General features: G+C 38.6%; 2 long non-coding RNA genes and 1 other non-coding gene across 23 annotated transcripts; all 3 read right to left on the bottom strand.

Moving 5' to 3' along the window:
* Positions 1–2,440: 2,440 nt before the first annotated feature.
* Positions 2,441–6,599, bottom strand: LOC140177041 (uncharacterized). 5 transcript variants are annotated; one of them, XR_011868548.1, is made up of 9 exons: positions 5,710–6,599; positions 5,166–5,308; positions 4,888–5,034; positions 4,561–4,767; positions 4,390–4,480; positions 3,628–3,706; positions 3,278–3,335; positions 3,062–3,147; positions 2,441–2,713 (listed from the first exon to the last, which is right to left on the bottom strand). It is a non-coding gene; the product is annotated as an uncharacterized lncRNA (long non-coding RNA). The 5 variants fall into 5 exon arrangements; XR_011868550.1 differs by having other exon boundaries at positions 3,052–3,147; positions 4,888–5,006; positions 5,710–6,564; XR_011868549.1 differs by having other exon boundaries at positions 4,888–5,006; positions 5,710–6,564.
* An 8,396-nt stretch (positions 6,600–14,995) lies between these two features.
* On the bottom strand, positions 14,996–15,103 carry LOC112731125 (small nucleolar RNA R71). Its single transcript, XR_003166916.1, has one exon. It is a non-coding gene; the product is annotated as a small nucleolar RNA R71 (small nucleolar RNA).
* Positions 15,104–15,676: 573 nt separating this feature from the next.
* LOC140177040 (uncharacterized) lies at positions 15,677–20,740 on the bottom strand. 17 transcript variants are annotated; one of them, XR_011868543.1, is made up of 9 exons: positions 20,109–20,740; positions 19,866–20,022; positions 19,135–19,259; positions 18,237–18,519; positions 18,066–18,126; positions 17,781–17,912; positions 16,480–16,702; positions 16,128–16,184; positions 15,677–16,046 (listed from the first exon to the last, which is right to left on the bottom strand). It is a non-coding gene; the product is annotated as an uncharacterized lncRNA (long non-coding RNA). The 17 variants fall into 17 exon arrangements; XR_011868546.1 differs by having other exon boundaries at positions 17,781–17,909; positions 18,302–18,519; XR_011868532.1 differs by having other exon boundaries at positions 19,135–19,394; positions 20,109–20,738.
* Between the last annotated feature and the right edge of the window lie 29,845 nt (positions 20,741–50,585).

Below are 50,585 nucleotides of genomic sequence, written 5' to 3'. Positions count from 1 at the left end.
ATCTTATCCATTCTCTTTAATTTCTGCCATTTAATTTTATGAGCAATTTCCCCATTCCCATTTAAGATTCTACAATTTACTTTCTGCTATTTACATTCAGCTCTTTATTTCTAGCATTTACTGTTTCCGCTATTTACTTTCCCGCCATTTAATTTTCTGTAATTCTCAACTCCAATTCTGATTCGCTCAACTAGAACATTCCTTTAATTAGAGTTGCTTGATCAATCAATCTCTGTGGGATTCGACCTCACTCTATTGTGAGTTTTTACTTGACGACGAATTCGGTACACTTGCCGAAGGAAATTTGTTGCGAGACAAGTTTTTCGTGTATCCCCATGTCTTCTTTCCACTCCCTTTATATGTTTATGAAAATGGCCCTCATGTCAATGGAGTAGTGATGAGCGGATAATTTATACCCTTTTTATTATTTTTCATATTTTTTTTTTTTTTTTTTATTTATTTTTATTTTTTATTATTATATTTCTAGACTTTACTATAGTTTTTTATTTTTCTTGATTTCTATTTTTGAGTAAATTTTAGACCTAGCAATGCTATTTACTGATCAGATTATGGAATTCTGGCCTACAGATAAATAGTATTTTTGAGCTAAGATGCAATTAGTCTTAAATTTCTGAAATAGAATCTAGGACTTTCAAATAAATAGCCTACTTTCAGATTACTGGTAGCATAAAATTTCTCGGAAACCCAGAATTTAAAGCTCTTTTCCAGAATAGTACACGTGAAAGACTAAATCTTCAAGCGCTACAAACCAATGACAATGATTTTGACTAGTGACTAGCTGTGTTCTTAATAGTAATATAGAACCATACTTTTCCGAGTATTCTGCACTTCTTATCGATGTATTACTCATTTACTGTAAATGAGTAGACTAAGATTAGTACATATAAAAGTATGAGCTTATTTCTTTGGCAACGCTATCCAAAATCTATCCGTAGTCAATACCCAGCTAGCCTCATGAGTAATCCTACTGTATTCTACACCAGAATAAGTTGGAACTCCAAGTTGATTTATTAGCAATGATGATTATGCAATCAGTTACTTTGTGAACGCATAACATATTATTCAAGTAAATAAAGTAGAGTGGAGATAAATCTCACAGAAATTTGGCAATCATGAGCAGTCTTAAATTAATGTGCATTAAAGAGAATCATAAATGATTGGTAAGTTGCAAAATTGCAATGAATGGAAAAGTTAAATGCTGTACAGAATGGAAATAGATGAGAATTTGACATTAAGTTGGATGAATCTGCTTAGGATCAATGATTATAGCTGATCAAAATTACACCCCATATAAATGATATGAATCGTTCTTTTGGCAAGCGCACCAAATTATGTCAATAATAACACATAATGGGATGATCAAGAATTGCAATCGAAGTAAAATGAAATAAGGAAAAAATGTGAATGCAAAATTAAATACATAAATGAAATGACTAGAATATAAAAAAAGAATAAAGGCATAAATATGAATGGCAGAATGTAAATAGAAATAAATACTGAATTAAATAATAGAATGCTGAATTAAATTAAGCGTAAATGATTGATAAATCACCTTGGTGACTTAATCTCTCAGATCTTGATCAATAGTCAATTCCTTGGTCTAATTTCTCAAGAAGAGAGATAGGCTTGGTCCCTAATTATACCACACACCATTATAGGTCCAAGTAGAGGGAGGATTATATGTCACATATCCAAACACCAAAACCCATATTCTACTCAAGTGTGAGAAGGGATTTCAGGCATGGTTTCATGTTTCCTTTCCCAAGGTTCCCATAAAACCCAATTGTATTCAATCTCTTTCCCAAGATAATTGAATGATAAGCATTAAGAACGAAATTCCCTCTACACTACAAGAAAATACGTCTATTGCCACGCTTTTAAAGCGTGGCGAAAAGTTGAAAAAAGCGTGGCGATAGCTTTTCGCCACGCTTTTTGAGCTACCGCCACGCTTTTGAAAGGGTGGCATATGAAGGGGTGGCGGTTGATCTATCGCCACGCTTTTGGTGACCTATCGCCACGCTTTTTCTTTTGCCACGCTTTTTACAACTAGCCACCCGTTAAAGCGTGGCCGTATGTGGGAGATAGGGCCACGCTTTTAAAGCGTGGCCATATGGGAGATACAGCCACGCTTTTGAAGCGTGGCGATAGGTAGAGATACGGCCACGCTTTTGAAGCGTAGCAATAGCAAGAGATACGGCCACGCTTTTAAAACGTGGCGATAGGGAGAGATACGGCCACGCTTTTAAAGCGTGGCCATAGCAAGATATACAGCCACGCTTTAAAAGCGTGGCAAAAACCTTGTTAAATTAAAAAAAAAATTATTTTCCTTACTTGATCTTCATTGCTACACTATAAATTTTCAATCCTTTTTTATTACCAAACCTACAAATATATTATGCAATTTTTATTACAAGACAAATCAAACAATAGTTAGTGACATATATAATTTACTATAATTGTTTTATACATTAAAAAACTAATACTCAAATACAAAATAAATCTTGAGTTCAAAATCCAAAACTAAAAACTGAAGAAAAATACAGAAATAATACAAGTTAAAACTGCTCATAATATATCAAATTACACTAATAGAGATGATCATCAACTTAAATACTTAGTAAAAGATCATAATCAACCTAAAACTGCTCCACTTTGTGTATTAAGCATTCAAGTTATCCATTCCAATACTAGCCTGCAGCAAAATATCAAGAACAAATTGAACCAACAAAAACGATATATATAAAAATATTATAAGAAATAATCTAATTTATGCATGTATTAACAATTCTAAATTAAACCAGGTTCACATTCTACTATAAAAATTCATCAGCATTATTCTAATAGGAATAAAACAAAATGTATTGAAGCAAGTTCAGCTACTTGAGGTCCAAAATTTCACAACTTCCTTTAGCTAAAAACAAAGCAGAAAATATATTGAAGACTTTGAAAATAGAATTGCTGCATTTATAATCTAAAGACTCAAACCCATAAAAGAATTGCTGCATTTATAATCTAAAGAGAGGAAATTACAATATTGGACCTATTTGATATTCGACCTATTTGAATTCTTTTGGAATGTATCTTCTAGCTTTCTTTGCCTTCACAAGATGGAGTTAATACAAGGCACTGATAAACAAAGAAACAGAACAGTTAATGAAAGAAACAATTCCCATTTCCCACAAATTAAAGTTGAACATACATAAACAACACTTAGAGAAAGATTCATTGTTACAATTTTGCAGACTTAATGAATTACCTTCCTCTAAATACCCATGGATGAGATATGACAAGTGTTTGTCCTTGTCAACTAGGAACTGTGACAACAAGAGAAAAAGGCTTCAAAAGATTACACCAACACCATACTTTCAATTTCATGGTAATAAACTTAAAGACCTACAAGCTACAATGCCACTGAAATTATTTGTAGTAGTAGTGTTGAATACCATGTTAAAAACCAAACGCTACCAATCTAAACTTCTCAACCTACCCATTTCCCACCAAAATTATTCTGAAATAATAATCAAAATAATTCACCATACACTCTAATTTCCAACAGAAAATGTTTAAAGATAATGCTTAATGGTGGGTGCTTCAGCGTGAACTTACGAGCTACATTTCTTCAATCTGTAATCAAAATAATTCTTCATTATGTCATTCACATTAGGGGTGCGAGGAAGTTTACAAGCTGCAAAAAAAGAAAACCAATAAGAATAAAATACTGGTCCAATAATTTCAAAATGACAAAAAGGTTTCTACTGTTTGAAGAAAAATTGTATTGAGTAACAATTATATCAACTTGCTTGTAAAGGAATTAAATTCATGTTGGTTATATAAAACCGATAAGAATAAAACTAATGTATATAAAATAATAGCACTACCTTGCCCAGATGGGTGATAAATTCACATGGGAGCAAATTAAATTCATGTTGGTTATATAAAATTCCTAATTATTGTTATAAAAGAAGAGTTCAATTAAGAAGCTATTTTTATAGCCAATTTCAGCTAATATGCTTACTTTTTCAATGTACAATAAAAAGGGCATTAATGTCTTTTTGTTTATAATTATGTATTAGTGTCATATCCTTTGTTCTAATAAGCACAACCTTAATATCTCTTTATCTTCTATTATGAAACATTGTACTCATCAAAGAGGCAAAGACAACAATATAAAGATGTGTTTGGTAAATGAAGAGCTTGAAGGAGAAGGGACGGGAAAAAAAAGAGTTAGTGAATAAAGTAGAATTGAAACCCAATCCTTTTTCACTCAAAAAGGCAAACTTGTAATCACAGCCTTAAAACAATTTAATGGTGGTTTTCCTTGTTTGTCCAGTAAACTAAACTCAAAGCTGAGAAAGAAAAAACTCAAACCTGAATGACATGGTTTTTGAAGCTGACATTCTCTTTCTCCTTGCGGGTTTTGTACTCAATGTAGAGAATGCTTATCAAATAAGCAGTCCAACTACAACAAAGAGAATAATCCCAGTTAGTTAGTTAGTTTCAACAATTATGAAATGAATTGAAACTGTTTTGTGTATATACCTGATTTGAGGCACAGTTGAACCAAGCATCATAAGCAGAACCACCATGCCAGAGAAGACTTTTCAAGGAGGAATGTGAACCTGAACCACCACCTTCTTTTTCCAACTCTTCTCTCTCTTCTCTTTCAATTGTTTCATTCAGGCTTGACATCATGGTTTCTTCACCTCCTTGCTTCTGTCTTGACATTGTTTTTATGGTGATAAAGATCTGAAGAAGAAGAAGAAGAGATCACATTAAACAGTGTTAAAATCAAGACATGTACCAAACTCCATGATCAAAACACAAAAAGGAGATACGGAACCGTGTATGATAAACAGTAAAAGCTACCTAATCTTAGTCAATAATGTTGCTTTGTGATGAAAGGAAAGGTTTTTTCTTTTCTTTTTCTCCTCTCTTGCTGCTGATTGACAGAGAAAATCATAGGCTTTTTTCCCACTCTGATCCTACTGCCAAATAGAATGAAGGCCTTAAATCCTAAAAATTATAAAATTAAATTAATTTTATAACAATAATTAGGCTTGATAAAAATACCCATGTTGGTCTTCAAATTAAATTAATTAACATACCTTCCTAAAACTACATGGGAGCAAAATGAATAACCATACCTTCTATCTCAGTGAAGGGTCAGGTAATTCGAGTACTTTTGAACACTGCTTCCTAATTTGATTTCTCTTTTCAATATCAGCATTCCCTTCCTAATAAAAAACCATCGGACAAGGGGAATGGCAAAGAAGGAACCAGCATAAATCTGAAAATATTATCAATTCATCATTCAATCTATTGTGACAGCAAACCTAAACCAGTGCTAATAGACATTAAAATAACACCCTCATCCTCAAGAAAATATCTATTAGGAGTGAAAGAAGGACATAAAGAAGCTGTCAAACGCTCAAACATCTTTTATCAATAATTTCACATTTTCAATGCTTCCAACGACACCAATTTGCAGAGTCCAGAACTAAGTCTATTTTTTTTTTCTTTTTGGGTCATGTTACCCTCAAATTTTAAGTCTCAGATAATATTTCTCTAAGCAACAGCATCAAATCATGGAATTAAATACTAAATTTACAGCAAGACATTACCATCAAATTCTCAAAATTAGCATCATCAAGAATTCTTCTATAAATTCAAAAAGAAAAAAAATCATACCTGAAGAAGCGGAAAGATGTCTGCCACAAATTTAATGAAGCAAGGACGAAGGCGCAAAGCAGGGGCGAAGCCTACACGAACGAGCAAAGTTCAGAAGCATTACCAGAACCAGCGCCGAGAAGAAGAAGAGTGGCTGAGCAGGGGCTTATGACCTTCCTCACCAAAAGAGCATCAGCGCTGAGGAGAAGAAGATGAGCAGCGACGAGAAGAAAGGAGCAGGGGAAGAGATATAGATCCAAGAAGTGGGTTCTGCAGCGCAAAAGTAAGCCACTTCCACTTCCACAGAACCACTCCTTGGATGTCACCACCTTCATCTCATCACACGCCCACCATGCCAGGATCGCCTTCTTTGACGCCACCACCGGCAACCACATCACCTTCCACTAACTCTGGCGAGCCGTCGACGCCGTCGCCCCCTCCCTCTACGACCTCGGCATCCGCAAGGGCACCGTCGTCCTCCTCCTCTCCCCAAACAACATCTACTTCCCCGTCGTCTGCCTCGTCGTCATGTCCCTTGGCGCCATCATCACCACCACCAACCCTCTCAACACCGCCGCCGAAATCCACAAGCAAATCAACGAATCGAAGCCTCGCATCGCCACCATCCCTCCCCTGGCCTCGAAAATCACAGCCACCTCCCCCTCGCTCCCGATCATCCTCATGGAGGCCGACACCAGCAGCAGCTTCCTTTCAGCCGTCACCACCCTCAGCCGTCAGTGCAGGGGTTGTGAGTGACGGAGGCATTGATGGGGGTGAGAGAGTCTCAAAGCGTGTTTAGGTGTTATTAGGCTGAAGGGGTTGTTAGGTTTGAGACTCTCTCGCAGGTTAGGGTTATTAGTTTTTTTTTTCCAAAACAAAAAAAAAACCTTTTGGCCACGCTTTTAAAGCGTGCCAAAAGAGTACTAGGATATGGCCACGTTTTAAAAGCGTGGCCATAATGAAACCCTGTTGCCACGCTTTTGAAACGTCTCTCTTTTTCTCTATGGCCACGCTTTTGAAGCGTGGCAGAAAAAAATGTGGCTGTTTCTCTAATAAATGGCCACCTTTTCAAAAGCGTGGCCGTTGACCCTTTTCGCCACGTTTTTGAAGCGTGGCCAGAAAAAATGTGGCCAAATCTCTATTCAATCGCCACCCTCACAAAAGCGTGGCCATTGACCACTTTTGGCCACGCTTTTAAAGCGTGGCAAAAAAAAAGCGTGGCCATAGGCCATTTTTCTTGTAGTGCTAGCAAATTAAAGAGAAGATGAAGAGAAGAAGAATTTCACTATTATCAATCCATCAAGTACAACAGAGCTCCCTCTTTCAATGAGAGGGAAGTTAGCTACTCATAGCTCAAAAAGTACTCAAAAGTGAAGTGTAAAAGTGGATCTAAAACTGACTGCTTAACCCCCTCTTCAGTACTCCTTGGGGGTATTTATACTACTCCTAGTAAAATAAAAGAATTACAAAAGTGAAAAAGGAAAATTACATTTTGGAGGGAAAAGAAAACACTCAATAAGCGTGACTTCCCAGCTGGCGTGTGGCTGGCGCTTTACTGGCGTGTCACGTGCCCTTCATTTTTAGCTTGGTGTGCCACGCCCAATCCTTCAAGTGTCACACTCATCTCTCTATCAACCTTGGCGTGCCACACCTTCGAACTCAAGTGGCGCGCCTCTTGCCTTTTTCCACCTTTCTTTGCCTCTGGAAACTTGAACTGGCGTGCCACGCCCAGGGTCTAGCGTGCCATGCCCTTGCTCTATGCTTGGCTAAGCTTCTTTGGAAAGTTGCACTAGCGTGGCACACCCAAGGTCTGGCGTGCCACACCCCTTTTGTGAGTGAGTGGTTCCTCTGTTTGGCGTGCCACGCCACGAACTCAAGTGGCACGCCCCAATGCTTCTTTGCTCTCTGAATGACACTGGCGTGCCACGCCTGGGGTTCAAGTGGCACGCCCAAGTGAAGAAAAGTGAGTGGCATGCCACGCCTTCGATATCAAGTGGCACGCCCTATGTAATTGGCCTCCTTCATCTTCTCTGGAAACTTATACCAGCGTGCCACGCCCATGATCTTGTCTTAGTTCCAGTAGTTGGCGTGCCACGCCTCAGCCTTCAAGTGGCACGCCATAGTGAAATGCTAAGGTTGGCGTGCCATGCCTTCGATACCAAGTGGCACGCCCAGTCCTTTTTGCATTGGCGTGCCACGCCTGGTTGCTCAAGTGGCACGCCCAAGTGAGAATGAGGAGTTGGCGTGCCACGCCTTCATCTTCAAGTGGCACGCCCAGTCTTCAATTGCCTTCAGCCCCTTCTCTGGATTGTTGTACCAGCGTGCCACGCCATGTTGTTCAAGTGGCACACCCATGGATTTGTGAACTCTTCAAGCTTGGCGTGCCACGCCTGGGTTCTCAAGTGGCACGCCCAAGTGGCTTCTTGGAGCTGGCGTGCCACGCCTTCGACACCAAGTGGCATGCCATAGTGGAGGTTCTTCTTGGAATGGTGAGTTGGCATGCCACTCCCCTTTGCTCAAGTGGCACGCCCATAGTAGTTGGTGGGTCAGGCGTGCCACGCCCAATTTGGCGTGCCACGCCCCTTTTGTGTCCTCCATTTGTAGTTCTCTGGAAAAATGTATTAGCGTGCCACGCCTAGTCCCTGGCATGCCACGCCCTCATGCATGCTTGGACTTCTTCTCTGGACTTTAGTACTGGCGTGCCACGCCTAGTTCCTGGCGTACCATGCCAGTGCATTTTTGTGTCGTTTGCTCCCAAGTGGCACGCCAATTTCACACGCCCAGCTTCTTGTTTGTCTTCTACTCATTTTTGATGCCTTTTTCACCTGAAATTCAGCACAACTCATCTCAAAGTAGTGTACCATAATATTCATCAAATAATGCATCAATTGTACTGATCAAATGAGATTTATGCTCTTTTATAGTCTTCTTTATGCAAGAAAGAAGGGTAGATGATGCAAGTCATCACAACACCAAACTTAAGCTTTGCTTGTCCCAAGCAAATCAATGTGAGTAAGCCTTTATAACTTGAGGCCTTGGCTTTGAGTAATTTCAATACAACTAAGAGTAAGACTAAGTAATCAACACATGTATGAATGTTTTAATGTCATGGAAAACTCTTGGATCCTTGAGGGTTCTTTCAGGTATAGGCTTTAGGGGTCCTTTCTATTGATTGTCACCTTGAAGTAGTAAGGATTGTTTTGCTTTCTTGACCACGACTCTAAATGTTTTGTCTCAAGACAACCCTTTAATTAGGCTTTTAATTAGCACTCCCGAACCAGTTGGTTTTAGGGTACTAGGTGTTGAGACACCCCTAAGAATTTACTTCCCCAGGTCTCTTCTTGACACATCTTCACCACAAGCATCTACTAAGATCTTTAGTTCTTTTTGAGCCTTTTAATGTTTCTTTTTTTCTATCCGAGTAGTTGATGCTCAGAGCCTTGGGCCTTTATTGCTTACTACCTCTTGGTTCTATGGATATTCAAGGAACACCCTTTAACCTTCCCTTGTTATACCTTCTAGGACTAGTTCCTCTCCATGACTCAATTTCTTTTTTATTTCATCCAAGGTTCTACACTTAGTTTCTTATTTCTTAGTTTGTTTCATATTCTCTATTGGCCTTGGTCTCTCTTGATGTTTTTGCACAACTCATAGTAACTCTTAAGGAGACAAGCTCTACTTTTATTTATGTTGAAATAAAGACTTGAAATACATGGCATTTTCTTTCTTGTAAAAAAAACTCATAAAGACTTCAAACAGGAATTAAAACTAAGCATAAAAAATAAACTATCCTAGCATGATTATTTATTCAAAAAGTAAATAAAGCAAAAGCTTAAACAAGATTTCAGAATTTAGAAAATGTCAACCATGGAACTCAACAACCTTGAGCAGCTTCATCTTTTGTTCATTGGCCCCTTCCCCTTGTCCTTCTTCTTGGAGGGGAGGAGCCACCTTCATCTGGCTTGGAGGAACCTTCTTGTGCTTTGGCATCCTTGGGCTTCCAAAATCCTGCCCTCCTCATATAATTCCTTTCATCTTCCTTATGTTTGGCTAGGATTTCCTCTTGTGTTGCACTTAGCTCTTCCATTCCTTGCATGAAGGTTGGGTATCCTGGCTTTAGAGCGACCACGGCGTTACACAAGTGATTCAGCTTTGCTTGTGTATTGATGTCATACTGCCTCCTGGATATGGTTCTGGCATCATAGAGATGTCTAAATTTGGCCAAGTTCCTCTGTTGCCATTTGCGTTGCTCTACTATTTTGTCCAGTGCACTTCGCACCTCTCCCAAGTCAAATTGTTCTTGCTGTTCCTTCCTCATATGCTCCCAGTTCCCTTGGAGTTGTTGAATGTTTTGGTTAACTTGGCTCCATTATTGTTGATGAGTTTCTTTGAGTTGATTGACATCTTCCCTCAGGTGGTGTAGGTCTCCCTTCATTTGGTGTACATCTCCTTGCAATTGTTATGATGCCAGGGCATTTTGGCCAGTTTCACTGACCTTTTTTTTACTGTTTTTAGGGTAATTTCATGCATTTCCTTAGGAAATAAGCTAGTTTTGGGTAGATATTCACTTACATCTTGATTCAAGCATACATTGTGCACTTTACATGATTTCATGAGGATTTTTCATGAATTTAAGGACAAATTGAATGTTGCATTTCCCATGATTTGGACTAGAACTTTGATGCACTTTATTGCTTGATTTTAGGACAAAGGAAGCAAAGAAGAACCACATTAGTGGCTACGTTTGTTACACTAACGTTAACACTAACGTGGAATGGGAGTAACTTGCAAAGTTAATAAGAAAAGTAATTGCCAATAACGCTCTCGAAGCCATCATTGCCCATGTTAAGAGTCACGTTAACTAAGTTAACGTGAACTCTAACGTGGAAGAAAGGAAATGGAGCCAACGTTAGTGACACTTAACATTATCACTAACGTTGGACCAAGCTCATAAGTGGCCACGTTAGTTGCCACGTTAACTTAGTTAACGTGGCCTCTAACGTTAAGAAGTAAAGGGGAAGCCAACGTTAGTGACATTCAACTTTGTCACTAACGTTGGCCAAGTCACAATAAGCCACGTTAACTTCCACGTTAACCTAGTTAACGTGGAAGCTAACGTGAGGAGACAAAGTGGTCGACAACGTTAGTGACACCAAACATTGTCACTAACGTTGGAAGGAACCCACACAAGCCCCAACAAGCCACGTTAACTCCCATGTTAACTTAGTTAACGTGAAGAAGAAGGGAGGTGATCGCCAACGTTAGTGACACCCAACATTGTCACTAACGTTGGAATTAGCCCACATAAGCCACTATGAGCCACGTTAACTCCCACTTTAACTTAGTTAACGTGGAAGCTAACGTGGATAAGGGAATGATGAGCCAACGTTAGTGACACTCAACTTTGTCACTAACGTTGGAGATGGCTAGCATGGCAACGTTAGAAGCCACGCTAACCTAGTTAACGTGGACTCTAACGTGAGAAATAGGGGCACATTGGAACATTAGTGACAATGGTAAGTGTCACTAACATTCTCGAAGGTTGGCAAGCCTACGTTAAAAGAGCCACGTTAACTAAGTTATTGTGGACTCTAACGTAGGGAAGGGGGAGACTTCTCAACGTTACTGGGAAAGGTAAGTCCCAATAACGTGTGCGAAGAGCAAAGAGGCAACGTTAGTGGCAACGTTTGTGCCACTAACGTTGACGTTAACGTGGCTCTTACTTTGGTGAGGAACGTTAGTGAAAAAGGTGATTGTCACTAACGTTCTAGAACCCATATTTTCACTGAACGTTAACACCACTAACGCCCTTAGCTAAAGTCTCTGCCCACTTCACATTTTCTCTCTGCAAGTAAAGCCAAGCCCAATGAAGAAGAGAACTGCTTCAAACTCAAGATCCAAAGGCCCATACCCAAGACTTGAAGAGCCAACTAGAAGAACAGAAGAGTAGTATATATAGGAGTAACTTTGAATTAAAATGGGAGTTGGAAAATATAGGGAGCCTCTGGGCATAGAATTACTCTCTGTATTTTACTTTCTCTGCACTTCTAGAATATTCCTCTAACTAAAGTTGCTTGATCAATCAATCCCTGTGGGATTCGACCTCACTCTATTGTGAGTTTTTACTTGACGACAAATTCGGTACACTTGCCGAAGGAAATTTGTTGCTAGACAAGTTTTCCGTGCAACATGTTCCCAGTTGAATCCCTCTGGAAATTGCTGATATTGGTATTGTGGTGGTGGTTGAAGTGCCAAGAATTGAGGTTGCTCTTCTGCCTCTTCCTCTTCTTGTTGTTGTTGTTGTGGTTCATGGGCATGAGCTTTTCGTTCTCTGGCCCTGTTGAGTGGGTGAACAGCTACCACCTTGGCCATCTTTTTGGCAGTTATGAACTTGTCTTACTTCACAAGCACCTCATCAATGATCTTTTCAACTCCAGCCTCATCACATAGCCTTTGTATAATGCTGGGGAATGCCAACCTTGTGTTGTCACTGGTGCTTTTCAGTACTTTGTTGATGTTGTTGTCAATCATCTCCCCCACGTTGATATTCTCTCCTTTCATGATGTTGTAGATGAGCACAGCTCTCTCCTTGGTCACCTCTGAAGTGTTGGATGTGGGAATTAGGGACCTCCTCACAAATTCTAGCCACCCTCTAGCTTCGGGGCTCAAATCTCTTCTCCTCGATTGATTTGGTATCCCATCCTTATCATTTATCCAACGCACATGCATCATACAAATTTCATTCAGGATCTCCTCAAACCCAGGGTCTTGTTGCTTCATTCTTTCTTCATAGCTCCAAGTGGAGCATGTCCTCTTCACCATTAGCATTCTTTCTATGCTAGAGGGGCTGTAGTCGATGGACTTCCCCCTTACATAGCAAATGTAGCCATATTGTTGCCCTGGTTGAGGTACTGCGTTAGCATAGAATTCCCTCACCAAGCTCTCTACCACTTTCCTTGGTGGGTTGCATAGAAGTGACCAACCCCTGTTGTTGATCTCAATATTGATTTCAATATGCTCATTCCTCCCTAGTTGAAAGCCAACTTCTGGAATGATCTTCCTCTCACTCACCCAACCATAGAATTGATTTTGGTTGAATGCAGATAGGAACTTGTAGTCATTGAAAGAGCTTGAGGATCCAGAGGTTGGTTCCTTGATTTTTCTTTTCTTTGAGGCTAAGCTTTTTGGTGGTGCCATTAGGTTGAGAGAGTGTGTATGGGATTGTGAAAAAAATGTGTGGGGGTTGCAAGAAAGAGCAAACAAAACAATGTTTTGCTCCAACACCAAACTTAGGACTTGATTGTCCCAATCAAGAAAAAAGAAGAAAGAAATAAGGGAAAAAGATGGTAAAAGATGGTAAGAGAAAGGAAGGTGACGGTGTATGCTCTTCGTGTGTGATTTGGGGTTGTGGAAGTAGGAGAGGAGATGGGGAGGTGAGGCTTTAATAATGGGTGAATGGTGTGGTACGAAGGGTGAAAATTGAAAAGGGTTAAATGTTTTCCCACTTGGGGAGTGGCGCCTAGCGTGGGAAGAGGTGCCAACTCTTTTCTCACATGTCTTCTGCGTTTGTTGAGTTCCAAAGTGCAAGTACACTTTGACTTCCTTGCTTTGTGAGTTGTTTACCATATGGGCCCCATCTTTTCTCCTGAAATTGAAACTGAACCCATTAGTAATGACAAAAGAACCCATTCACATTCTTTCTCATCAAGAGTGATTTCGATTGCAACTGATCGGTGTCCCTTGAGACACCAGACTTAATTCTTTGGTATCTTAATAAATTAGTTTCATTATTGTGTATTTAATGTGTTCATAAGAATGGAGTAATCATCAATCTTTTCGTTTTCTTTTGATTCCAATTCCTCTGAACTCATTAAACCACGTTCATGTTCTTACCCAGAGCATTAAGTGTTTTCAAATTAGGTGACTTGGGCTGCTAGGTGATCCTTGGTGGTGGCCACACCAAACTTAGCAGTTTAGCTACTTCTCAGCCCATTCACTCATCATGATTTATGCCTTCATCAAGTTGTAGTTCAAAAATAGAAAGAAATAAAAGAGTGTAAAGAAAATCTAGCTACCAAAGCTAATATCAAACTTTCTAACCTACAATTATAAACTAATCCTAATTTGATACTGTAACCTCAAAGTGAGACTGAAAATTAAACTATCTAGAGCAATAGATTTTAAACTACTCTAAGAAAGGTAATTAAATCAAAAAGGATAAAGTGTTGGGGTGCCTCCCAACTAGCGCTTCTTTATTGTCATTAGCTTGACATTCCTTCATCTTCAGCTGAGCTTGTAGCTCACTCTCTGCTCCTCTAAGGAGCCTCCCAAGTAGTGCTTGAGTCTATGGCCATTGACAATAAAAGTTCTCTGAGTCTTGTCCTCCATGAGCTCCACATGACCATAAGGAAACACCTTGAGTATGGTGAAAGGTCCTGACCATCGAGACTTAAGTTTCCCAGGGAAGAACTTGAGTCTTGAGTTGTAGAGTAACACCTTCTGTCCTTCAGTGAACTCCCTTCTTGCTATCTTTTGGTCATGCCACCTTTTTGTGTTCTCTTTATAGCTTTTTGCATTCTCATATGCTTGATTTCTAAACTCCTCCAGCTCATTGAGTTGCATTAATCTCTTTTCTCCAGCAACTTGTTCATCATAGTTTAACATTTTTAGAGCCCAAAATGCTCTATGCTCAAGTTCAAATGGTAAGTGACAAGCCTTGCCATATACCAATTGGTATGGAGACATCCCAATGAGAGTCTTATAGGCTGTTTTGTAGGCCCATAGTGCATCATCCAGTTTCGTAGACCAATCCTTTCTTGAGCTTCCAACAGTTTTTTCAAGAGAAGCTAAAGCACAAAACTCTGGAGAAGACCTAACAGAAATTTTCGAAAAAGAAGTAGTTATGGCAGCCGAAAATAACAATAATGGTGGAGATGCAAGGAAGATGCTTGGTGACTTTACTGCACCCTCTTCTGACTTCCATGGAAGAAGCATCTCAATTTCTGCAATTGGAGCAAACAACTTTGAGCTTAAGCCTCAATTAGTTTCTCTAATGCAACAGAATTGCAAGTTTCATGGACTTCCATTGGAAGATCCTCATTAGTTCTTAGCTGAATTCTTGCAAATCTCTGACACTGTTAAGACCAATGGGGTTAATCCTGAGGTCTACAGACTTATACTTTTCCCATTTGCTGTAAAAGACAGAGCTAGGATATGGTTGGACTCACAACTTAAAGAAAGCCTGAACTCTTGGAAAAAGTTGGTCAATGCTTTCTTGGCCAAATTCTTTCCACCTCAAAAGTTGAGCAAGCTTAGAGTGGAAGTCCAAACCTTCTGACAGAAGGAAGGTGAATCCCTCTATGAAGCTTGGGAAAGATACAAGCAATTGATCAGAAGGTGTCCTTCTGACATGCTTTCAGAATGGAGCATCCTATGTCACTACAAGAAAACCAGGATTTTGCTACGCTTTTAAAGCGTGGCGAAAAGTTGAAAAAAGCGTAGCGATAGCTTTTCGCCACGCTTTTTGAGCTACCGGCACGCTTTTGAAAGGGTCACAACTGCTAGCGTGCCGGTTGCTCTATCGCCACGCTTTTGGTGACCTATGGCCACGCTTTTTTTGTCACCACGCTTTTATCTATTGCCACGCTTTTAAGCGTGGTCGTATGTGAAAGATATCGGTACGCTTTTAAAGCGTGCCAATAGCTGGAGATACGGCTACGCTTTTAAAGCGTGCCAACAACGAGAGATATCGCTACGCTTTTAAAGCGTGCCAGTAGCAAGAGATATGGCTACGCTTTTAAAGCGTGCCAATAGCAAGAGATATGGCTACGCTTTTAAAGCGTAGCTATTGATAACTGTTGTACAATATGGCTATGCTTTTAAAGCGTAGCTATAACTTTGTTCAAGTTCTATTGTTCTTTTTCTAATCTTTGTAATAAAATCTTATAAAATTCATAGATAATTGTAAAAGTTATACAATGACCATTAATTTTAAATCAACTAATCCAATCTTTATAAACTTGTCACCAAATATAGTGTGATTGATCACATGACATGCTCTAACAAAATACCAAAAATCAAAATCATTACAACAACTATTACATTATCTACTTCCTTTACATATTTTTACATAAGAGAAAAAATTTTAGAATCAGTAGGAAGTTACAAAAGAGACCACTAGTTTTTACTGAAACAAAAAAACACTACTAGTACCCAAGCTAACGAAGATTCTAAGCAAGCTACCATCCTTGAATTACATATTACTAATCCAGGAGCCATCATTTCAATCCACCTGGATCATATACCAAACGCAATGCCATGCAGCTCTTGAGAAAACAGGAGCCATCATTTCAATCCACCTGAAGAAAATAGATAATCTTCCTTCAAGTCTAGGAAAGTAAAGAGAAAGCTAATTGAATTACTTATTACCGAAACTTTACATGGTACAAGGAGGAGCAGTGCTGCTTAAATCACAACCTCCAATTTTGTATGTCCTTCTGCAAGCACAACAACTAAAAGTATGTAAGAACATGATTGTGAGTATATGCATCTTCAAAAGATTTTCGTTAAGCTATGCTTTTCTTCTATTTAATTTTCTCTATTTACACTAGAATAGTTATCTATAACTTATTTCAATTAACTCTAGAATTCGTTCATATCTTCTCACTTACTGCACTCAAGAGTAGTTCTCTCTCCACAAATCATATCTTAAGGAGAATAATACACAAATGTATGAAGCTGCCAACACTTATTTTAATTTTAAATTTAAGAAAATGAAAGACATGTACTTACAGTGAGAACTAGACCAATTGTCAAGTCTTCTAGCTTTTCTCTCTCAGCAAGACCTTTCAATTTGGATACCAAGGAAGTCGAAACCCAGTTCTAAGCACAGTAAGTAACTGAAAAATCTCCAGAGCTGGTTGTAAAATCTCCACAGCAAGACCTTTCAGAAAGTTGAGGATCAAGTGCTGGTTGTGAAATCTCCAGCCCTTCACTTTTAATGATAGATATATAACTGAAAAATCATTTGAGAATCATTAAGATTTTGTAACATTATAGGAGTGCCCATTAAAAAATAAATAAAACAGAAGTAATCTCCACCAATTTTGTTTTTAATTAAACAATCTAAGAGCATCAAACTATATTTTTTCTAATTTTCAGAAATCAGAGATGGTTTTCAACATTCTTATCTGGGTGGAACTCTTAAACTCCAAGGTCCTCACGCCAAAGGAAAATTTTCTCATCCTAAAACAAAAATCTGGGTGTAAGGAAACATAATACACATCTAAGACAATAAATAACAATTCCTAAAATAGAATCCACAAATTAGGTGGCTAAATTTTCTAAAGTGCATTATTCACTAGGCCTTGTGAACCTTTTCCACATATGCCTGCAACCAAAAGCACAGGAATTGTAAGACAATCTAGAAAGGCTAATTGTAAGCAATTACTCATTTTTCATCAATTCTGGGACAACCCAACTTTGACAAGAGAGAATATCTAAAAGCACAATAGCAGATGTAGATTAAGAAACTAACACAAATATCCATAGCAGAACACAATATTAACCAAAAGGCTGCACTTTCATCAAAGATTATAGTCAAACTTAAGGGCAGAATTAATTGGGTTGCAACAAGCTGATGGAATTCTTAAACTCCAAGTTTCTAGTCATGTTTACCTCCTTTTGATAAAGTATAAGCAAGTCAGGCATACTGTAAAGAAATGAAAAGTAACTAAGACTATTATATCATGATACATGTTTCATGCCATTGAAGTGTCAATTAAAAAGATTATGTAAGCTATATCAATAACTTCAAACACAAACAATAAAGAATAAAAATGCATCTATAAGGAGAGGACAAACTTTTAAAAGATATCTATCCAAATCCTCCCATATCAGTATATGGTGGTAATCTTGCCCAACTCAAACAGAGCAGGGTATCTCCAAAATGATTTCAATTTTAATTCTGGACACTTGCCTAAGTATCTTGGCCTCATATATGAGCACATTTATTAAAGAGCTTAATTTTAATGTCCTGTAAAAATTTTATATTATCATATTCACTCAGTTATTCATGACTGACTGAAACTTACAACTTGTCTCCGCTGATGATGCTTCTTCCTTACGGCAGGAATATCCCATAGAGGTCACGTTTCAAAGCTCGAAGTACTGGACACTATACCAGCAGGTAATGCCTCGCTTCCCCTAGGCCTGCACTGGTTCTACTAAACAGGATAAACAAATATAAGCACCAAAGTTTTGAACATCTAGAATAATAGAACAATGAATATGACTCATCCAGGAAAAAAACAATCAATCAGTAAAATATTATATATAACTTAGTGGATTAAGAATGAAGGCACGGTAAGAGAATGAACCTTGCTGTGTTCTGTTTAGACCAACTAGACAAAACTTCCTCACTTTCAACTTAATATAAGGCTACATAAACAGCTCAACTAGTCATATTATAAAGCCAAATCAAAGATTAATACTAAAGCAAACAAAATAGTACAAATTGAAGTAATCATGAACTAATTTGAAATACTAACAGTGCTAGAACTCCAACACAATCTTAGGGAACAAGCTCGGCGATAAGCTCCGGAAGAGGGGTCACCTGATGATGCATGTCATTATTTGGCTTGTACTTCTTTCCTTTCTTGGATTTGTTGGAAAGAAATCGAGGCGAGAAGCATGCCGGTTGGATGCAGTCTGGCTGTATTAAACAAGTCGGTTCGGCGCAAGAAGGCTGAATGCAGTATCCTGAGGTCTTCGTAGATGATCCCAAGCAAAAGTAAATACTCTAAAGCAAGGAGAACTTCTGCCACATAAAACCTGCATTCAAAGATTCATCAACTTATAAATAGAGTGATCATTAAAGATATAACTAGAAACCAATACACCAGCAAAATTAATCTATTTGTCATTAGTTCGATACATGTTTCAATAATGAGAAATTAACATATCAAGCAAGCTGTCAGAGAGGCCAATTAATTGGTATATGAGTTCTTCATTTTTTATCATTTGTCAACAAAAAGAATTTGTTTGTACTATTATCCATTCATGTATTGCCACAATAACATGATCTGGAAACTGTAAAACTTTCACGAAAAGCAACAATCGATTAAAACTGAACTCTAATGGAATCAGAATGTAACAATTCTGGGAAAACAGAAAGCATAGAGATAGAGTAATCAACTAACCATAAAGGCAATAAGTAAAATAAAGAGGAACATATCCATGAGTTTTTTCAACAATAAGGCCATAAGAAAACAAATCAACTTGGTTAGTTATAAAACTAGCAAACCATGTTTCGCTACAAATAGGGACTGGAGTGATTAGAGGTACATCAAAAACCCCAACTGTGGAACAATTGAGTTCATAAATCTAATACAGAATCAGCTAATATCGGGTTTGCTAGTGACTTATCAACACTAGTACCACACTCACTAATTTCAGTATAGGTGAAACTTTGTTTAGCTTCCCAGTATAGGCCCATGAACATAATTCCGAGATGGTCTTAAGGGAGGCCGCGTAGGACGAGGAGTCCCGGATGTAGAAGGAGGATCATGCTGCTGTGCAACAGAAACTGAATTCTGAACCTCTGATAAAGATTTTACTACTCCATTTGCAGGTGACTCCATGAAGAAATTATGAACACAAAAGCTTGAAATTGAAATTTCAACTCAGCTCAGTGAATTAATCAATATCTGATCATCCAAAAAGCCCTTTAATTACAGAATCTCATGCACACCATTAAAACGTAAATCAATGATTATGCTGATGGAAATAACAGACATTATTAATATGCAAACACGGAATGAAATTTGAACAAGCAAAAAACAAAAAGAAAGCATGGCATAATCTTCAAGAATAACACATTCAGTGGAAAAATCACTCCAAATGGAACTTTACATCATAAAGCACAATCAACTCAACAACTTCATCAAGCAGAAAGAAAAACACAAAGGGGTTCCAGAGACAGTAAAAGGTTCAAGGTTTTTTTACATGTTTCCCAAGAACCCACTCATCATTCAGAACCAACAACACTTATATGAACAAAAACACAACTTTATCAGACAAATGTGAGAATATGATATCGCATTGAAATTTTCGAGGCCCAGAAAATTCCAAAAAAGTGGAAGAGAAACGAGTAGAGAGATGGTGATGAAGAGGCAAACCAGCGCAGTGTCACCGTCGTCATCCCGGCGAGAAAACGCGCCGTCAAAAATTCACGCCAAAACCATCGGCTGCATGTCTGGCATTCTCCACCTCATCTCCCGCTCCAATAGCCGCCGCCAACGCCGCTTTCTCACCTTCGGTCCGTTTCACATTCTCCTGTAAAACACCAAAATCCTTTTCATTCTTTGCTAAATTTTCGATCGTTCACATAACTAATCGTTTCTTTTTCTTTTTTAATTCACCTCATTATCAGGTAACAAGAAGAATCCTAAGAATAATTCTTCTTCCGCCTTTTCCTCTATCGCCGCCGGAGAAATATCAAAAGAGGAGAAGACTTCCGAAGTTGCTGCCAGCCAGAAATCGATATCGCCGTGCGAGGTGCCAAGAAGCTCGACGTTACCCGCGGAGATTCGCCAGTCTCGTACGACAAAGCCTCAATTGCCGACCGCAGAGAGTCGCTCGGCGGCTTTGGTGGCGAGGTTGATGGGACTGGACGAAGCACCGGAAGCTGCGTCGGCGGAATCGGTGGTAGAGAAGAGACAACAGCTTCTCGGAGCGCTACAACGATGTGATGAGGACTTGAAGGCGCTGAAGAAGATTATCGAGGTGGTTCAGTTGACGGATCCACTGCCATGGTGGGAGTTTCGGAAGAGAGAGTGACGACGGAGGCATTGCGAGGGCTGGGGTTCTTCATGGAGGGCTGCGGTTCTTCGAAGCTTTTAGGGTTCTGGGTTCTTTGAAGGAGAAAGGGGGTTCTTTAATTTCATATATTGTTATTTGAAGAGAATTATTTATGAAACAATGGGTCAATTGCTAACTTCTGGTTCTGGGTTCTTTGAAGAGAAAAAGGGGGTTCTTTCATTTCGAATAATGTAGGAGAGAACGCAGCGTTTTGATTTATAAAGGAACGCAGCGTTTTACTTTTGGAAAGACTTTTTGGCCACGCTTTTGAAGCGTGCCAAAAGAGTTGTAGGAAACGGCCACGCTTTTAAAATGTCACTAAAACAAAACTTTGTCGCTGCACTTTAAAAGCGTGCCTGTTTCTCCCTATGGCTACGTTTTTTAAGCGTGGCAAAAAAAAGCGTAGCCAAATCTCGAATCAATTGCTACCCTCATAAAAGCGTGGCCATAGACTCTTTTCGCCACGCTTTTTAAGCGTAGCAAAAAAAATGTAGCCAAATCTCTAATCAATCGCCACCCTCATAAAAGCGTGGCCATTGACTACTTTAGGCCACGCTTTTAAAGCGTGGCAAGAAAAAAGCGTGGCCATAGGCCTTTTTTCTTGTAGTGTGTATATTCTATGATGGTCTGTTTAAATTGTCCAAGATGTCATTGGATCACTCTGCTAGTGTATCTCTTCATCTGAAAAAGACGCTTGCAGAAGCCCAGGAACTCATTGAGATGGTTGCAAATAACCCGTTCATGTATACTTCTGAAAAAATTTTGTGAATAATGGGATGACTCAGAAGAAAAGAGTTCTTGTGATTGATACTCTGAATGCCATATTGGCTCAAAATAAAATATTGACTCAGTAAGTCAATATAATCTCTCAGAGTCTGACTGGAATGCAAGCTACATCCTGCAGTACTAAAGAAGCCTCTTCTGAAGAAGAAGCCTGATAAACCCATATTTTATGATATATTTTGTGCTTAGTTTGAGTGATTTATTCATTCCTTCACCCACTTATTCATATTAATTGCATGGTTTTACTTCTCCTTCCTTATTATGTGATGTATGTGAAAAAACATGTTTCCTATGCTTTAAAATTAATTATTTTAATTACCTTTATTTCCATTCGATGCCGTGATTAGTGTTCTGAGTAGTTTCAGATCCTCTAAGGCAGGAATGACTTAAAGGATGGAAGGAAAACATACAAAAATGGAAGGAAAGTGCAAAACGGAGTTCTGAAGAAACTGGCATCCACGCGATCGCATGGACGACGCGATCGCGTGCCAAGCGCGAATCAACAGCGACGCGGCCGCATGACTAACGCGACTGCGTGCCTTAATCAAAACGCATATGACGCGGTCACATGACTGAAGCGACCGCGTGGCAAGGAAAAGCTCCAAATGACGCGACCGCGTGACCCACGCGGACGCGTGACAGAGGCCACGCACCAGAAAATGCAGAAAACGCTCATAGCGAATTCTGAAACCCTTTTTGGCCCAAATCCAAGTTCAGAAGGCATAGACCAGAGGTTATGAAGTGAGGGAATGCATCCATTCAGAGAGAGCTCACCAATTTTTACTTTCCATGATTTAGATTTAGTTTTGGGAGAGGTTCTCTCCTCTCTCTTTAGGATTAGGATTTAGATTTAGGATTTTTATTCACTTTCAGGATTATCTCTTTTGATCAGGTTCAATATTCCTTTTATTTACTTTTGCAACCTACTTTATGAATCCTTTCATGTTACAGATTACTCTTTTATTAATGTTATTTGAGGTATTTCAGTTTAATATTGATTTCTCTTATCTATGCTATTGTTGCTTTTACTCTGAAGACATTTTTATTCCAAGTAGATTTATTTTTCTCCTTTTGGTCTTAGTTAAGAAATCAGTAACTCAGGAATTATCAAACTCAAATGTGATTCGAAGATCAAACCAATTAATCCCTTGACCTTCCTTTATCTTAGTAAAGGTTAACAAAGTGGAATTAAGATTCAACCATCATCATCGTTGAATAGGATAGCTAGGATAGGACCTCTAATTTCTCATACCTTGCCAAAAGTTTATTTACAGTTATTTATCTATTTTTAATTGCCATTTAATTTACTCGTCATTAAATTACTTGTTCCTCATTCTTGAAACCCCAATTTTACAATCCTCATAACCAATAATAAGAACATACTTCCCTACAGTTCCTTGAGAAGACGACCCGAGGTTTGAATACTTCGGTTATCAATTTTTAAGGGGTTTGTTACTTGTGACAACCAAAACGTTTGTAAGAAAGGTTGATTGCTTGGTTTAGTAACTATACTCACAACGAGAGTTTACCATAACCTCTAAACCATCAATCTTCAGTTCTTCAAAATGGCGCCGTTGCCGGGAACTGCTAACGTGTGCTTTATTATTGGTTATTGTAAATATTTTCCTTTTACTTGTTTATTTATTTTTGTTTTTCCTTTTTAATTTTATTTGATATTATGAATTCTCACCCCTCTCGCTTTGAGTTTGGGTCTAACTTTGTTGAAGGAAATAGAAGTTACAGCAGGAATATGCATCAAGGTCAAACCAATCAAGGATGGATGGAGCCAAGAGGATCTAATCAACCTTTCAGGCAACAACACCCTCCAAGATATCATGGACAGCGACCATTCTACAATGCATGCCCAGCTGAAAGATATGGTGGACAACCTTGTAACTACCAACAAGTCCCACCCCGTGCCTATAGACCATCCTCTCAACATAACCTCGAACCACCACACTCACAAGCTTCTCTTCACCATTCGCCACCGTATGATCCTTTCCTACCCCAGTTCCAATCCAATCACCCCCAAGCACCACCACTTTCCTATGTTTCATGTCCAAATCCATCACCCCGAGAATCAGAGATTCGCCTCAAGGCAACAGTAAATAAACTTCAAACAACCATTCGACAACTGGAGCAAGCAGTAATTCAATTAGCTTCTAGACGCGCGAACATTCAAGGACCAACCACAGCCCCATGTGGACAATCTAATGAAGAGCGTAGCATGAAGGAAATACTAGAGACTCCAGTGGACAAGATAGAGCATGAATTCGTACTAGAACAAGTAGAAGAAGCTGTCATTGTACAAGAAGACGAGATGGTTGAAGATCTAGGATACACTGAACCTCCATGGGAATCCAGAGTTGAGGAGACCTCCGTCAAGGACGTTACAGTTGATGCTAAGGAGGATAGAGCACAATCCCCAAGGCAAGTCGTTTATGAAGAACTAGACGGAATAACCCAGGACACAAATTCCCTTGATGATGATAGTCACAAGTCAAACTCTCTTAGTAATGAACTTGCATCCGCAAGTGAATTCTCTGAGATCGAAGAATCTTCCCCAAACGAATACGAAGATGATCCAGAGGTGGATTTCTCTCAACCTCCGATCTATGACTCGAGTGATGAGGAAGACATAGAAGACTTTGACCAGGATACAGATGCATTTGAAGAATCTTGCGAAGAAGTGGAGGAATTCACAGAAGAGCACAAGGGAGTAGAACTTACAGAACCACCAGAAACACCTACCCCAAGGCCATTACCACCTAATACAAGCTTCAAGTGGGTACAATCCTTAACCTTTAACTTTACTTATTCACTTGAATATGGTTTACTTGAAACAGATGGCCAGCTTAGAGCCCTCTGCGGCTTTAAGAGTAAGAGGGAAATGGCTCGTACTCAGAGTTGGTGTACAAGGTTCAATAAGGTTCCACGCTTCAAATCGAAGTGCACGGATTGGTATCATGCTCAATTGAATGGATCTCGAAAAACGTTTGGTCACTATGGTGGGAATCTACTTTCTAAACCGCCCGGATGGAAAAATATAGATAAAGACAGAGGCGGATTTAAAAACAAGGCTTGGGATCATGGATTCTATTCTGACATTCGTCACCCCGGGAGCCTGAGACTCTGTTTGAAGCTGCTCAGAAGCTTTACATGCCTAGTTTGGGACCCCGGAGGCTATTGGCATTCCAAGCATTGGTGGAGATTTTTGGATGAATTTAAGCATAAGCCGCCATAGCAGGAAGCTCTTCCAATGTCCAACTTAAGGACTTTAACTAAAAGTGCTAGGTGGGAGACAACCCACCATGGTATGATCATTCCTTTTGCAATTTTAATTTTATTTAGTTTTGCTTGTTTTTAAATTTTATTTTTATTTTATTGAACCTGGAATCATGCATAGCATTCACATTAAGCATTGCATTCTGCATACTGCATTATGCATTCTACAAAAAAAAAAAAGAGTGGTGCGCGATGCGACCGCATGATCCATGCGATCGCATCGATGGCAAAATATACTTCCAATGCGACCGCGTCCTCCACGTTGCCGCGTGACCTGGAAATCAGCATAAGGATCCAACGTCCAGAAAGTTGGCCTGGAATCGTGCGGCCATTGTGTGTCTAGCACAAAATGGCCCACGCGATCGCATGCCCCATGCGATCGCGTCACTTGCACACAATCAATCCCACGCAATCGCGTGAGTGACGCGATCGCGTCGCATGAATTGCACAAATCCCAAAAGAAGACAGAGAGTTGGGCTGGAACGACGCTGGATTCGTGCGTTTAGCACAAATTCCAGCGATGCGATCGCATGCCCCAGGCGATCGCGTCCTACCCCCTTTTATCCCTTCCATGCGATCGCGCGACCCACGCGATCGCGTCACCCCCCATTTCGCACCAGCCACGCGACCGCGTGCCCCACGCGGCCGCGTGGATTCAAATTTATAACCCCCCAGGTCACGCGAAACCCTATTAGCGCGCCCCCCTGAACCCCCTCCCCTCCCTTATCTCTTCTCCAATCCAACCACCACCACCCAGTCACCACCATCGCCACCCCCAGACGCCGCCGACCTCCCAGACGCCGCCGCCACCTTTCCCCCCTTCCTCCCTCCCCTTCTTTCTCCTTCTTTCTTCCTCTTCCACCCCTCTCAGCCACTGCTCCTCTGCGCACCACCACCCACCGCCGCCACCCGTCCCAGCCGCGCCCCCCATCCACTAGCACCACCACCCCTTCCCCTATCCCCCTATCCCCCATTACCCTTTTTTCCCCTTGCCCCGAACAGCCGCGCCGCCGTCCCCACCACCGCCAGCTACCGCACCAAACGCCATCACCACCACCGCCAGCCACCTTTCTGCCCAATCTCATTCTACGGCCTTCCAGGTTCTGCAAAACGTCACCCTTTTATCTTTTCGTAGTTAGTTCATACTTTTCTGTTTATGTTCCTGTCTAGGCTAGTTAGATATGCATGCTGTAGTGGATTTTAGGTTGTTAGGTAGCCTAGGATGTGGTTAGTGGATTTAGGTCTGTTTATTTACGCTGTTCATGTTTATTGCTTTATGTTTTCGCAATCCTGCTGCTGCTGTAATGTTAGTTCATATGTTGTACTCTCCTGTATATTGCTGCTCTTTACATTGATTTTTCATGATTATATTCCTTATATGTAACTGCAAGCTTTAATTTTAATTCATATGAACTATTTAATTGCTGTTTATTTTCCGGGACAGTCCAATTTTTAGCCGGAATGCTGCCCAAATTTCTGTAAAATATTTTCCTTCATGTCTTAGTTTTGGCATTTTCAACTGTGCTTTCCTTATATTTCACCAAACCAATTCATGAATGCGTAGGCATGCATTCTTATTTTCTTTGATCTCCTGGTTCTAAATTGCAATTTTGATGTTTGATTCTATTTTTTGTTATTTCTATATCTATCTGAATCATCATCCACTTGTTTTCCTTGTTTGGTTTTGAGTTACTTATCGCTTCTAATTGTGAATGCTTGTTACTTAAAAAAAAAAAAACTTATCCTTATGCCACTTACCTTAACCCATTTTTCACTAACTCGCTAATTCTAATTTTCTGACACTCTTTTTCAATTCTAACCAAACTCACCTTTTAAAAATCTCTTTTCTGGTTTTTCACTTTCTTTTAACTTTCTAACCATGGCATACTGATAATTTTTCCTACTTAACATGCCTTCTATTACATTTTGGATTGTGAATTCTTCCTTTCAAACTTTTCACTCCTATACAATCCTTAATGCACTTTCACTTAACTCATTTACCTCATTCTAATTCTCCTTTGCCACTTTGTGTTTCTTTTGACTATTTGCCTATTTGTTTTCCTATTTTTATTATATCCTGTTTTTCTGTTTTTCAGGATGTCAGATTCCCAGAGAAAGGGAAAAGGAAAGGCTACCACTGGCAAACGTAAAAGAGGAGAATCATCTTTGTCTATCATAGATCTCATGCATGATGCCTCCTGGCGGGAGAAAAACTTCACCCTGCAGGAGAAGGCCGACCAGCTACTTCCCATCACTGATCCGATTAAATTTGCAAACCGATACTGTGAGCTTAAGTATCCGGTGTTTGCAACCTCCAGGAACCTATACCTGGAGAGAACTTTGAAGATCCCAGAAGAACTCCAGCAGTACACCTCTGATCAAATGAAACAAAGAGGTTGGTTCTTCCTGGAGAGACCTCTGACTAAGGTCAATGCATCTTGGGTTAGGGAATTCTACTGCAACTACTTCAAAACTTCCCTAGATGCAGTGAACCTCAGAGGAAAGCAGATTCTGGTTACTGAGGAGGCGATAGAAGATGTTCTGAAACTTCTGCCTAAGACTGATCAGACAGATGGTTATCAGAAAGCTGAGGAGGATATGCACTATATGCGATTTGACTGGGATGCAGTAAAGGCGAGGATCACCCTTGACCCGACAGTTCCTTGGATCATGGGTCAGAACACCACCATGCCCAAGGGGATCAAGCGGATTTACCTAAACGATGAGGCTCGGCTATGGCATCAGATATTCAGCAACTACATTATGCCGAGTACTCACGAGACTGAGATATGAGCCGCTATGATCACTCTCCTTTGGTGTGTGATGGAGGGTAAAGACCTGTACCTGCCACGCTTTATCCGGCACTATATGGCCAGGGTCCACGTCCGAGGCACTCTTCCCTTTCCCTATCTGGTTACACAGCTGGGCCGTCGAGCTGCCGTACCATGGGAGGATGCTGATGAGAGGCCACCTGCTGCAGAGTGCAAGAAGATTATCCTGCACAGCAGGAACTTTCTGGCCTTGGGCTACAGACCTCCATTCCTGACTGCCACTGCTGAGACAGCCACACCTTCTGCCGGCCCCTCTTCCTCTACAGCTACACCTTCCACCACCACTGCACCTCCACCTGCCCCATAGCCCATCTATCATCTAGTGCACCGCCTGTTTCGACGGCTTGACCAGATGGAGCATCACAACAAGCGACGCTATGAGCACCTGAAGCTGATAATACGCTCTGGTGACATCCCCTCCGAGCTTGACACAACATCCGAGGCATCTGAGGAGGAGGCGGATGATCCTGAGGCTGAGACCCATCCCCAGGGAGAGACAGAGCAGGCAGGCACAGAGCAGGCTGCACCACAGGCAGAGGTTCCACATCAGATTCAGGCTGCAGATCCTGAGATCCCTATCCAGATAGCACCTCCTCTGCAGCAGCTGTAATAACCCTGATTTTTGAGTACGCGAGATCTTTTCTAAAGGCACGGATTTCTCCGGAAGATCAGTAAAGAGAACACCTCTTCTATATCAACAACTATCTTGATCCTCATTGTCATTATGTAATCCTTAAGCTAGAACCTCTTCTGAGGCAAGCTCGATAACGCAATCACGAAGAACCTAGTTTTTGAACCGTACCGGTTAGGAGTTTTAATTCTGATTTTTGTAAGTAGTCTCAGTTTGACGAACCGGACTCGATTCATGAGAGAATAGAGATAATAGTATAATATTAGTATTATATTAGTATTAGAAAATGCTTGAATGACATTATAAGGTTACCTGGTCTATTTTTGTTAAAAACAGAAAATCGGTTTAACCAGATTTACGGTTTACTGGTGCAGCTTAGCACCAACACTCTCTGATGAATTTAGCAATGCTAAGGCCTCATTATACATGTACTATTCTCATAATAAATATGGTACTAGTGTCATTTATGCTAGTAGCTCAGAAAATAATTTTTAGAGATGTTTTTACAAGTGTTCCGATACATCTAGTTTTAGTAGTTATACACCTGAGATATTTTAATATTATTTTAATCCACCTCCAAGCCAACCAATCACAACTCACCTTACACCCCCAAGACCTCCAAGGCTGTCTCATTTCATCATTTTGGCCGAAAATAACAAGAGAGAAAAGAGAGAAACTTTCATGAACACTTAATCTTCAAAGCTTGATTTCTTCTGAACTAAAACTCAAATCAAAAGTCCGATTTCACCAAAATGATCCTCTCTTCTTCCTCTACATAAACATGTGACTTATCAAGGTTGGAAATAAGGTTAGATGGCTGTCTCCCTCCCTCTTCAATTCGGTTTTCAAGGAAAACCATGCAAAACATGTGTTTTCTTGATGTTCTTCCTTAGGAATCATGCTTAACTTGACTTGAGGGCCAAGAAACATGAATTTTCAGCAAGTCTAAGGTGAGATATCTCTTCCTAACATACTGAGTGAGATTTGGTCAGTTGAGAGTTTTTGGATTTAAAGTTGTTTTTGATGTGATTTAGGAGGAAAAAGTGCTTAAGGACCACCTGAAAGTCTAACCGAATTTGGAGCAGCAAATCAAGGTAGGGTGTAACGAAATTAATCTTGATTATTTGTGTTTGAGTTGTGTGAATGTTGTATGATTTGGCTGTGCTAAAAAATGGTTGCATATATGATTGATTCTTGGTGAAAATTTGGTGAAATTTTGATGAAATTTGATGAAATTCAAGCTATGAATGTGTGTTCTTGTGGCTGCTGAAAAAACGAACCCTAGAGCTTAAATTGAGGTTCAATTTGTGTTGAAATCATGTAGAAAATATGGGGTTTTAGTGGCTGCTAATTTATTATGAATTTTGGTAAAAATCGGTTGTTGAAAAGACTGAAAAACGGGTAAAAACAGAGAAAGAATTTGAAGAACTTACGAAGAACACGAAGAACACTTTGAGTGTGGTGAAGAACATTGAAGAACACCTTTTAGATCTTAGAAAGGGCAAGGAAGTAATTATTTTGGTGTTTGAGGGGTTATTTGGTAATTTCTAAAAGTTAGGGTGGTAAAAGTAGAAATATTAAAAGTTACGGGTGGTAAAAAGTGAATTTTAAAGGTTAAAAGTAAAAGTAAGTTTATTTTCGAAAATTTAATGATAAAATCATAAAAAATTAATAAAATATTAAATAATAATATTTAATTAAAAATAATATTTTAATAAAAATAATAAAATAATACAGAAAAGGCAGTTTTCTGTAAAAGCTTTAGAAAGACAACTTTAAGCACAGAATCTCATAATTACTTTCATAAAACACTTAGGGAGTGGTAAAAACATATTAGTGAGGCAAAGATAAATAAAAGATAAAAAGTTGAAGAAAAGATAAAAATCGAAGAAAAAGTCTGTAAAATTTTAATGACAGAAAAACAGACAGAGACTAGTGAACGAACTAGGGCAACATAGTTAGTCCTGAAATTACGAATAGGTTAGGTATAATATGAAAAGTTAAACTGTTTCAGTATAGACTTAATGAACGTATACTTGGGACAGGCTAACTATTCATATCGAATTTTACATAAGCTTTAAATACATATGTTATGAAGAGAAATCAAAGCAGAGTAAAGAAACACAGAGAACAAAGTAACCAGAGAAAAGTAGAAAGATACAGAGAAAAGAGTAATTAGAGCAGAGTAAAAAGACAAAGAGAAAAGAGTAATGTGATAAAGAGAAATGGTTTGAGTTACGATGTTGTAAAAGTAAAAGCTGTAAAGTTTGTATAGCATGATTGAACAGAGAAAGAAAGAGGTACTGCATAAGAATGTGAAAGTGATGATGATAATGAGAATGATTATGTGATTATCTGCTGCGTGAAGGCAGTCAGATAGATGGTGGTACGACCACTGAGAGTGCTTTCCTGGGATACTTAGCTATAATGCTATTCTGTAAGTCAGAGGACTCTTACAGAGGTATCGAGAACACACGACTAGCATATACTCCTGTAAGTCAAAGGACTCTTACAGTGAGAGTGTGTGTGTATGCTCCTGTAAGTCAAAGGACTCTTACAGTGAGAGTGTGTGTATGCTCCTGTAAGTCAAAGGACTCTTACAGAGAGTGTGTTGGGCAGATACACTACAAGAAAAAAGGCCTGTCGGCACCCTTTTTTTTTGCCACGCTTTTAAAGCGTGCCCAAAAGTGGTCTATGGGCACGCTTTTGCGAGGGTGGCCACTGATTTGTGATTTGGCCACGCTTTCTTTTGTCACGTTTGAAAAGCGTGGCCATAGAAAGAAATCGGCACGCTTTTATTAGGGTGGCCACTTATTTGAAATTTGGCCACGCTTTCTTATTGCCACGCTTGAAAAACGTACCCATAGAGAGAAATCGGCACGCTTTTACGAGAGTGGCAACTGATTTGATATTTGGCCACGCTTTTTTTTTGCCACGCTTAAAAAACGTGGCCACAGAGAGAAACCGGCACGCTTAAAAAGCGTGACTATCCTGAATTTAATCTGGCAGCATACAAAAACGTGCCAATAGAGTCCCTTCCCTAAAATTTAGTTTCCCACTTAATTTTTTCCACACTTAACTTTTCTTTTTCCAAGTTTTCAAATTTTAACCCTAAAATTAATAGTAACAATACACTAGTTTCCGAAATCCCTTTAACCCTAAAATTCACTTTCAAACCCTAAGCAGCACCGTCACTTCATCTTCACTCTCGAACCCAGCAGCTTCCTTCGGCGTTCATCGTTCAGCTTCATCGCACCCAGCAGCCTTCATCACTACCCTTCATCTCACCCAGCCTTCATCGCCTTCGTCGCACCAGTCATCTTCGTCGAGCAGTCGTTGTCTTGAGCTTGCCGTCGCCACCACCGTGGTCTTCCCCGAGCTTGCCGTCGCCATCATCTTCGTCGAGCAGTGGTTGTCTTCCTCGACGCTGCTTTGAATGGCTTTTCCTTGAAAGGTTCAGAAAACCCTAACCTCCATCACGCCGCCATCTATCTCACCGTCACCTCCCTTAGCGCTGAAGATCACAACCAGGTTCGTCCTTGAATGCCATTCCTCTTGCTGTTTTGCTTGTCGTCCCTCTCGCCGTTCTGCTCGGAAAGCTGCTCGCCTCTGTCTCGTGGTTCTGCTCGCCGCTGTCTCACGGTTCTGCTCGCCAGGTCTCGCGGTTCTGCTCGCCGTGCTGCTCGAAGGTTAGTGCTAAGTTGTGCTCCATCTTCATTTTTTAAAAATGCTCCATTTAGAATCAATCAAGAAAATAGCTCTTGCTGTGCTGCTGTTTTAATTTGTAATCAAGAAAATAGCTCTTTGACCCATGAATTTGTACCTTTTGCAGATTATACTTTGCTCATCCATGAAACATTTCCGTGGATCTAAGAAAGATACAATCCTTGGAGAGGTGCTCTTTACAGCTTTTGAATTTGCAAAAATGATTCCTCTTTTTTTTTTAAAATATATATTGATTCTTATGGTTCTAATAATCTTGCAGCTATATAAATCTTAGTTATGCAAATCATCACTGATTTCTCCAGCAGGAATCTTGGAATTCTCAAACATGTGCAGAGTGCTTAATGACCAGGTATCTGAAACAAAGCAGTACAGAAGTTGATTATGGATTTCTAGATGTAGCTTTCTGCCATTGATTATGAATATTCCGATGAAGCAAAAAGTGGCAATAAGTAAAATGATGAAACATATTATTACTGCAGGGCCTCATTAAACTAGTTGATTATGGATTTCTAGATGTAGCTTTCTGCCGTTGAATATGAATAGAAGAAGCAAAGTGGCAATAAGTAATATAGGGCAGCTTTATAATTAAACAAGTTAGCAGTTTCCTCTATTTTTTTTCTTTCTTTCTTTCTTGATAATAATATAATTATCACTCACTTTATCTTATCTTTTCAGGTATTTATCTGTGGAGAGGAACAGAGTTTCTTGTGTTAAGTTGTTTCCAGAAGCAAGGAACAATCTTCTTCCAGTTTCATCTTTCGTCATTCGCCTGCTTAGCTCTGCCAAAGATCGAAGGCCTTGGCTCAATTAGGTTTTCTTAATTCTATTTTGAAATACAACAAGATATAGCTTAGCCTTTGTTCTTGCTTTAACATTTCAATGGTTTCTTATTTTGATGCAGAGGTAAGAGACAAATTGCTGAGCAGTAGAGAAGGATTTGTGTGGGGAATTGAGGTTCCACTTCCAGGGAGATTCATTTTTCATGTTGAGTTCCTCAATTTGAAAACTTCATCTTCAAATGTATGTTACTCTTAGAATCCCTTCTACTATTATACTGTTCCTCCTTATTGTTTTATCAAATTTGTAATTAAATTCCAATAATTTAGGGTGGTAATTCAATTTGAAGATAAATGTTCTGTTCAAAACAGTAGGGACCAGATTAAAAGCTTTTAAATTATAAGCATTTAATTATAAATTTAAATTGATTGATAAGGGATTAACTAGAATTGAACTTGAGAGTTGTTGAGGGATTAAAATTTAAATGCCAAATCCTTTTCTTGAAAATCTGATTTTCTAAAATGATGCAGTAATTTTATAACTGAATAAATAATTCTACAGTCAACGAAATTGTAATGAGTTAAATGCTGGATAAACTAGAGTAAGTCTAGTTGCTAGAATTTAATTTTAAAAGGATTCTATAATTTGTGAAATTAGTTGTAAATTTTTTAAGTTGGACTACTAAATCTGTTTTTCTGCATCACTTTAAAAGAGGGCAGAAACTTTGAAGGGTTATAACTAATTTCACACTGATCGGAATCGCATGGGATAAAGTTTGGGGTGAACATAGAAATGTTTAGGACTAGGCTGGAAAGTTGGAAGGCGATTCGTTAAGTATATGATTTATGGTGGATTTTTGAAATTTGGTGGTCGAAAATCTGTTTGCTGCAGAAAAATCCAAGTGAGGCAACAACTCAAATTTATCATCAAAGAATTGCTTCCTGTAAGAATCACTCATATTTGTTATGGGAATAGGTAGTGGAGGCACTGTCTCTGGTGTTGGACAATATCTCAAATAAAAAAAATCCTAATGTTAAGCTGATGTTCTCTATTCACAGTTCACACTACAAACTGAACATTGTTCTGTTTGTTAGATAAGCTCATTAAATTCTGGAAATGTTTTCCACTGCATAGATATATGGAGTGGAGCCAGCTGAAAGCAATATCCTAAATGGTGGTAAACCTGGTAAAGATCATGCTCTTTTTTTATTAATATTCTTTTTCTTAGTGACGATTTCCTACCTATTTTTTTCGTGGTGATTGCTTACATGAAGATGTTTTCATGTGACGATGATAGCTAAGATGTTCACAGATACTATATTAAACAGTTTAGGCAAACATATCAAACCATTTGTGTGAGTAGTCATCTTTCCTCATAAGGACTTGAGTTCAATGTCAATACTCAATACTTAATTGTGGTTTCTAGCATTGTTGTAGTGATGAACTAATGTAAATGTAAAAAGTAATCAAAATTATGATCTAAAAAGATTATGATATTTACTGAATTTGGTTGGGAAATCTTTATCTATTGTTTCTTTTTTCAAATCTATGGAATTAAAAACTTTGATATTGTTCTTCTATATAGGTCCACATCATATTACCGGCGATGGGGTTGGATTCAAACCAGACATATTGGACATGGATGTAATGGAGAAAATTCTTGAGGTAAATGGAAAACACTACTTTAATTTGCTCACCTAACTTGAAAATATTATGCTTCTCCTAACTGTCATTTCAAACATGTGTGGTTGGTTAGCAGTGAAGATGCAGTCAGCATGGCCAGGGTGCTGGCCTTGAAGGAAGGACTCGTGGTAACTTTTTCAAATGATTATTTTTGCATACATCATGTTTAGAATCAATGACAAGTTTCAAACTTTATTCATTCAACCATTTTGTTCAGTCTAAGACATGCATATTTTCTTTAAATAACTGTAACTGATTTTCCAACTTTTTTTATTGTTCCTAATTATTATTTGTAGGTTGGTATTTCATCCGGAGCTAATACAGTTGCAGCTCTAAGATTGGCTAGTATTCCTGAGAACAAAGGCAAACTTATTGTGGTAATGAAATTTTCCTTTAAAACTATAGTAACATTAAGAGAGCTTGATTAATGTGCCATCAAAAGAGACATTAATATAGTGGTTAAAAATGCTTAGCACCACGATTTTAGGTAGCGAACTTGTATGTATTGGTTGCTGACTATGAAGCGAGAGTTGCTCATGGGAACATATGAGAAGGATTTTACTATGTTTGGTTTTGAAAAAATCCCAAAAAAAAAGTTATAAATTTTCCTAGTGGATCTTGAGCTCAGATATTTGGTCAAAATTTGCAACTGCTTCACTTAAGTTTTTTTTTTTTTTTCAATTTGAGCTAGATGGTTTGATTTCTTTTGTTGCCCTTCTTTGTTTTTTGTTATTTCATTGTGCAATTTATGATTTATAACTTGGTTATTATATTTTATTTGCTCTTTCTACAGTCGTTTGAGAAAAATTAAAAGTGAGTTTTGTTTGTAGTGAAAGAATTTTTTTTCTTTTATCAAAGTGTTTGGAAAATATAAGGAATTATCATTAACTTTATCATCCTCACTTGATAAGAATCCACTTGTTTTCTTGTTTGTTAATTAAGTATGAATTTGGTGACTATTTGATTAAGGAATACGCATGTTTACTAATTAAAAGTTTATTCTCTATACTTTCTCATTTCTATTTTAAAAACAATAATCAAATTTTAAATTATACACAAATTCTATACTTTCTCAAATTTTGCTTTAAAGATTTTATGATTCCATGTTCCAAATTTTGTTTACCAATATGTCAAATGCCTTATATGCAGGATGGGAACCGGAACAGGACCTTGGCGTTTTCTGAGAGGCAATTACTAATAACTTGTCTAGGTAACATAGAAAATAAATTCCAAGCTGTGTTATTCAGCTCATATTTTGTATCATCGTATGTTCATCCTTTAGGATTGAGTGTCTCCTTTTTTTTCTATTTTTAGAACATGAATCCTTCTAATTTTTCAATTCTCTTATGATGATAATCTTATCTTGTAGTGCCCTGTTTATATATTTTTGTTAATGTTTTTTTTTTTGGAGTGTATTAAAGTGCATGTAAAAAAGCATATGCTAATTTTTTTAATTTGATAAGGATATAGCCACGCTTTTAATAACGTGGCAATAGTTTTTTTTTAAAATTGATAATGATACAGCCACGCTTTTAAAGCGTGGCAATAGGTTCATTTCTAGGTACGTTTAAAAAAGCGTAGCCTTATTGTTCCCTATTGGTACGCTTTTGAAGTGTACCCAAAACCAACCTTCTGGGCACGCTTTAAAAGCGTGGCGATATGTACACTTTTCGGTACGCTTTTAAGCGTATCTATAGGTTAAGACCTATGGCCACGTTTTTTAAGCGTGGCAAGAGATGAAAGCGTGCCAACAAGAAAAGCGTGCCGATAGATCCACAAAAGTGTGGCGGTAGAGCAACGGGCACGCTGGCAGATGTGACCCTTTCAAAAGCGTGCCGATAGCTCAAAAAGCGTGGCGAAAAGCTATCGGCACGTTTTTTTGCATTTTTCGGCACGTTTTTAAAGCGTGGCAGAAGGCTTATTTTCTTGTAGTGATATAAGTTAACTAGCTCCGTCATGCAAGTCAAAGGACTCTTGCAGTGGTTTGCCTCACAAGTCAAAGGACTCTTGCGAGGGGCATTGCCAACAGGGAAGCCTTACCTGGTCAGAGGACTCCGGGTAACATCGGGAGCGGGTATGTAACTGACAGATGAGCTCATTATCTGTGCTAGGGCTAGACATGCATCATACTTGGTTGCGCATTTCCTTTGTTATGATTGTGGTATGAATGTATGCTTTCCTTGTTTGTATTCCATTCTCTGCGCTTGTGTTATTTTCTTGTATTCTTCTGTTTGTGTTCTGCTATTTGTTTTCTCTATCTTCTCTACTTATCTGTGTTTTCTAATTACTGCTTCTTTGTATTCTGCTAATAGTCTGCTAAACAACATAAAATTAATGACCGTAACTAATAACCCCGACCCTACTAAGAACTCCCCAGTTCTTACCCCCTCTCTCTCCCTTCCCCCTTCAGATGGAAGCATGAGTACCCTTCCGTAGTTCGCTGACGATCGTTCACAAAAAGGATTCCACTCTACATAGTCTTCTGAGTCTAGAGTGAACTCCGTTACATGTTTATATGTATATACTATGAGGCCAGCCAACGTCTGCACCCCGCTTTTCTACAAACTTTAGCCTAAGTCATCCGTACGATGTTGCTGTTATGTGGCCACTCGATGAAGTACTTGAGAGACGCTCTTTGATGACATATGATCATGCAGAGGAGTAGCAGATGATGTTCTACCTTTTGGTGACATTCTACCTGACTTGAGTTTTGAAGACTTAGAGCGTACTTTCCCTCAGTTTAGTAGTTTAGAGGGACTAGGTGAGTATAGAGTCTAGGCTAGCCTAGGTGCTAGCTTAGGGACCTCTTGAACAGGTCAGGACCTGGGATGTTGTATGTATATATATGTATATAGATATTATTTAGCTATATCTAGGGGTGTTCTAACTAACAGTCTATATTCTAATAAAGGCTGAATCACCGAATGTTGTCAACTACTTGTGATGCATTTATGTGTGGTTGTTTATAACTGTTTTATCTGTTATTATTTATGAATTGATTATAAATGATTCTGTTTATTAATTCAAACATTTTCAAAAAAAAAAGTACCTCTCTAACTAACTATGCTTTTAACAACGAATCAGGCTCATATAATAAACAATAGATAATAATTAGGATGACAAATTGGTAGCACTCAGTTTCTGGTATGTCCTAGGCGTACTGAAAATTGGGTCGTTACAGTAGCCAGTTCCTCAGACCACCACCACAGAGACCCCAGCTACCATCCCTTCCAGTGATGACACCCCTTCACACCCTGCTTGATTGAGCATCAGGGACGATGCTTCATTTTAAGTGTGGGGAGGTCGCCATCTCTGGCGTATTATCGTGGTGAACCACTACAAACTCTTTTTCTTTTATTTTGGATATTTTTCTGTATTTTTCTCTTTATTTTTATTTTTATTTTCTGAGTACTTATACACTGCTACTTTTATGTATTTTCATTCTATTTCTGTATTTTGCACTTTAGTTCATATTTTAGTTATTTAGTTTAGCTTGCAATCCTAACTTAGTAGTTATAGAAATTGTGGATTAATTAGTATAGTTTACCCTTTTAGCATATGATAGCTTAGTTTAATTGAAAATATAGAAAGGAAGTAAACTAGAGACTTTAATAGAATTAAAACAATCCACACACCTTGTATATATAGCATTACATGTTAGTTAGTTAACAACATTTCATCAAGGAGAAACATTAAAACCTTAAAGGCCACCCTAAATAATTTTTTTATGAGAATAATGGAAATTATTAACTAAACCTGCATAACATATATGAATGATATATGATGTTTGAGTTAGAGAACACACAACCTATGAGTCTTGAGCATTAATTGTATGGTTGCATTCAAACCATAATTTCATCCCTGTGTGTTTCGCTTCTTTTTATTCTGATGTTCTTTACTTTGTTTTAATCTATATGTCCAGTTGTAGAATATAGATACATACCAAGAAAGTGATTGAGGCCATCATTTGATTTTAACCCACTTGTCCCAAAAATAGCCTACTTTTTACATCACCTTTGTTAAGCCCCCTTGAGCCTTTAAATTCTTTTTTTTTTAATAACCACATTACTAGCCTTAAGCAGAAAAACAAAATAAAAAAATCCCAAGTTGAATCCTTGGTTAGCTTAAGATAGAAATTGTTTATTGTTTAAGTGTGGGGAAACCTATTGGGAACATAGATGATAAAAAGAAAGGGTAAGAAGTTGAAAGAAATAAAATTAATCAAAATAAAATTTTTTTTGGGAAGCATGCTCATGAGAAATCAAATTGAAAGAATTACCACGTGCATTCAAAAAAAAAAAAGAGAGTTATTTATTTTTCAAGCATATGAATAAGGGGAGACAAAAAAATTCCCCAAATGCAAAAATAAAAGCAATGCACATGGGATAAAAATAAAAAAAAATTGAAACATGAGCATGTAACATCAAAAGTGGGAAAAGATGGGAAAATAGGTAAAGTAGCTTTGTTTTACTAAGTATGTATGTTAGGTGAGATCTTAGTCTAATTGAGGATTCACTTATTAGCTCACTTAGCCTTATAAATATATCCTTACCTTTACCTTGGCCCCATTACAACCTTAATTAAAGACCTCATGATTTTTGGTATGACTATATTCTATAATTGTTGATTGGTTAGATGAAGAACAAAGTTATAGAAAGTAAGAATAAAAAGAAGAATAGAGTGATTAACCCAATAAACACTGAGTGACTAGAGAGTAAACACAAAATTCAGTGAGGGTTCAATAACTCATCAACATATGTCTATGCTTAATTTACTAATTCTTTTGCAAGTTTGTAAAATATTTTTCTTTCCCATCTCATTTGCAAAAGTGCTTTATTATTTAAGGGTTGGCTATGTATATATATGATTCCTCGAGAATGTGAATTAATTTAACTACATGCAAGCTTTATATATGAGTGAATAAATTAGAATTGCATGACTCATTTAGGTAGTTGCATTTAGAATAGGTTGCTTTGCATAACATTCCACCACTTTAACCTTACCTTACTTATTACCTTGGACTTAGCATGAGGACATGCTATTGTTTAAGTGTGGGGAGGTTGATAAACCCATATTTTATGATATATTTTGTGCTTAGTTTGAGTGATTTATTCAATCCTTCACCCACTTATTCATATTAATTGCATGGTTTTACTTCTCCTTCCTTATTATGTGATGTATGTGAAAAAACATGTTTCCTATGCTTTAAAATTAATTATTTTAATTACCTTTATTTCCATTCAATGCTGTGATTAGTGTGCTGAGTAGTTTCAGATCCTCTAAGGCAAAAATGACTTAAAGGATGGAAGGGAAACATACAAAAATGGAAGGAAAGTGCAAAACGGAGTTTTGAAGAAACTGGCATCCACGCGATCGCATGGACGACGCGATCGCGTGCCAAGCGCGAATCAACAGCGACGCGGCCGCATGACTAACGCGACCGCGCGCCTTAAGCAGAACGCATATGACGCGGTCGCATGACTGACGCGACCGCGTGGCAAGGAAAAGCTCTGAACAATGCGACCGCATGACAGGGGCCACGCACCAGAAATTGCAGAAAACGCTCATAGCGAATTCTGAAGCCCTTTTTGGCCCAAATCCAAGTCTAGAAGGCATAGACCAGAGGTTATGAAGTGAGGGAATGCATCCATTCAGAGAGAGCTCGCCAATTTTTACTTTCCACGATTTAGATTTAGTTTTGAGAGAGGTTCTCTCCTCTCTCTTTAGGATTAGGATTTAGATTTAGGATTTTTATTCACTTTCAGGATTATCTCTTTTGATCAGGTTCAATATTCCTTTTATTTACTTTTGCAAGCTACTTTATGAATCCTTTCATGTTACTGATTACTCTTTTATTAATGTTATTTGAGGTATTTTAGTTTAATATTGATTTCTCTTATCTATGCTATTGTTGCTTTTACTCTGAAGACATTTTTATTCCAAGTAGATTTATTTTTCTCCTTTTGGTCTTGGTTAAGAAATCAGTAACTCAAGAGTTATCAAACTCAAACGTGATTGATAATTGTTATCTTTGTTAATTGAATTGAACTTCCATAATCCCAATCTTTTCTTAGGAAATAAATAGGATTCGAAGATCAAACCAATTAATCCCTTGACCTTCCTTTATCTTAGTAAAGGTTAACAAAGTGGAATTAAGATTCAACCATCATCATCATTGAATAGGATAGCTAGGATAGGACCTCTAATTTCTCATACCTTGCCAAAAGTTTATTTACAGTTATTTATCTATTTTTAATTGCCATTTAATTTACTCGTCATTAAATTACTTGTTCCTCATTCTTGAAACCCCAATTTTACAATCCTCATAACCAATAATAAGAACATACTTCCCTGCAGTTCCTTGAGAAGACGACCCGAGGTTTGAATACTTCGGTTATCAATTTTTAAGGGGTTTGTTACTTATGACAACCAAAACATTTGTAAGAAAGGTTGATTGCTTGGTTTAGTAACTATACTCACAACGAGAGTTTACCATAACCTCTAAACCATCAATCTTCAGTTCTTCAAAGCCTATGACCCTGAGAATCCTACAATGGAAGAGGTAAATTACATGGGAGAATCCTATAGAAACACCTATAATCCTTCATGGAGGAATCATCCTAATTTCTCATGGAAGGATCAACAAAAGCCTAATCAAGGCTTCAATAATAATGGTGGGAGAAATAGGTTTGGCAATAGCAAGCCTTTTCCATCATCTTCTGAGCAACAGACAGAGAATTCTAAGCAGAGCCACTCTGACTTAGCAACCATAGTCTCTGATTTATCTAAGACCACTCTCAGTTTCATGACTGAAACAAGGTCATCCATCAGAAATTTGGAGACACAAGTGGGTCAACTAAGTAAAAGAGTGACTGAAACTCCTCCTAGTATTCTCCCAAGCAATACAGAAGAGAATCCAAAAAGAGAGTGCAAGGCCATAAACACGTCCAACATGGCCGAACCTGTAGAGGAGGGAAAGACAGTGATTTCCACTGGCCATTAAGAAGTTCCCCAATGAGGAACCAAAGGAATCTAAGGCTCATATAGAGACCATAGAGATTCTACTGAACTTACTGTTGCTATTCATGAGCTCTGATGAGTATTCTTCCTCTGAAGAGGATGAAGATATTATTGAAGAGCAAGTTGCTCAATATCTAGGAGCAATCATGAAGCTGAATGCCAAGTTATTTGGTAATAAGACTTGGGAGGATGAACCTCCATTGCTCATTAATGAACTGAATGCTTTGGTTCAACAGAAATTACCTCAGAAGAAACCGAATCCCGGAAAGTTCTTAATACCTTGCATCATAGGCACCATGACCTTTAAGAAGGCTCTGTGTGACCTTGGTTCAAGTATAAACCTCATGCCACTCTCTGTAATGGAGAAACTAGGGATCTTTGAGGTACAAGCTGCAAGAATCTCACTAGAGATGGCAAAAAATTCAAGAAAACAGGCTTATGGACTCGTAGAGGATGTCTTAGTAAAGGTTGAAGGCTTTTACATCCCTGCTGATTTCATAATCCTAGACACTGGAAAGGATGAAGATGAATCCATAATCCTTGGAAGACTGATACACCCATATTTTATGACATATATTGTGCTCAATTCAAGAGATTTATTCAATCCTTCACACACTTATTCATGTAAATTGCATGGTTTTACTTTCCCTTCCTTATTATGTGATATATGTAAAATACATGTTTCCTATGCTTTGAAATTATTTATTTTAATTACCCTTTATTACCATTCGATGCCGTGACTTGTGTGTTGAGAAGTTTCAGATCCTTTAAGGTAGGAATGAGTTAAAGGATTGAAAGGAAACATACAAAAATAGAAGGAAAGCACAAAATGGAGTTTTTGAAGAAACTGGCAGCGATGCGAACGCATGGACGACGCGGCCGCATGCCCAGCGCGAAAAGGCAACGATGCGAATGCATGACTGACGCGGACGTGCGCCTTAAGCAGAACACAGATGACGCGGATGCATGACCGAAGCGAACGCGTCACAAGGAAAACTCCAGATGACGCGACCGCGTGATCCACGCGGACGCGTGACAGACGCAACGCACCAGAAACTGCAGAAAATGCTCCCAGCGATTTTTGAAGCCTTTTTGGCCCAGATCCAAGTCCAGAAAGCACAGATTAGAGGTTATAAAGTGGGGGAATGCATCCATTCAGAGGGAAGTCTTCAATTATTCACTTTTTATGGTTTAGATGTAGTTTTTAGAGAGAGAGGTTCTCTCCTCTCTCTTATGTTTTAGGATTAGGATTTCTTATTATTTCAAGTTAAGTATTCCAACTCTTTATCAGGTTCAATATTCCCTTTTATTATTTTCTCAATTTAATTTATGAATTCTTCCATGTTACATATGATTCTCTTAATTAATGTTATTTGAGGTATTTCAGTTTATGATTGCTTTCTTTTATATTTATGTTACTATTGCTTCCAATCTGAAGACATTTTTATTCGAGTAAGTTTATTTTTCTCCTTTTGGCTTTGGTTAAGTAAATGGTAACTCTTGAGTTATTAAACTCATCGCGATTGATAATTGTTATTTTTGCTAATGGAATCGAATTCCAATAACTCTAGTCTCTCCTTAGGAATCGACTAGGACCTGAGGATCAAATTGATTAGTCCACTTGACTTTCCTTTGTTTAGTAAAGGTTAACTAAGTGGGATTAAACTCAATTATCATCACCATTGATAAGGATAACTAGGATAGGACTTCCGAATTGTCATACCTTACCAAGAGTTTATTTTATAGTTATTTATTTATTTTATTTGTCATTTAATTTACTTGTTCCTTACTTTTAAAACCCCCAATTTACAAAACTCATAACCAATAATAAGAACATACTTCCCTACAATTCCTTGAGAAGACGACCCGAGGTTTAAATACTTCGGTTATCAATTTCAAAGGGGTTTGTTACTTGTGACAACCAAAATGTTTGTAAGAAAGGTTGATTGCTTGGTTTAGAACTATACTTGCAACGAGAATTTATTGTGAATTCTAAACCGTCAATCATCCGTTCTTCAAAGACCCTTTCTAGCCACAGCAAGAGCTATGATTGATGTGGACAGAGGAGAGTTAGTCCTTCAATTGAATAAGGACCACATTGTGTTTAAGGCTCAAGGATCTTCTTCTGTAACCATGGAGAGGAAGCATGAAAAGCTTTTCTCAATACAGAGTCAAACAGAGCCCCCATACTCAACTTCTATGTTTGGTGTTAGGAGGCCATCATCAAGCTCTGAGTCTCTGTGAAGCTCTCTAAGAGCTCACTGTCAAGCTATTGACATTAAAGAAGCACTTGTTGGGAGGCAACCCAACGTGATTTAATTATATTCATTTATATTCCATTGTTATTTTAGGTTTTCTTTAGGTAGATGATCATGTGAAGTCATAAAAATAGTTGTAGAATTAAAGTAAAATGAAAAATAGCATAAAAAACAGAACACCCTGGAGAACAGGCTCACTGGCGTTTAAACGCCAGTAAGGATAGCAGAATGGGCGTTTAACGCCCAGCCTGGTAGCATTCTGGGCGTTAAATGCCAGAATGGGCTGCACTCTGGGCGTTTAACGCCAGAAAATGCTGTCTGGCGTCTGGCTGACATTAAACGCCAGAGATGGGTAGCAGACTGGCGTTAAATGCCAAGAAAGGTAGCAGAGATGGCGTTTAACGCCAGGAAAGGTAGCAGAGCTGGCATTTAACGCCAGAATTGGCACACTGAGGGCGTTTGAACGCCAGAATGGTGTAGGGAGCAGAATTCCTTGACATCTCAGGATCTATGGACACCTTTCCATAACACTCTTCCCCAAATACCTTTGACCAATCCCATCAATAACTCTTCCCCAAATACCTTTCACCTATCAAATCTTACCCTCTTCTCCATAATCTCTTTACCACTCACATCCATCCATCATAAAACCACACCTACCTCTCTTCCCTCCCAAACCCACCCCTTCATGACCGAATTCCCTCTTTCTCCTACCCTATAAATAACCCTCCTCACTACCTTCAATTTCCCACATCATACACACTACTCCCCCTCTTGGCCGAACCACACACCCCCCTCCATCTCCTCCATTTCTTCTTCTTCTACTCGTTTCTCTTCTTCTTTTTGCTTGAGGACCAGCAAACATTTTAAGTTTGGTGTGGAAAAAGCTCTGCTTTTCTATTTTTCCATAACCACTAATGGCTCTTAAGACCAGAGAAACCTCTAGAAAGAGGAAAGGGAAGGCAATTGCTTCCACCTCCGAGTCATGGGAGATGGAGAGATTCATCTCAAAGGTCCATCAAGACCACTTCTATGAAGTTGTGGCCAAGAAAAAGGTGATCCCCAAGGTCCCCTTCAAGCTCAAAAAGAGTGAATATCCAGAGATCCGACATGAGATTCAAAGAAGAGGTTGGAAAACTCTCACCAACCCCATTCAACAAGTCGGAATCTTAATGGTTCAAGAGTTCTATGCTAATGCATGGATCACTAAGAACCATGATCAAAGTATGAACCCGAACCCAAAGAATTGGCTGACAATGGTTCGAGGAAATTACTTGGATTTCAGTCCGGAAAATGTAAGGTTGGCATTCAACTTGCCAATGATGCAAGGAGATCCTCACCCTTTCACTAGAAGGGTCAACTTTGATCAAAGGTTGGACCAAGTCCTTAGGGAAATTTGTGTGGAAGGTGCTCAATGGAAGAGAGACTCAAGAGGCAAGCCGGTTCAACTAAGAAGGCTTGACCTCAAACCTGTGGCTACAGGATAGTTGGAGTTGATCCAACACTCTATCATTCCTACTAGCAACCGGTCTGAAGTTACAATAGACCGGGCTATCATGATTCATAGTATCATGAATAGAGAGGAAGTAGAAGTTCATGAAATCATATCCCTAGAACTCTACAAGGTGGCAGACAAGCCCTCTACTTTGGCAAGGTTAGCCTTTCCTCATCTCATCTGTATCCTATGCAATTCAGCTGGAATTGCCATAGAGGGATACATCCTCATCGAAGGAGACAAGCCCATCACTAAGAAAAGGATGGAGCAAACAAGAGAGCCCACTCATGGACCTCAACAAGAGCATGAGGAAATTCCTAATCAAGAAATCCCTGAGATGCCTCAAAGGATGCACTTTCCTCCACAAAACTATTAGGGACAAATCAACACCTCCTTAGGAGAATTAAGTTCTAACATAGAGCAACTAAGGATGGAGCACCAAGAGCACTCCATCATCCTCCATGAAATTAGAGAGGACCAAAAGGCCATGAGAGAGGAGCAACAAAGGCAAGGAAGAGACATAGAGGAGCTCAAGCACTCCATAAGATCTTCAAGAGGAAGAATTAGCCGCCATCACTAAGGTGGACCCGTTCTTTAATTTTCTTGTTCTTATTTTTTTGTTTTTTGAAATTTATACTTTATGTTTATTCTATGTTTGTGTCTTTAATACATGATCATTAGTATTTAAGTATCTATGTCTTAAAGCTATGAATGTCCTATGAATCCATCACCTTTCTTAAAATGAAAAATGTTTTTAATTGCAAAAGAACAAGAGGTACATGGATTTCGAATTTTATCTTGAAATTAGTTCAATTATATTGATGTGGTGGCAATACTTTTTGTTTTCTGAATGAATTCTTGAATAGTGCATATTTTTGAATTTGTTGTTTATGAATATTAAAATTGTTGGCTCTTGAAAGAATAATGAAAAAGGAGAAATGTTATTGATAATCTGAAAAATCATAAAATTGATTCTTGAAGCAAGAAAAAACAGTGAAAAGCAAGGCTTGTGAAAAAAAATGGCAAAAAAAATAAAAAAAGAAAGAAAAAGAAAAAGCAAGCAGAAAAAGCCAATAACCATGTGCTTGTGGCGTGAAGGTGTCAAGTGACAAGCTTGAGACTGAGCGGTTAAAGTTGTGGTCCAAAGCAAAAAAATAAAAGAGTGTGCTTAAGATCTCTGGGCACCTCTAACTGGGGACTCTAGCAAAGCTGAGTCACAATCTGAAAAGGTTCACCCAGTTATGTGTCTGTGGCATTTATGTATCTGGTGGTAATATTGGAAAACAAAATGCTTAGGCCCACGGCCAAGACTCATAAAGTAGCTGTGTTCAAGAATCAACATGCTGAACTAAGAGAATCAATAACACTATCTGAATTCTGAGTTCCTATGGAAGCCAATCATTCTGAACTTCAAAGGATAAAGTGAGATGCCAAAACTGTTCAGAGGCAAAAAGGCTACTAGTCCCGCTCATCTAATTGGAGCTAAGTTCATTGATAAGTTTGGAATTTATTGTATTTTCTCTTCTTTTTATCCTATTTTGTTTTTAGTTGCTTGGGGACAAGCAACAATTTAAGTTTGGTGTTGTGATGAGCGGATAATTTATACCTTTTTGGGCATTATTTTTACATAGTTTTTAGTATGTTTTAGTTACTTTTTATTATATTTTTATTGGTTTTTATTCAAAAATCACATTTTTAGACTTTACTATGAGTCTGTGTATTTTTCTGTGATTTCAGGTATTTTCTGGCTGAAATTGAGGGACCTAAGCAAAAATCTGATTCATTGGCTAAAAAATGACTGCAGATGCTGTTGGATTCTAACCCTGCTGCACTCGATATGGATTTTCTAGAGCTACAGAAGCCCAATTGGCGCGATCTCAGTGGCTTTGGAAAGTAGACATCCTAGGCTTTTCAGAAATATATAATAGTCTATACTTTGCTCGAGATTTGAGGGCCCAAACAGGCGGCCAATACCAGCCTAAAACTTTCTGGCGTAAAATGCCCAAACTGGCACCAGAATTGGAGTTAAACGCCCAAACTGTCACCCAAGCTGGCGTTTAACTCCAAGAATAGCCTATGCACGTGTAAAGCTCAATGCTCAGCCCAAGCACACACCAAGTGGGCCCCGGAAGTGGATTTCTGCACTATCTGCTCTTAGTTACTCATTTTCTGTAAACCTTAGTAACTAGTTTAGTATAAAAACTACTTTTAGAGATTTATTTTACATCTTTGGACGATCTTTTGATCGAGATAATTATCTTTTCATGTTTGGAGGCTGGCTTCACGGCCATGCCTAGACCTCTTTCACTTATGTATTTTCTACGGTGGAGTTTCTACACCCCATAGATTAAGGTGTGGAGCTCTGCTGTTCTTCATGAATTAATGCAAGTACTATTGTTTTTCTTTCAATTCACACCTACTTCTTCTCCAAGATATAATCTTGTACTTAATTCAGTTAAGTCAGAATGAAGGGGTGACCCGTGACAATCACCCAATCTTCGTTACTGGCTTAGCCAAGATCCGCGTGTCTGACAACCACAAAGCGGTCTACATGATGTTCAACGTAGTTATTGGACGATAGCTGGAGTATATTCTCTTGGATATCTAATACACGGACCGAGTCCGTGAGATTAATATCTTTGTGGTATAGGCTAGAATTATTGGCAGCATTCCTAGGATCCAAAAAGTCTAAACCTTGTCTGTGGTATTCCGAGTAGGATCCGGGAAGGGATGACTGTAAAGAGCTTCAAACCTGCGAATGTTGGGCGCAAGTGATAGTGTGCAAAAGGATCAATGGATCCTATTCTAACGCTAGCGGGAACCGACAGATGGTTAGCCATGCGGTAGCTGTACCTGGTATTTTTCATCCAAGACGAGAAATCTGACAATTGATTAGCCGCGTAGAAACTGTAGAGGACTATTTTCACTGAGAGGATCCTACAGCTTGCCAACGAAGGAAGTAACGCATGGTTGGAAGAAGGCAATAGGAAAGCAGAGGTTCAGAAGCAACAAAGCATCTCCATACGCTTATCTGAAATTCCCACCAATGAATTACATAAGTAACTTTATCTTATTTTATGTTTTATTTATATTTTAATTATCAAATCCTCATAACCAATTGAATCAGCCTGATTGAGATTTACAAGGATGGCCATAGCTTTCTTCAAGCCGACAATCTCCGTGGGATCGACCTTACTCACGTAAGGTTTATTACTTGGACGACCCAGTGCACTTGCTGGTTAGTTGTGTGAGGATGTGAAAAGTGTGAATCACGATTTCCGTGCACCAAGTAGACTTCCAACTTGACCTGGGAGTTGATTAATAGGAGACCCTTGAGTTCGAATACTCGAGTGTTAATTTGTAATTGGAAGTTGTTAGCTGACTCTCTAGTCACTTACTCTAATCTTTCCCTAGGAGAGGATTAGGACTTGTGAATCAGAGTTAGTTAGTTACTTGACTTTCCTTTATTAGGTAAAGGATAACTAAGTAGAATAACAACCTCTTACTATTATACTTGAGGAATTTCAACAAGGATAGAAATTCTGATTAATCTTCTCCTAGTCAAGGCTTTCTCTTTCAAATATATAAAACCTCTTGTTAATTTTTATTGCTTTAATTAATAATCATTTTATTTTTCCGTTCTCCAACTCTAAAATTTCTCAGAAAATTTCTGACCAATAAATTGTACTCTTTTGTCAACTCGTTGGGAGACGACCTGGGAATTCTTCTCCCAGTAATTTATTCTTAAATTGTGACAACTCTTTTTAAATTGATAAGCGGAATTTTCTTCGGTTAAGAACTGTACTTACAATGCTATTCTTATTATAAATTCTTAATCGGCAATTTTCCACCCGTCAATTTTTGGCACCGTTGCCTTGGAGTTGCAACAGTGTGCTAAATTATTGGTTGGTGTAAATATTTTTATATTTGCATCTTTGTATTTTTTATTTTATTTTTAGTTTAATTTTTTTCTTAATATATTTTATTTTATTAACATGAGCTGTATGTTTCTTTCATTGAATGACGCGTTCACTACCTGATCCGAGCTTAGCCACGTTTGATCCTGAAATCGAAAGAACTATTTTACGTATTAGGCGAGCTCGGCGTCGGTTAGCCTCTGAGGGTGGTGAAGTGGTTACTACCAATTCACCGGTCTTATCTGAGGGCAAATCTGAAGCGCCATTTGAGGAAGAAATAGGAAGGATTACTCTCCAGGAAGCAGGAGCTCCAGACTTTATACTGCAACCGTATCAACAGCGTCATCCAAATCTGGCTGCAGATTTTGAACTGAAGACTACGCTAATAAATCTACTGCCTAAGTTTCATGGCCTACCTGCTCAAGATCCTATCAAGCACCTCAGAGATTTCCAGACAGCTTGCTCAACTACTAGGCATCATGGTGCAGATGAGACTACTATTTGGTTATATGCCTTCTCGTTTTCTCTTGAGGGAAAGGCAAGGGAGTGGTTCTACACTCAACCTGAAGAAGTTTTTCCTATGGGATCCACTCAGATGGGAATTCCTGGACAAGTAATGATGCTAGGGCATTTTGGTCAGTTTCACTGACCTTTTCTTTATGGTTTTAGGGTAGTTTCATGCACTTTCTTAGGAAATAAGCAAGTTTTGGGTAAATAATCATTTATATCTTGATGGATCAAGAGGCAACGTTATTGGCAAAGGTAAACGCCAATAACGCTCGTGATAGATCAAGAGGCAACGTTAGTGGTCACATTAGTGCCACTAACGTTGAAGTTAACGTAACTCATCTTGGGCTAGGAACGTTAGTGAAAAAGGTGATTGTCACTAACGTTCTCGAACCCACATTTTCACTTAAAGTTAACGCCACTAACATCCTAGCCAAAGTCCATGCCTACTTCACACTTTCTCTACAAGTAAAGCTGAGCCCACTGAAGATTCCAAACTGCTTCAACTCAAGATCCAAAGGCCCATATCCAAGACTTGAAGAGCCAACTGGTAGATCAGAATAGTAGTATATATAGGGGTAGTTTTGAACTAGAGAGGAGCTTTTTGGATTGAGAGGACTGCTCTCTGTATAATTTTACTTTCTCTGCAACTTCTAGTTTTACTTCAGAATGTACTCTCCATCTTTGCTTTCCATTCCCAGATCCATGAACAACTAAACCCCTTTCATTGGGTTAGGGAACTCTGTTGTAATTTGATGGATCAATAATAGCTTTCATTATTCATCTTCTTTCTTTTCTCTTGATTTTACTTGAAAGCTTTCAATCTTCATCCAATTGGATAGTTGTCTTGGAAAAGAAACTATTCATACTTGGATCTCTTCTGAACCTTGGAAGAGGAATGAAGAGATCATGCTAGAAATGCTTTCTCATGTTGGACCAAATTGGGGTTTGGGCGGATATGGTGACATATAATTCTCCCAATACTTTGATTTGGAAATACATGTGGTATAATCAGTGACCGTACCTCATCTCTTCTCATGAGCAATTAGACCAAGGAATTGGCTATTGATCAAGATTTGAGAGATTGAGTTACCAAGGAATTGGAATTCAATCACTTAAGATTGC

This window comes from Arachis hypogaea, chromosome 12 (assembly GCF_003086295.3).
Source record: "Arachis hypogaea cultivar Tifrunner chromosome 12, arahy.Tifrunner.gnm2.J5K5, whole genome shotgun sequence".
NCBI classification, from domain to species: Eukaryota; Viridiplantae; Streptophyta; class Magnoliopsida; order Fabales; family Fabaceae; genus Arachis; species Arachis hypogaea.
Note: the sequence above shows the minus strand (reverse complement) of the source record. Positions and strands in the feature narration are given on the sequence as shown.